Consider the following 72,089-nt stretch of genomic DNA (forward strand, 5'->3'; position numbering starts at 1 on the left):
CTATCTTCAGAATCTTGATAAAAAGTTAAATGTGTTTTTCGTATTAGCACCGGCTGGTATTTATGTTTTTGGCTTCCTTCCATTAAAATATAAAAATAGCAAATCAATCTATCACGATTCACGCGACGCTAGAACTGAATTCTGAAATCAAGGAAAGAGGCTAGTGCGTCGGTTAATGTTTTCTGTTACTGTCATGATGTTCTAAAAGAACATGTTCAGCTACCAAAAGCTTAGTGTTTGCTTGAAACTACAAATCAGGCACGCGATAAATAGTTAAACTCACTTCAACTTGATAGGTTGGTATTTAGAGTGAAATCATAAGGAAGAGAGCAGCTCTGTACAAGGGACCAGGGGAGGGACAAATGTTGTCCTTGGGTCAAACACCTCACAGAGGATAAGATGCTAATCCCTGTTCACAAAGTCTGTGTGTGACAGCTTCTAGCAGCAGTGGTTTGAAACAGGAATTTGTCAATTCAACTATTTGTCTATTAGCAACCAATTTGCAAGCCATGGACTGGAACCGGGCAGACTACAATCCAAGAAACTGAGTCGGATATCATATAAATCACATTTAGTGTTCATAGTCTCAATAAATCTGCACTCACTGTTCACATCGCATTACAAACGCAAATGTCAATGATGTCACTTGTCACAACTGTAGAATTATACCAAGTTTGAATGATGATGAACTCGAATCCTCTTTACTGTAACACAGATTTGGGGTCAGGTCCTGGAATTTTCAGCGTAATGATATTGGCCAATTTGCAATTTGATTATCAAGAATACAACACGAAAGGCAGATCAAGATTCAATAATGTTTCCTCCTCGGCTTTCTTTTTGTCTTTTCCTTTTGGTACTTTAGTGCTGTCATGAGCCAAAAAATAGAAAAAACTAGTCTGGCTTCTCCCAAAAACCAGCGACAAACTTGCAGAACCAACAGCAACAAACAACGTATTGGAACATCCAAGTTAGATTAAACCTACAACGGACATTTGTCCAAGTGGTTAGAGATTTTAATAATTTAACTAGAGGTTTTATGTTTGAGTCTCAAAATATATAATGTATAGCTAAGCATGTAAAGTATGTTTCGTCAATGATACCTATAAAACCCTCTCAAATAGTGTCTCACCTAAGTGAGGATTTGGATTAGTTTGGAGTATATTGGGTGAATAATAACTCAGCTTATCAAAAATGCTTCAGGATACAAGGCGTGATGGCAAAAAGAATAATAATAAGAATAATAATAATAACCTACTCTAAGTAAATAAGTTGGAAAATGTGCATATTTATTCTACGATCCCCATTTGCTGAAGGGAACAAAAGCCAATGGTATCACACATTTAATCAAACTCAAAGTAAAAGTAGCAATACCAGAACTGATGTCAGAACAGTGACCCTCATTATTGATTCAGAACAGTACGTAGTATCGAAAATCTAGACGCAACGAGTTAGGTCTTGGCTTTTACTTGAGAAGTCTGGTAGTTTCTGCTACAAATGAGAGAAATTATACTAGGCAAAAGCTCAGGTAAATTAACCGATAGCACAATAACCTTGAAAATCATATCAAAATAACACCTTGTTCCTCTAAATTTTTCTAATCTGTAACCTCTTACCCTGTATGAGATACATTTTGCAAATCTTGATCATAAATATTTGGGCTCAAGACTCACATTATTCTAAATTTCACACAAGCATAAAATTAATACTCCTTTCGTTAAAAAATATAGAACATTTTTAACTAAATCTCATTCTTTAATAAAGTAGTTACCTACTTTTAAATTAATCCTATCTTTTTATATTTACTTCTATTAAACACCCTATAATAAATATAAAGTTATTCTCAATAAGGGCACTTTTGAAAAAAAAAAAGGTAATGATTACACCTCAAAAGATTAAAAATGCCTTATATTTTTGAAAATTCAACTTCTCAAATAATACCTTATATTTTTGAATATTTTTTAAGAAGGGAATAACAAAAATGGATAGCCACACATGCAAATGAAATCAGACATAAACTCCACTAGAATTTCATTTACAGTCGGTGAACGAGAAAGTTCATGAGCTGCACAACAAATATGAAGAAATTGGCATACGATAGAGTTGTGTTCCATGCATTAGCACAAGTTAGCAATTTTTTTAAAATAATAATCAGAATTGATCTAAAAAACTACCAGCCATTGCATCTGAATCGAGATAAGCAGAAATGGGAATCTCAGGCAAGCAAATGAATCATAGCCATAAAAAAAAAAAATTCCAGAGAAAGATAAGAAATGTGAAAGTTTTGAAGTCTGTTAGTTGAATGTTGAAGCAAATTAAACAAAAGTAGTAGCCCAAAAATGACAGCAACCCACCTGGATCCACTGCAATTGGGGACTCAAGCGACGGATTATTTCAGTAAATAAAGTGACATTCCAAATTGGAGATTCCAAAAAAGAGTCTCATTATACATTCCCAGATAAGGATCAAAATGCGGTGCTCAAGCCAAATTTCAGGGAACTCTTGTCATAGATTTCAGCTTGGTGGTATTACATTTGCCAAGAGACATTTCAAAAGCATAATAGAAGCATAGTTTGAGAGTTACAGGCTCTACAAAGTGTCTTGCTCTTCTGAGGTTACAACAACCTTTGACCATACGTATTAAAGCTACCTGAACTAAGATCCATATCAGAATATCTATGAAATGGTATAAACTATAATGGTTTCTTGAAAAGGTTTTTATCAGAGACACTGTCCTTCGATTATAAAACCATATATAGCTTGAAATTTTCAGTTGAAGAGATGATGACAAAACTAAAGAGGTTTCAATCAAATATAAAAATTGGCAGGTATATTGCATTCCAAAACACTGATTGTGAAAATTTAAAACCAGAATTCTTGATAATAGGCTATTATCATTGACTAAGCAAATTTAGATAAAAGATGAGAACGTCAGAAATTTAGAGAAAAGTAAATAGCTTCATTCAACAGTCCAGTCTCGAAGAAGTGGACAAACTAAAAAATCACAGGTACAGAGATAACCGTGTTTTAATCAAAAAAGGTTAAGTTCTAATGGTCAATTATGCTGGAAGGCAGATACAAAAGCAGAGATAATTGCAACTATTAATCTTAACTACCATCGGTTTCCTGAAATCAAAAGCTGTGGAGTATATATCAAGCACTGGCAGAGATTACATTCTAATATGAAATTTAATAAATTATGAACTGTAATATGCTCAGACAAATCAATATACAGAGTAATAAATTATTAAAAAATTAATTCATTTTATGTCGTGACATTATCAAAGTGCATTAAGCTACTATTGAGTTCCGGAGAACTTTCTTTCCCTATTTTTATGTTGAGGACTGCAGCAACTCAGCAAGCAGATATTTTTATGACATTGTCAAATTGCAGCAACTCAGCAAGCAGATATTAACTACTCTCTCTGATCCTAAATGTAGAAGCTAACAAACTAATTTATAAAGAGCAAGGAAATTAGGTAAATTAGTTTTTTGTAAAAAATGTGCAAGTGTTGGCTTTCCTAAAATACTCCTCCTTTTAATCATTTTCATTGGAATATTGTCAAAAACATAACTTATTTATTTTACAATATAATCGAACTATAGGAGCATTATGTGAAAAAATTAATAAATATGAAAAAGAAAGGAGATCGAATTCTTACATTTATGACCAAAACAATCCCTTCTATTAGCTTTAATTCCTTTCAAAACAGATATTGATTAGTGTACGAATTTAATAGCTAGTGCATTGCCGGCTTACATTGGGGATCCAAATGCACCATTATTATATTGCAGTAACAGATTGGGTTTTTTTTTTTTTGCAAGTAAATATTTAGAAGGACATCAATATAAAAAAGTGAAGGATCAAAGCTAGGAATTCACTGCTTGAAACAACACTGATTTACATAACATGAATCTAACATCTTGAAAACACAATAGAAACTTTATCATAATGACAATAATACATTACAACCACATACTCAACATGCATTTGCTGGTATCTGAACTATCCACTTTTGCATCTACAAAATCCAAAGCAATACTAAAAATACCAAGCAACAACATATGAAGAATGTCCAAAAGTATAAGAAAAGGCGCAGAAAAAGAATTCAGTGCTGGTTATTAACTCACGCATCTATCGATATATTTTTTAAAAGAGTGATTCTTAAGAGCATCAAAGGAACTTTTGAGGAGTATGCATAAACGATACCAACACTTGTGCTAGTACTTTACTCTAAAGCACCTGGCTGGTAATATTGGTATTAATCCATGAATGACCTCATATTTCTACTCTTATTTCTTTTCAACAGTTTTGAACATTTAGTTACAGAATAAAAATTCAACCAAGACTTTCAACAGTCTGTTAACAGAGATCATCTTAAGAACTTCATTGTTTTTTAACTGATTCATTTTCACAATATTCGTAGAAAATTAAAACAGAAGATTAAACTCATAAAAACGTTAGGCTTCTGATTGAATTGAACACCCTTGACATGGGACTCATGTCTTCACCTTGTTTATAACAAAAAGCTTCTTGTTTTTTTTTTTTAAGGAAAAATTGGTGAAAAGGACTAGATTGAAGCCAAAATTGTGCCTAAGGACCAAAGTACATTGAAGGACCAAGCCTATTATTTTATTCATAAAACAATTTAATCAAATGACTAAAATGCCCCTCCATGTTAACTAATGAAAAAAAGAAAAAGGCAGAAAATTTAGACCGGAGCTTTGGCGACCTCCGCCAAAGCTCCAATAGTTGACGGCGCGTTAGCCAAAGCTTCTGCCAGCAGGTGAAGGGTCGCCAAAAAAATTCAAAACTCGTTAATTACATGCAATCATCAAGAATTACATGTAAACTCAACAACCAAAAGGTGCAAGTCCCCTAGATTAGGGTGTAAAGCTTCCAGCGAATTACATGTAAATCAAATACACAGAGAGCACTCCTTGTCAATCCCTTAAAATTACATGAAAATAATTATGGATTACGTGTAAATTAATATGGGAAGAAACTTACGAGCATGACTAAGGAATGATTTACTTGTAATTTTTAACGGATTACATGTAAATTAAACATACAGAAAGCATGTCCTTGTTAATGCCCTTAAATTACATGAAAATGATTATAAATTACATGTAAATCAATATATGAAGAAATTCACGGGCATGCTTGAGGAATAATTTACATGTAATATCTAGCGAATTATATGTAAACCATTGTCAATGCCCTTGAATTACATGAAAACGACTATGAATTACATGGAAATGACTAAGCTAGAAGCTTTGGACCTAAACCAGATCCCTTGCACTCAAGCCAAAAGCTTTACACTTAAGCCATACCCTTTGTACCCAAATCATACCCCTTGCAACTTAAGCCATAACAAGTGCACTTAAACTAAAAGCCTTGCACCCATAAATCAATGAAGCAAAAATCAATGGCATGAAACATTTTTTTGAATTTTAGATTGAATTATAAATGCCATGCTTTTTTACAATTATTGTGCTTGATAGCTTTTAACTAAACCTAAGGTAACAAAAATAATTGACACAGTGAAGTAAATTGTTTTTGATTGCCACTAAGCAACCTAATACTTATAATTTACCAAATAAAAATGATGCCATAAATTTGGTTTAGAGAACAAGAAGAAGAAACTAATCCTTGTTAATGGTAATAGAAAAAGAAGACTCACTATTTAACCCTCCAAGTTGTGCCACAGCATCAACAAAATAAGAAGAAACTAGCATCAGATGTAAGGATATATTACACTACTATCACAATCAAAATGCTAGCCATGAATTATAAATTGCTGTCGGCTAGACTTAAATTAAAAACTATCTTTGGTTGATACATTTATTATTTAACTAATAGCAGTAGAATCAAAATTAACAAAATAAGTCATGGGAATTAATAAGAATTTCATATAACCACAAACGTCAACTTACAAGTGCAGCCTAGAAAAGCAACATTATAAAGAGTTATCTAAAATTTTTTAAGTTGAGAAATGCATACTTCTCATAATGTCAGCAAATATGCCCTTTAGTTTTTTATTAAACTAGGTATACAAAGCATCAGCATGACCCAAATAATAGCACAATTTAGCTTGATTTCCAAAGCCCAAACTAAAATAGAATAAGTCACAACTAGAAGAAAGAAAGTTGGTTATTTATAAGAGAATAGGTTCAAGGTCTTTATCAAGCAATAATTTCATAGGCAAGTAGGTAACTAACTTGACAGCAAATATATGAATATGAAATTCAAGAAGGGATTGCAAATTGTAGATAGCATATTCACCAATTCAATTTCAAACCGTAGATCTTAGGGATGAAAGAAAAGGCAACACTAACGATGGCCAAGCATTTGTAAACAAAGAAACTCATTAGCTTTTATATGGAATCCATTAAAGATCTACCATCAACATCATTGGAGGAAAAACAAAAAGGTCCTTTTATGCCTTGCATGGCTAAGTATTGACTCATCGCTAGCTTTCTCCAATATTTTCAGAATAGATTTTCATAGTTTGTTATTCTCATCTTCACTTTTCCTTCCAGTTATAGCTACATCTTCCCCTTCCATCTCTTTAGAAGATTCTAAATCTTCATTAAGTATTTTGCCTCTAAGCAATGGTTTTGGATGCTGTCTCGGCAATTACAACAACCTATCTTGCAAGAGGGAAAAAAAATCATAACCAGAGAAGCAAAATAGCATGATAAAATGGCATTGAAAATAATACTAAATTCCAAAATGAGTTAAAAAAAGACCAACACTAAACACCAATATAGTTAAAGAAATGCAATTGACTCTTATTTCACCCAATCAAAGCCAAATATGCAAGTATAAGGCGCTTATGCTTTGAGCTCATACATATGTATCAACACCAATTCTTCAAATCTGATTCAACAAGATTCAACTTCCATGCCATAGAATGTCGAACAGATGCTATATGTATCCTTTCTCCTTCTCGTTAATCCTTCAATCCTTATAATCCTTCAATCATCAGAAAGTGTAAAACTCAGAATAATCATTCCAACGATTATAGCATAAAAGAATTTAATATGCAAACTAATAATTACAGCAAGCTTAACTTCACAATTATAACAAGTTCAAATTTCACAATTCCAACAAAAATTTAGCATAAAATACTTTAATTTGAAAACTCCAACTACAAATAAACAAATTCTACAAAATTCAAAAAACTTAAATTCATAACGCACTCAAATCAAATTAGTTCAGAACTTACAAATAAATTAGTAGAATGAGTAAGGGGGAAGGTGTGACCAAAAACTTGTAGATTGCAAAGAAGAGTCAAGGCAACAGTTGATGAGCATTCAGGAGGAACATGCTTCATTGGTATGCAAAATAGAATGTAAAAGAAATGAAGATTAATTTTAGTCACTTCAAGTGGAACGTGCACATTCAGGTCTTATATTCAATGAAATTATCTATGGTTTGATTTTTCTTTAGTTGTTCTATTTATTTTCATAATTCGTACTCCTTTCATGAATTTATTTTCTTTGCACTAAGTAATTACTTATCCAGCTAAATCAATTACTCACCTGAATTGAGTAGGGAAGGAGAGAGAGAAGCTGTGTTGAATCATTCATGACAGACCTATAAAGGTGAATCAGAGTCAACATCGAATGCCAAATGTTGAGGGCGAAGAGAAAGATGAAGGAAATGAGAAATAGGAGCGCTGAAAATCATCTCCGATCTATTTGTTTTCTCCTAGGACATTTAGGTCAATTCTCTTCATCCTTTTTTGAATAAAATAATTAGTTTGGTCCTTCAAAAATATTTGGTCCTTGGGATTGATTTTCTTGTCAACTTGGTCCTTTTTACAATTTTTCCCTTTTTTAATAATAATCTCTTCAGTGTGTTGCATTAATCTCTTCAACATGTTTCATTTATGATTCTGTAATACCTTTTGAAAGGTCATAGATATCAATGATAACAAACTCTATGTTACACTATACAAAAAAAAAATGACAAACAAAGGTTGTTCTAATTGGTAAAGATTTTGACTTATAATCTACAAGATCATAGGATCATATCCATTGTTGATGTGAGAATATTATTGGTGAGCGATATGTAAGTATCTCTATAAGTGTTCTTTGAGCATATAGGTAGGCCCTGATCCTAATAAACTCTCAGAGCACAACTCATCTAAACTATTTTTATAATAAACAAAAGAGAGTATTTTCTCAAAACTTTACCTTAGATGAAATCATACAAAGGCTAGCCATTATAAGTCACAATGTTACAAAAGCTACATATAGTGATCTTTAAGTACATTTGGTTGAATTAACATGATCAGTTGCCTTTAAAAGTTTTCGAATTTCTAAGTTTTTGTCATCTTAAATGCCACATTGGTATTTTCCTTTCTTTTTAAACCTTAAATCACATGAGGTAAATGAAGACACCAAATACTGTAAAACTGGCAGATGATAGTCTCAACTCTAGAGGTTCTGCGATTTGTGCCTCCACAATTTGAACTTACTCAAGCTTCAAGCCTGTCAATTGAAAACGTTATTTTTTCAGAAGACTACTTAAAACTTACGGTCATTTTTGACAAGAGTTCATCTATAAAAATGAATTAAGTGGTAGAGCAAAAAAATCTATCAGACAATCAATACATGTTTTAAATAAATAGAGTCTAATTATGATAAGGGCATGAAAAACAGTTCACATAAAACCCATTGGCTATTGCCTGTGGCAGAAATTAGCAGTGAGCAAAAAGCTAAATGTTAAACGTTCATGAAAGAAGACATGAATTGCAAGAACCCTGAATATTCTCTGTACTGAATCTTTTGGCAGAAACCACGCTCTCAATGCGGGAAGGAAGAGGGGAATGGAATATGGTGATTCATATTAAAATATTAGATCAATCACATTTATCTTAAGTTAAATAATAAAAAAAATTCGGGTATATTTATCTTCCATTTCCAAGCAAATAGTTCAGTTTCAATTTTCAGAATGTGCCTAAATAATGAGATGAAACACAAAAAGCTGGAATAACAGTGAAACTCTCTGCAAGACAATATGGAGGGGAAGATATATTAACACCAATACGCTAACCCTAAGACATGCGAAATACAACACTGTTTCTTGGCGGATCACTCCCCATTCCTAACAAATACTAATAGGTTGACACCCCCAAATAGTTAATTGTTTTAAGTGAATTAAATCAGTTTGATCAGAATGTTCTATAAAGACAAGAGGCAACATCTCCACCAGGTCATGCATTCTAAATCAGATTGATCTTTAATTTAAATTTAAAATTTTCAAAAATGAAAAATCAAACCCAAAAAATAACTAATTTATTTGGGTTCTTTAATCATTGTTAAGGATGGTTATAATCTCAAGAAGGACTCGTTGGATATTAATTTCTGTTTTGAGGATTTGGGATTGGTGTAATATCCTTTAATATAGACTCGATTGGTGATTAGTGACTAAGGATGAAAATGCTAGATCAGACCAACTTTTGGCTAAATATATATGAGCCTCCATGATGGCAAGCTGTAGGTTTGAGTCTAACTTAAAATCTATATAAGACTTTTTTTAAAGCTCAAATCATGATTGTTTTAGATGAATGAAATCAGATTGATCAAAATATTCTATAAAAATAGGAGACATTTCCACCGAGTCATTGTAAAACATAATTATCCTACATCCATAACTCAGATTCCAATAGAGCTCTAAGCCTGTGAGAATTCCCATAAACTCTACCATTGGTTTCAGTAAAACCTTTATAATCCATCTGCCATTGGTTTCAACAGTCAACAAATTAAATGAAAGGGACATGTATTAAAGTGGCAAGAGTGGTCCAAGTTGTGCAGTTGCCACAACAATATAATAACCAATATACATGTAATGTAATGAATGATCTGTTGAAAGATTTCCATTCCAATGAGCCAGCAAGTAATTGACTGTTCCTTTGGGGACATGTAATTAATAAAATTGGAATGGTATAGAGAGAACTAGGAATTAATGTTTGCGCCAATTATGACGTTAAATGATAAACAGCAACTCATAGCATGAGCATGTGCCCAACATTAATCACGCTCACTTCTGAATTACTCCCTCCATCCTTATAAATAAAGTATTTTTAATCAAATCACACATATCAATAAAAGTTTGTTATTTAATTGAAATAATATAAAATGAGAATAATTTTTTAATTTTGCCCCTAATAATATCACAATTAATATTATTATAGTAGTGAGTAACGCATACAATTAATATTATTATAGTAGTGAGTAACGCATACAATTAATATCTCCTTATTTTTCAAGATAAGGGTAAAATTGTTTAATTATTTAAAACCATTGACATATCTTATATTGGAAGATACAATAAATTTTTAAAAATCATATTACATATAGGGACGAAGAGACTAAACTTCATAAGCGTTGTAAAAGGTTGACTGCGTAAGATGTCAAATATTAGTGTCTGTTTGCATAGAATTTGAAGTGAGCGTGGCGTGTTATCATGTTGCTGAAAATTGGAAAAAATGGGAATGGAAGCAGAGGATTCAATTCAAAGGAAGACATAAGAGCAAGACGTTTCAAAGATGGCTTATGTTGTTGACCTGACCAGTGTGCCCACGTGGACTTCATGTCCAAGCTTGGACTCTTCTTCATTCCATTTTTCAACACACAGATCTCAGACTCCACACCCACTGATTTCGCCTTCTCTATTTTTAATCTTTTTAAATCTTTTATATCAATTTTAAACAATGTGTAATTAGAAAATTTCGTTTTATTTCTACGAAAAAAAAACTTAAAAGCTTTAAAAAGTTTATACATAATATCTACAATATTAATGTATGGATTTAGTCCAAATCCAAGTCTTCCATTAAAACAGTAGCACCGACAACAGCAAAGAAATCAACGACAGTAAGTAGTTTTTCCTCGAATCGTCAATGATGTAAACGAGCAAACCTATTCTTCAATGATGTTGGCTCTACAATTTATTATTAATCTGATATTTTATATTGACGTTGATATTATAAATTTTACATTTTGGTGTTTAGACAGGGACGAAGCAAGGATTGAAGAATAAAGGGGTCAAAATTAAAAAATATATATACTATAAAATTTTTATAAATTTTATGGAGTTGAAAGTATATGACACCTATATAATACAATTTTTTTTAAAAAAAATTAGGTATCATGGCCCCTGTTGATCCCTCATCCCTCCGCCATTGACTTTAGCAATTTAAATATTGCAACATAATTCTAATTGATAATATATATATATATATATATACATACATGATCGAATCAATATCTACATATAATATAAAAACTTTAACATGAATCATACAAAATGCAGCTCTATATTTCATATAATTAGGAACCATACTATTTTTTTACCTTAAAAAATTTACTCTTATCCCAACGTTAATTAAAAAAAATGTATGTATTGGGTATAATATTAAATATAAAATGGACAATATATATATATATATATATTGTAAATTTGTATGTCCATGTCAATATTCAGTCAGCTAAATGCACGATCCTCCTCCCGCAAAATTCTTCCTTGATTTCGTAGCCAAATTGAGTAGACATTCAGATGCGTGTACATTATATTAATTTGATAGGAGCACTTTCAACTACTAGAATTTGAATTATTAAAATATTGCCACTTGAAATCAATATGGCTTGTTGGCTTTGGTTGGAAATAAGAGCACTCAACATTATTAATAACTTTCAATTTCCTTGGGATTTGTCTAATATTATCATTCTTTCTTGTCAAGTGATTTAGACGTATGCTGATTATTGTCAAATTCTTAAGTTAACTCTTTGAATTTATCATTTTTATGCTTTTAAGTTATAAAATTGTATTAACTCACTTATAAATTCGGATTAGATAAGACTTAGTTAAAGTCGCAAGTTGATTATTCGAGTTTACTGTTTTTACGTTTCTAACTTATAAAATTATGTCAATTCGCACATAAACTCATTGAATAAAATATGTATATAATGCGTAGAACATGGTTCATTGAAAATGTAGCACTTGATCCAATGAAAAATAAAGCTAAAAAAACTATTATTAATAAAAAAGAGAACAAAAAATACAAAAAATAAGCTGCCCTATTTTAAATTTTTTATATTGAACATAATAATCTACAAATAAAGATAGATTTAATTTCAATGATTTATACTTAAAATATATTTAAATTAAATTACGATGACATTTTATATTTTAATTATTTAATCATATACTTTTAAAAGTTACTTATTAATAGAAATAAATACAAGTTTATGATTCAATTTGACATCTTTATCATAAGTTTACTTAAACTCATGGGCTTACCTTGTGTATACTATAGATGCTATTGATTTGTCCAATAGTATATATAAATCATTAATTAATTCAAATCCACCTTTACATGGATAAGTGTGGCTTTAGAATATTTAGATTAAATTCAGAGACCCTGTCTGAAATTGGTGCGAATTTCTTTATCTTGAGGTAGTTTTTTTTTCATGTCAAAACGTATATTCATTCTCTAAATAACTTTTCATAAAAATTAGAGAAAATTTTGTTTAATAAAATGATTTTATCAACATTTTTGTTAATATTACATTAAGCATGGAAAACCTTTTTCGTCAAATTTCTACAAATGACAAGTTAAAATTGGCAACAACAAAAAAACTGGGAAATTGATTTTTTTATAACAATACAAAAATAGTTAACTGTCAGTCTGATATAATATTCTGTAATATTTAGATGTTGGGCAAAAAAAAAAAATTCAAAATGAGGATTTCAAATAGAAATAAATTTTCTTTTTTTAAAATTCAGCCAAAGAAGCTCAATTCAAGAGGTTGACCACGTGCTTCCGTGTTGTTAACAAAGTTATGTAATCGACGTGTTAAAGATTGGTTGCTTTAGCAATTTTCCTGTAAAGTTGGCCAAAAAAAATTCCTGTAAGTAGTTGAAACTTTTCAAAACATTTCAGCCTTATCAAGTCTTACGAGGAGAAAAAAAAAAAAATATTAATCGCTGAACGTCAATGCGTGCACACAGACCCGTATGAAAGTTTATAAATGCTTTGACAATCCAAAACTGACATGTGTATTTGCATATGCAAGATCAATCGTAAACAACTTGATTAATATATTTATTGACTTATATCGTACTTTAACATGATACAAATAACTAAATGTATATGAATGTGAGAATTTTTGCACGGTTCAACTTCGTACGAGCTAAGAACTCTCACATGCGGACTTCTATAAACACCTAAGCATTTAAAAAAAAAAACAAAATAAACAAAGTGGTATATATTATATTGAAGGAATGAAGGAATAAATTAACTAGTGATCTGATAACATGAATATGAATATTTGTGTCCTGAAATTATAGGACTAGTGTCCGACGCCAGGGCCACTGGGACCAGTGGTCTTGATGCCTCCAAGTGTGGCACTGTTTGTGAACTTGTGACCCGCCCCTCCGTCACTTGGACCGGAGCTCTTGATTCCTCCCAAGGCCAGCCAATCAAAGAAGACCACGTCACCCCCGGCCGCCACGGCCTTTCCTGTCTCCGCAGTACTCAGCGGACGGCCTTCTGTCCCCATGTAAACTGAATTCACCAAAATGAGCACAACGAAGAACGTGACCTTAGTACTTCTGAGGAACATGGTCTGCATCGATGAAATTATGTCGATCGAGGTTTCTTTGGCTTTCGAAGCTATAAGAGAGACAGAGAGAAGAATGTATGTGATATGGGTATATAGAGTGACAGGGTTTATATAGGAAGCGAAGAGGAGGGATGGGATGTGTGAGGAAACAACGCGGGAGGGTTCCGAGAATGAAGCAGAGTTGAATATATATATTAAGTAAAGGTGAGAGGGAGAAAGAGAGAAAGAGAAGAGAGGGATTACGTGTTCAAGTTGGGGAGTTGAAAAATGAAAAATGAAAATTGAGGTTTCCCTTGGGGGCTACGTCAGCAGTTAAGTCATGTGAAAGGAAGTCCACTTGTAAATTCATTACTTCATTCAAATCCCTTTGTTCCTTCTTCCACACTTACATTTTTAGAATAATTAATTAATTATTTAAGCCCTATTTGGTATGAGGGAAGAGTTTTTAATAGAATCAAAATCAGAATCAGAATTAAAATCAGAATATATTTGAGTTTTAAAAGTATGCTTGGTATGAAAATGGAATCCTAATATAATTTTAATAAATATATACACTTAAAATAGGAAAAGACCAAAGTATTCTTTTCAAAATTTTGTTTAAAAATAGCCATCCCCATCAATCAAGCACAGCAACCCATCATCAATGACCTCAACATCATCTCTTAGATCAACAATGCTGGCATCTTCTCCGTTAAGGGCTGTGGCCACCACCAACTCCAATGGTCACTCTCAGTTTCAAACTCTAAAGACCTAGAACATGTTTAGCAATTCTCTTTTCTCATCATCATCACCTCTCTCCCTTACAAGGTCACAGTTAATCTTTGTTTTTGCACATCTTCACCTCCAATCTTGGTTGAAGCTTTATCTTCTTATTTGATTTTCTCTATACTAATTTGATCTTCTCCATCAATAGTTACATTTTCTTCAACCATGGTTTCCCTACTCCTACGTCAGCATTGAAATCATCGAATGTTGCAGTGGATATGTCAAACTCCGTTGTCACATCCTCTGGGCCGTTGGTGGTGGTTGTTGCTTGACATTGTAAGTCTGGGACAGTGGCTTGTAGGTAAACAAAAGTTAATGGAGTGATTGTGAATTTTGGTCAAGAAGTAGGTATATTTATGTATGCTTTCCCGAGACTAATGTTGAGACCATTAGAAATAGTTAGAGGAAGGAATTACCCATATGGAAATTGATCAATTTTTAGAGAGAGAATTTTTATAACAGATATAAGGGAAAAATGGTGTAAACGAACCCGGGAAGGTTGTTCCATGAATAATTATGATGGTGAATTTCTAGAAGTGAAATGAACCTTTAGGCAAAAAAAGGATGACTTCTAATGATGTTACATAGGAAATGGAAGAAAAGAAGGAGTAGTACCCTTACTTGTTTCCCTTGAGGTATGTTTTATGAAGTTTGTCTACATATTGGGGACAAATTTCTTAAAAGAAGGTAATATCTTGAATTTTTAGTTCTAGGATTAAGTTAATTAATCAAGGATATCTTAGTAAAAATGAGTGTTAATTAATTCACTTATGGTTAATGATGGCTAATTGGCCTTATGAATTGTGGTTAAAGCCTTTAGAATGGATTTGGGGAGCAGATTGGGTTATTTAAGCCTAAAACATGAGACAGGATTGGGAGGCCCAATTCTATGCCATTTTTTGTGGCAAATTGCTTGAAATTTTAAATCAACACAGAACGACGTTTGTGAGATAGAAGGATAGGAAAGAGAAATAAAGATGGGGACAGAGGAGGACTCCTTTCTACTAGGGCATGAGTTCTTTAGTATGTTGGAGGAGATTTGAGCTCTATTTCATCTTGGCAAGTCTTTCATTTCCTCTTCTCTTACTTTTACATAGTTTTGATTCAAGTTTTGTGGATAAGGGATGCTAGTTTTAGACCTATAGACATTGGGTTCAAACCTACTAGTTCTAATAGGGCTATTGTGATTTGTTTTACTTATTTAAACCTAATTTTGAAGATTTTACAAGGTTATAAGTTTAGGTTTTTAGATGAATCTTAGCCACTTTAAGAAGAAATTTGGATTGTTAGGTGTTGTAATTGTTGATATTGAAGCTAATAGGAGTTAAATAAGGTTAAGAGGAGTTAATAAACCCATTGGTTGTGAGTTTAGACTTGCATTTGGAAATTGCATTTGTTAAAGTGTTGAATTTTGAGTTGGAAGTGATACTTTGGTTGATATTTAGTAATATTGGTTGTTGCTAATTATAGATTGGCAATTGGTACATAGTTGTTGAGCTCATAGCAAGCTTGAAAAGCAAGTTATATCAGGATAACCTTTGAATTCTCAAAGGTTTAAGGTAATTGAGGGATTTTATTGTATGTTATTGCTTGTTAATTAATTATAGGTGTCTGTGAAATTGAAAATATATTTTTATATATCTAAAGGTATTGTATGTTGCTTTAGTTTTAAAATATGAAAGTAGGGCTTTGTTAATAAAAGTAATTTAAAAACTTTGAAAATGAGGATTTCCCTTTTAAATTTGATAAATGTTAATGAAAATGAACATGACGACTATGATATTAGATATGTGCTATGTGATTTAGCATGTGGTATGTTTGCATCATCATATTGATGGCAAGAGTTTGCCTTAGTAATTCATGTCCTCATGGATCACGCCAACAGTGTAAGACCTTGGTGTTTGGTCTATTGTTTACCCTTAAACTCCATCTAGCAATGTTGGTCATAGAGCTTACCCTTAAAACCCAACTAGCGAGGTTGGTAGTAGGGTCTTGTGACACCCTTATGTTTGATATAGGGGAATCCATAGTCTAAGAACGAGCACGGAGCCTTGGCTATATCACTCCTTAAAATTAGAGAGTTTGGACTATCTTGGTTGCATAGGTTTAGCTCTTAATTATTTTGTAGCCCATGTATTTAGTTAGCAATGATAGAGGTTTGGAGATGTGGATTATCATGCATTACTTTAAATTATATGATAATAATATTTATTGTTTTATAATTTCTCACTTTGCATGCCTATGATTGTTTAGAATGCATGAACTATTAAACCAACTATTTTAATGATAACAAAACTAAGAGAAATGAATTTGTTGCTTGTGAAAATTAGAATATCATAAGATAAGTGACAATACATCAAAAAGTGAGCATGGAGAAACAAATTAATGGGAATCAACATGAATATGCTATAATCAAAGAGAATGAATAATCAAGAGAAGAATGTGAAGCTTTTATTAATTATGTTTATTTTTACTTTTCTCTTAGATAAATTTGTAAAAACTAATTTGAGAGCTATATACATGAATTGAAGTAAGAATGTATCATGTAAAAATTCATAAGCTCATTATTCCTTCAAGTCAAAATGTTCCATTCACGCTTGGATATTGGAAGTCCGCACTTGATTGACACACATATGCATGCACCTTTACTTCAAAATGTATTATTGATGCTTGGATGGTAAGTATCCCATGCTTGATAGATTATCTTTTTAAGTGTAAGATCTCCATATACTAAACATCGTTATGACCGTAATCCAAGGTAATCATGGGATTAACCTATAAAGAGATTATTGAGTTTGTAATTTATGAAAATGAAATTTCAAGTTTTCACAGCTTGAAATACCTTAGAAACCATTCATTAACTTCTAATTAAAATAAAATCGTGTTACAGAATCATGAGAGACCTCATAAGAGTAAAAGAAGTTAAAAAAATGGTTGAAAAATCTCAAAATTTTAAAAATAGAGCAGTAGGCTATAGTTCGTGTACCATGTTATAGCTTATCACTTTCTATGCCATATGCCATGGTGTAGGCACTATACATTGCAGTGTCTTGCACACTCATGACAACAATTTTGCTGTCATTTGACAACAGGTCCAAGTAATTTTTTGCGTGTCTCATTTCTCCATTTGATGTCTAAATGAGATGATTTAGGTGTTTATAAAAAGTTTATATCATAATCTAACTAATGACGTGGGTTTTACTTTCAAAATAAGTCACATTAGAAAATTAGACACCTAAACATATTTTCACAATTTTTCTCAACTTTCATAACAAAAGGGAGTTCAAAATCCGATACGAGTGTCAAAAGCTATTATTAACACCCAGACCATATCTATTGGACCTAGAACTACTTGTATAACACACCACATGCATATATACACCACTATATTAAAATTTCACCCCTTTGCCCTTTAATACCAAAAACAAAAGGGAGATGTTTTAGTATTGTATTTCAACATAATATTTACTATTGTAATCAAAAGAACATTTATATACTTGTACTAGTATTTTGACCCTATCTACATTTACAATATATCATAAACCATATCTCAGCCTAAAATACATTGCACACATTTCAAACAACTATATAGTACAAGTGCAAACAAAATACAACCTATTTGACAATATTTAATTTATTACACAAAATAAAATAAATCAAAGAGGCATTACACTATGAATACTCATATTCCTAAGCTTTCGAAGCTTTTTTCCTTTTTTCACTAGAGCTAAAGCCTATAAAATATTAAAAAAGAGTGGTGATTCTAGCCACTTAGTAACTAAGAAAAACCTACCCTATGCAGTTGTATATTAATTGAATAAGCAAACATGATGGAATTAATTTCTCAAAATATGCTCTCACACATGCAACACAAATTGATATTTTTTCATTTGACTCATTCTCATCTCAATCATATGGTTCATTGCCACAAGACACATAAACATGTGACAATAACCCAATTTGTTATCATGACTTGTCACAAACTTAAACAATGACATCATATAATCACATATGCATGATCAAGCCATCCTTATATCCTCCTTATTTCTTTCAACTGAAATCATGAGCTATAACAATTGAATAGGGCTCTATTCGTGTGACTGGGCCTTTTGTTTAAGGAATATAATTTATTTAACGATAAAATAATATGGAATTACACAACTATGTACATCTCATAATTTGTTGTTTATTATCATTTGAAGAGCACATATTCTATCATACACTCTTTCTTTCTTTGTTTTTTAGTTATGGCAAAAAATTACTTAATTTAAATATATTAAAAAGATAATTTTAATTAATTTATGTCTTAAAATTTTATCCTTTTTCACTTATATTAATATATAGCATCAATTATTGTTCAACATTTTTTTTTTTGCATGAAGAGCACTTGCATTAAAGGTGTTCAAAACTATTACAAACCGAATACATTAAACCAATTGAACCAAACCAACTGAACCAATCAAAATAGATTATAAATAAAGTTTGGTTTGATTTTTCTCTTAGCAAAACCAATTGATTTAGTTTGGGTCAAATTTCTTTCTCTTTAAACCTTGAACCCAACTAAACTAAACTTTATTATATTTATTTTATATATTTTTATAAATTTCTCTAAATTTTTGTTGTCTTCAAGTCACTACAAAAATACAATGAATTAGTGACAAAATAAATTTTTATTGCTAATCCATCAATAATTTATTAATGAAATTTAACAATGGAACATTCCGTGGCTAAAAATTCAATCGTTGTTCCATTGCTAAACCTTCAAAAATAACTTTATCAACAAGATTTAGTAAAGAAACATTCCATCACTAAAAATTTTATCGCTATTCCATTAGTAAACCATTAGAAATAATTTAGTTATGGAATTTACCAACTGAAATATCTTTCACTAATTTTCAAGATATCTTATTTCAATTTTGTGACAGTATTTGTAACAGAAAATTTGTTGCAAAACTTTTTTGTCATAATTTTTTGCAAATTACTTTTAACTTTATTAAACAATTTATAATAAATATGCATATATAATTTATTTAATAATTTATTATTATGCTACATATGAATAATTTAATAATTATAATTTATTATTCTAAATTATTTAGATACTAACAACAATAATTTACATTGTATTCTTAATCTTTGTTATTTTTTGATATCGTACCTAATAATTGTTATTTAAAAATAGAAAATATTTTTAAGAAAATAGTTTAAAGATATAAAATATTATATATTATACAAGTCATAATATATATATAATAAAATAAAATATTTTTTCAATTTAATATTAAATTCCTATTAAAAATATTTTTTAAAAAATATAATATATTAAAAATATAGATATTATAAAAAATTATTTTATCATATTGATAAATAAAAATAATATTAATTAAATAAGTACATTTAAACAATATACTTATTTATTTATATATCATTAATAAAAAATATTTTACAATTAATTAAATGTTTTCGATAATTATTTTTGATATTTTTTAATTTATAATCAAGTATTTTTAAGAAAATATATTAGCTTTTAATAGTTAAGTTTGCTAATTAATGGTTAAAAAAATTCTTTTGCCCTCAAGAATTTTGTTTTGAAAGTAGTAATTAATAGTTAAAATTAATTATTAAATATATATATATATATATAGATTATGAAAATATCTCAAAAACATATTTTAAAATTAAACTAATCCTTAATCAAACTAAGCCAAACGGATTGGAGAAAAAAAACTAAATTGGTCCCAAGCTTTGGTAAATTAATTGATTTGATTTGATTTAGTTTTTCTCAAAATTGAACTTGTGAACACCTTTGGCATGCATAAATAAATATATGCTCTCTTAGGTCTAAAATATAAACATTTTTTCTCAACTAATTTTAATTCAAAAATATAAGCAATATAGTACAGGTAAATTTTTTTTTCTCATTTTACTCCTTATTTTTATTAACTTAAATTTTTGTGTAATTGTACCTCTCACTTAACATATAGTATATTGGTATTTGGTATTAGAGGCAAAAATAATAATATATATATTTATGACAATAAGTACTTTATTAGTATGCACATTTTTTTAAAAAAAAACTATTTATATTTTAGATCGGAGGAATTGTGTATGTGTATATATATTTATTACAATGTAAATCAAATTTTTTTTTTCATTGTTCAGAAATATATATTCTCCTTTTAGAAGCAATCATTTTTGAAATAATGGTCGGATACTAAATGTAATTTTTTTATTCATTCATTAGTATATTTTAGAAAAAAATTAATTATTCATTCATTAGCATATTTTATATAGGAACACCCAATCTTTTAAATTTTTTTCTTATAATTAAAAATGGAGAGAATATTATATATCAGTTCTTACTATTTTAGTAGTATATTTGGTTTAATATATACTATTATTTATATATATGATTATTTTAAAATATTTAATTTTTTTAGGAGATAACTATGTTTCATGCACGATTTGAAAGTCAATCCCAATAACGACTAAACAATTAAATATAGTACTTTGGAGACTTCTAACACCTAAAAATATCATATTTATGTGTTTTATTTTTTATTATAAGCAAGATTATAAATTTTAAAAAGCACTAATCACATTTTCTTCAAATTATTCCTCATAAATGAATAATATCATTGAATTATAGAAAAATATTAAACATTAATTACAAAGGCATTTTCATTTAAATATTTCAATTTCAAACGTACTTATTATAATAAACTACCAACTACTTTTCTTAAATTGTGTGCAGAGTTGGTTAAAATTCTCCTATTTCCTTCATCCTTATGTATAGAATATTTTTTATAAACTTATTTTGTCTTTAAATAAAAAAAGATGTCATGATATTTTTCAATAATTAGATAATTTTGCCTTTGTCTTGAAAGAAAAAAATAGATATTAATTATATGCTTTACCCACCACAACCATGTAATAATAATAATATTAATAATAATAATAATAAAGGGAATATATTCGGAGGGAGTATGGGGAAATTAAAACCCTTTCAATTAAATTTACACCATAAACACATACTGAGAATTGAATATTTAATTAACTAATTGGTTAAAAAATGAGAACAAGTAGAATCTTAATTAGTTTTTAACTAGTTTCTACAGGCAGTTTCTAATTTCTTACCGGCATGGATTTAGACTTTTGAAGCCGCGTGCTTGAGCTTGACTTCTGCTTTTCCTTACCGGACTGTGTTTTGTATATTTTAGTATTTGATTATCTGTTTTAACATTTAATCACGCTTAATTGTCGAATCAAACTGAAAACAAGTTTTCTCGTCAATTTTTCTCTCACTCGGTCCCATGTTAGACCATTGCAGGAAATATCATTGTACTCGTGTGATGCACATGCGTGTTAGAAAACTATCTTTTCACATAATCTTGGATATTGATATTAAAATTTTTCACATTTAATCGTAAAATAACACAACAAAAAATATAATTGTTTGAGACAAAATACGATTGCTTTTTTTTTTGGTGAATAAAATACGGTGGCTTTTAATTATACAAACTGAAAGTGGAAAAGGTTTACAGTAATAATAAAAGACAAAAATATTACTACTGTTATGAATAAAACAATAGAAATAAATAGAAATGAGAAGATGATGAGGAGGAGGAGGAGAAAGAATAGAGACGATAGAAATGAGGATAACAACTCTTGTATTCTCTTCTATTTTTACAATATAAATGACATGCTCTATTTATAAGCATGAACTTATATTAAAAGTTACACAAACAATAATAACAAATAAAGCATAATCAACATTCATAATGATGGAAGTTTCATGGGAGAAGATAAAAATATGGGAGAAGATAAAAATAAAAAGACGAGGGATCGAAGATAAACATTCACATGATTCTTAATATTCATAACACTTCCCCTTGGATGTCCATTGTATAAGAATATGCCTTATTAGAAAATTCAATGAGGAAAAACCTTGTGAGACAAAAACCTAGTAGATAAAAAGAGTACATCATTCATTTATAAACTATTTAATGCTGCCTCATTAAAAACTTTATTAAGAAAATTCAATGGGACAAAACCTTAATTAAAAAAAAAATACAGTATATTTACTCCCTTCATAACATTATCACTTTTAAATTATTGTACTTAAGATAATATACTATAATATATTAATTTATCAAATGCAACTGTTGTCAATATTTTTTAAGTAGATCTTACTCCGAGTCAGGCCATACTAGATGCATTGTTATATCTTGAAAATATATCTTCAGGATATAATACTTTTCCCACAATATCATATCTTTTTTTTTTTTCAATATCTATTAGTTCCCCAAGAACAACATAAATTTTGCTGACAAAATTGTATATCATATACAATATTAGCCAGACGTATAAATATTAATAAATATATGATAATTAAGGACTAATTAATACAGTATAGTCTCATAGACAAAATATACATAGCATAATGATTTTCTAATCATTGGGTATTATATACTCAATCCACAAGTTGAATGTAAAATATATATCAAAATTTTATTCTTAAATTATTTTGATCAAAACCTTTTTTCAATACACATTTGCAAAGACAATATACATACGTGCATACACTTGAATACTAATAATAATTCATACAAGCTTAACAACTTACACATTTGTTGAATAAATTTCTTGGGAATTTTTTATGCCTTTAGCATTTTAACTCCCTCAAAAATTATCATGTAAAATGCTATAATAATATTCAATAGACGCATCATGTTTCAATTTCATATACTGCCAAACTAATCAAATATACAAAAATCCATCACAAGATGATATATATGATTATCATTAAACTTTGTGAAAATATTTATTTTCACATAAATGTTCATTTATCCTGTAATAACATTACATTTCAAGTATTTGAACTGCATGTCCATGATTGTCACATATTAAAAATTAATATAATTCTACTCATATTGCGTCTTTTCCTTTGCCTTTTTCTATTTGGCCAATCATCTTTGTCTACTTTTCATAACAAATTTGTATACAAGATCCTCATTTAATCATATGATATTATCATTAAAATTGTTGTCAACAACTTTATATTTTCAGTTCCATTTTTCCAAGCATGACATAACTTATTGAGATCTTTCTTTATTATTTTCAGGTACCTAAATCTCTTTCAGAATTTTACAATTAGTTATGTCATGACCCTTTTATGGAGTCTCTACGTTTTCAATATGATCATTTTAATTATATGCTCCTCTTGTATCAAGATATTGTATTAGGAACCAATTAATCTCTCATGCTTCAAGCATGACTTTTTTTATTTATTCTAATTGAAGCATTTTTAGCTGAAATAATAAATTTAGAAATTTTCATACAAGTCAGTGATTGTATTTAACAGATTCTTTTGTGATATTTTAAGAATACAATATTTGATGAACTCTTGGTTCATATTTTTTATATGTGAGGATCTAAATAAGATATAATAATAATGCATTACATATATTTTCTTTTCCAGCTACTCATTTTCTCCCTCTCATATTGGAAAAACTTTGTCAAATGATAACAACAAGCTAATCATGTAGTATAAGTCTCCTAAATCTAGTTGTTTCTTTTAGAAACATTTCTTTGTTTCATTCAAAGACAAACAAGAAGGAGGAGGTTCTTATTCAATATTTATGCCAACTTTCCATGAATAACCTTCCATGTGCAATGTGATGGAACAATAATCATAAGCATTGCACATTCAAAAATTTAAGATGGCATATACTTGGCTTCTGACCAATTAGCCAATTTCAAAAATGAAAATTTACAATACCTCATTGGTTTAATGTATATTGTGCTGTAGTTTGTAACATCAAATGTTTTTAAATTAATAATAAAAATTTTGTTCTCATAAACATTGATATAACTATTTGTAGTGGAGGCTTTAATGAATTATTTTGCTATATCACATTTTAAATAGGTTTTTTCAAAGTTTGAAGTATAAATTCATTAGCATTCCCAACTAAAATTGTCTAGATCATATAGTTTGAAAATTATATGCTTTTATATAATGATTTATGCATATCATCTTGCAAACTTTAGGTTGCAAAAATATTTTATAGATACATCTATCAAATTTATTAAATATTTGCACTATTCATATGCTATTTAATGGGTTCATATATTTGAATTTGTTATATTTCCATAAATGCATAGATCCATTCTCAATCATAACATAACTAGTGAACACATCATATTTTCTTTGAGAACAAGCAGTGTATATAAAATCTTAAAGTATGTAACATGTTTTTTATTCAAGAGAATCTTCTAGTTCTTCAATGATGTCAATGCACATCCTTAATAACCATTTACATTTTATATGTATTGAAATGATCAAACAAATTATGCTAACAACATGTAGTAGATCAGTAAACTTTTAGTTTACTATAACAAAAATCTAATATAAACTTTTCATGGTAATGGTGATATTTGGGACCTTAATGAGACTGATTTAATCATGATTCCAAAAGTTAAACTCCCGGAATCTGTGAGTCAATTCAGGCTAATTAGCTTATGTAACCTCTCCTACAAGATTTTTTTTTTCTAAATTGATTGTGACTCAAATGAAACTTGATGACTTCCAATATTTTACTGAATTTATTAACTTTTTTAATATAATTGAATGTCATTTATTTGGATTTTTTTGATAATAATATGATTAAGTGGATGATTATGTGTGAAAATGAGCATGTAAATGTGATTAGAAGTTAGTGGACTAATTCTATTACTAATTTTGAGTTTTATACATATAGGAAGGTCTAATTTATGGGTCCAAAGATGAAAATTTTAGAGTCTAAGTCAAAGGTATTAAATCTGAAAAAAAAATCTGAACAGGTCATGTTCGTTGTAGCAAAAACGCGTTTTGCTACAGCTAAGCGTGACTTTAATAAAACACATAATTTTGATCTTTAGCAAACTTTTAGGCTTAGAGGACCTCATTGTCAGCAATTCTTCACTTCCATCAGTTGTAGAATGTTCAAGGAAAGGAAAAGGAGCCAAAGAAGAGTTTGGGAAGCTTGGATTTGTAAAAAAATCAAGAGTTTCACTCAAAATTATTTTAATTAAGCTTTTCTTCTCCTTCTTCTTTTCTCTTTGCTTTGCTGTATATATTGTTGATTTTGCTATCATTAGAGTTATGTGTGACTAATTTTCTCTTAATTTAAGGTAGATATGAACTGATTCTTGAATTAGCACATGTTTGAACCATTTATTTAAGCTTAATATTAGTTTTGTTTACTTAATTTTGTGCTTATTTGTGTACTTAATATTTGACCACTATTGAGTGTGAATTTGGATGTTTAGGTTTTGCCTTGAAAGAGGATAATATAAATTAGACTATTAGATAGAGTAATGTGATATTAGAATTATTTTTAATTTTTCAATAGGATAGAAATACACATATTAGACCCATATAATCACATTAGAGTGAGTTTGTGCCTTTTTGCCTCTTGAGTATTTGTGTTAGTAATAACATATTAATTCAAGAGAGGAGTGTAATTAATCAAAAGATAGTTATTCTTATTAATACTCTAGATTAGCAAATTAATATTAAGTAAATTTATTTAGGTAATTATATGCTCTATGAATTGAAGAAAGGATTAAACACCCTAGGTTTCCTTGATTATTTATGATGTTGGAACTTTTATTTTAGTGCATTCATATAATTTTAATTTTTTATTTTGCAAAATCAAATCCAAATCTTGCTTTGCTTGACTTAAGTGAAAATGAAAGATTTATTATCAAATTTCCAATTAATTTAGCTAGTGACTGATTAGCTAAAGTGTGTCACAAGGAGGTGTGCCCTTTTGGTTAGGATTTATCTCCCCCTCCCCTTATTTTCAATTTGCTTTCAATTGACTCTTTATCTTGCTTTGATGTAAACACCTTCACCTAATTAATGGTATCACCTTTCTGGCCAAAAAAAAAAAATCATTATCTCCCCTAAGGATTTGTCCATGCTTTCAATAGCATATCATCAATTTCATTGAATATTAGTGTTCAGGACTACAGTAATTCAAATTTACACAACTCTTTCCTATTTTTTGATGCACGAATAATTGACCTTTAGGGCTACAATATTTTAACCATCAGATTATCAAAATGTCATAAATTTTTCTTGTCATGCCATCTACTGAAACCATAAAATGGTCTTTTACAAAAAAAAAAATCATTATCAAAATTGATGTGGACCTTTAGTCTTTAGGACTATAGTATTTGTAACGATATATTACAATATTTAGTCACAATTATTTCAATTAGTAAGAAAAGTATTATTATCTTAATAACGATGGCAATCCACCTTTTTCACTTCCAATATATATATATATATATATGATTAATCATTATTGACTTTCAATAGTTAATTTGTACCCTACATATATGGTTATTACCTTGCTCGTGAGCAAGTTAAATTTGCCAATCTTTCATATTTGTTAATATTATATCAATTTTATCAAAATATTAGTCTTCAAGATCACAATAAGAATAAGTTTTAAATCTATCAAAGCTTCTCATGATACGAAATATTTAAATCATTAGCCTTCAGGCTATATTATTTATAGCCATCAAATAAATAAATTGCCAATAAACCCATAATGATCTTCTCCAAAGTCAAAATTTATATGGCTTCTAGCCATCTAAGCATATGATCAAAAGTATTAAGAATAACAATAATTCAATATTATTTTTTAAGAACAATCAATTTATATCAAACCGACAATCATAGTCATATCATACATTAAAATGAATTTAAAATCAATTATGAAACAAGAATATAGAAAATAAAATTCTCATACTTCAACATGATGAATATGAATCTCCAGTCGTCCATATGCCTTATTTGAAATTGCAAGGTTATTAATTCCTCTAGATAAATTGGAAAACTCCACAACACCATTTGGATTAGACTATCTCGACGTGATGAGTAATGATCAACAAGAAGTTTCTAAGACAATACGTTAGACTCATTTTGGTAGAGATTCATGTTGATGATGTGTTATGAATAAAATATAGAGAGAGTATAAACAGGAAGATGAGGAGGAGGAGGAGAAAGAATAGAGGCAATAGACATGAGGATAACTTCTCTTATATTCTCTTCCTTATTTACAATACAAATGATGTACTCTATTTATAAGCATGAACTTATCTCAAAGGTTACACAAATGATAATGTTAAATAAAGTATAATCAAAACTCATGATGGTGGGAGTTTCATGAGAGAAGATGAAGATACAAGGGTGACATTGACATAATTCTTAATTTTCATAGCAATTATTGTTTTATTAATTGGATACCCTAAAGTCCTTTTATATGCCCAATTAATTTATTGATTTCTCCTTAGTTTTTTTTTTTTGGGTAAAATGATCTTAGTTTTATTATCTCTGTTGTTTGAATATTAGGATATATAACCTCAAAATTTTTTATTGTAAAGTGATTAACTCTCATGCTATTAAACATTATGAATAGTAAAGTTCTGTTGATATTTTATTCTCTCTATTGTTTGTTTTTTCGTCTGTATTTAAAAAAAATCTCCATTGTTTGAATATTAGAATAAATTAAAATTTGTTTTAAAGCTTTTTTTCCATATTCTTAATTAATAATACAGCTCTAATATAAAGATAGACAATAAATAAAGTGTAATATCCAGGCATTAAAAATGAAGTTTAATTAAACAGAAATTTTTTGCCCCATTAAGAAAATGTAAATGGGAACTGAAATCAAATAAAGAAGTTTATATAATTCCTTTAAAAATACGAATGTTGAAAATTTTTATTAGTACATTCAATTTACAATTTTCTCTATGTAGTCAATTTATGTTAAGAAATCTATAGTTTTAGATTCAATTCAGTATATTCTCATGATCTTACATATAAATAAATCTCTTCCCTTCAGTTTAATTAAAAAGTTACCTCAATGAATGAATGAATGAATTTATGACTTATTTCTTTTATACTCCACGGGGAGATCACCAGCCAAGTTCATGCACATACATAATCATAAACATAACTATTATATGATTTTACCCAAATGATGGTTATCAAGTAAATAATTTTCTACCAAAAGTTTAACTGAAACATGGTAATGTTTTTCTAATAATGGCATAAAATATACTCCCTTTGGATCACAATATATAATATTTTTTTAGAAGTTTTACTTAATTTAAAATATAGAGTATTAGGTAATTTTTATAATTAATTTTTCAATTATACATACCCCTCTTTCATTTTTGACTCTTATTGAAAAAGAAAGATACATTGAAATTTTAATTGTCATTATTAATATGTATATATGATATTTAATAAAGGTATAATTAAAAAGATATAATTTTTTTTTCAAAAGATTAAGGCTAAAGTATACTTTTGGTCAACTAATTTTACATAAGATTTTTTTTATCTTTTAGTTTTATAAAGTATATTTATAGTCATTTAACTTTAACACCGTCAGTTTTAAATGATTATTTTTTGTACCAATTATTATTATTTAAAAAAATTAAACTCAATAAGCCAACATTTATAAATATTTTGTCAATCTTTAAAAGTTTAATGATTTTTTTTTATGAAACTAACAGGTATTAGAGTTAAAGAATTAAAAATATACTTTTTAAAATTAAGAGACCAAAATAAAACGTTATATAAATTTAAAAGACTAAAAGTTTACTTTAACCAAAGACCTTTTTTTTAAATCGTATAGTTATCAATACCCTATATTATGATTCATATTGTATGTCTTAACCTAAAATTACTTGTTTAACTGATTGTAAGAAGCATATAATGGTCATGTATTGTTAGAAAAAAATATCAAAAAATTATTATGATTTAATTAAAGAATCTAATTAATAATAATATACTTAAAAATGCCTTCACATTTGTTAAAAAAAAATTGAATCCATAGACAATTGGATATAAATTAGGCAATAACTGACTACAGAGTGAGGGTTTCCATATAAATTCCATGTAATTATAGCCTACAAATAATATGGCCCATGTCCCTCCAAAATGCAAAAACTCATACACCACAATTTCAAGAATTACAATGCCTGCAACTATGGCTTCTGCTGAAGAGAAAGTAAAAGTTCTTATGGTATCAATAGCCTTCCAAGGCCACGTGAACCCATGCTCAAGCTTTCCAAGCTCCTCATTGCAAAGGGTCTTCATGTCACTCTCGCCATCACAGAAATCGCTCCACTCATCACATAAACTCAAACCCTCGTTCTCAAATCCAGATTGAGTTTTTTTCTGATGGTCTTAGTCTCGACTTTGATCGCGTCAAGTATTCCAATGAATTCTTCGTTTCTCTAGAAACATACGGTCCCAGAAACTTGTCAGCTCTCATCACCACTTCCTCTCATCAGTATTCTTGTTTAATTATCAATCCCTTCATGCCCTGGGCTGTAGATGTAGCTCACGAGCATGGAATCTCTTGTGCGATACTCTGGATTCAGGCTGCTTCTGTGTTTTCAATTTACTATCGTTTCTATAAAAATATGAACTTTTTCCCAAATCTGGAAGATCCTTATGAGACTCTGCAATTGCCGGGACTTCCAATGTTAGAGGTTAGAGATCTTCCTACTTTGATGTTTCCTTCAAGTTCTGGTTCCATCAAGAACATTCTTCAGAATCTTTTTCAATCTCTGGATAAAGTACGATGGGTTCTCGCCGCTTCGTTTGACGACATTGAGGAAGAGATTGTGAAGTCCTTGGATTCTGTAATCAAGATTCGATCCATTGACCATTGGTGTCGCAATTTCTATTGGGACAGAAGGAAACTGATGATCTCAGAGTTAACATGTGGAATGCTGAAGAGTCCTGCATGGGGTGGCTCGACGACAAGCCAGATTCCTCAGTAATGTATATCTCATTTGGTAGTATCATTGTCTTCACACAAAAGCAAATAGACAACATAGCCATGGCTTTGAGAAATACTAAGAAATCATTTCTTTGGGTGGTTAAGCCAGCACGGAAAGATTGCGAGGAAGATGATTCTGCAAAACTGCCAAATGAATTTCCGGAAGAAACCAGAGGGAGAGGCTTGGTGGTGACGTGGTGTCCGCAAGAGAAGGTGCTAATGCACCGTTCCGTGGGTTGCTTCATGACTCATTGAGGGTGAAACTCGACGGTGGAGACGGTGGTTGCCGGCGTACCGGTGATTGCTTATCCAAAATGGTCGGATCAGCCAACAAATGCGAAGGTTTGTGAGAGTGTTTTTGAGAATGGCGTGAAAGTGAATGAGGAAGATGGAAATGTGAGCGCAGAAGAGTTGGAGAGATGCATCAGGAAAGTGATGGAGGGTAAAGATGGTGAGAAGGTGAAGAAGAAGGCACTGAAAATGAAAGACGCGGCAAGGAAAGCGTTGGATAAAGGTGGCTCGTCCGATAATCATGTTAACCAATTCATTGACGAATTGGTTCTTCACCAGGACCACACTGCAACGTAATCTTAAATTGTCGAATATGTTTCCCTTGAAAATTTCCTGTATAAGTTTAATGTTTTATGCTTTTAATTTACATTTTTAAGTACAATATATCCTAGCATTCTCAAGTTTAATTTATGCAGAAACAACTCCTTCGTTAAGTAAATGTATAGGTTGGTCGGTTTTGATCAACACATGAACCAAGCCAAACTAATTAATTTACGTAAAAATGATACTTGATTGGTTTATTATTAAGATTGGTTTGATTTTATTTTTAAGTGGTTTAGTTTGGTTTGGTTTATTCATGGATCAACTTTTAATATTTTTTGAATATATAAAATCATATATTAAGGCTAGTCATAATTTTTGACTCTGATTTTTTTTTTTCATATTCCAACTTCTTTAAATCACAATCCCAACTTTATTATTCATGAATAAAAATGGAACATCATTTTCAAAATAAAAATATTCAAATTTTATTATCAATAAACACTAGAATATATGCATTTGTAAGTAACACAAGTTAAATTTTATTACAAATTGTCTTGATAACTATGATGAAAAGTAAGTTGTTTAAAATCAAAAAAGAAAAAATCTATATCTAAAATTATCTAAAAAATCATTCTTGACATAGCACAAGCATATGAACTTGACTCTAATAACAAAATTGAAAGAGGAAGAGTTAGGTATTCTATTAAAGTATTTTAAGTTTGAGTTAGACTTTAGTTGAAGTTAAAATTTTAAGAAATAAACACTAATAGTCTAATATTAATCATAAAAAATCTAAAAGGTATGGTTAAGGTTTTAAATAAAAAAAATCAAAAACTGTACCAAGCCTTAGTAACAATCAGTTGTATTTGGTACGGTTTTTATTGGATTAGTTTGGTGTAATTGATTTTGCTCATTTTTGCTCACCCTTATCCTTCATTGTGTTTTGTTCCATTCAAAACATTCAAGCAATAAAATTATCTTATTAACAGTATATAAAAAATTCTTTTAAATTAATGTCAATAATTTCACTACGGTTTAAGATAAATTAATTTTAAGTCATATTACGGATGGATAAACAATAAGATACCCTCCAAGTTTATTTGTTTAGGATGTGATATAAATGGATACGTAAATATTTGAAAATTTTTGAAATGTTCGGTCATGACTCATGGATGAATTTGAAGTTAATGTAATTCAAGGGCCTGCATACTCAGGCCCATCAATTGCGCTAATCTCTGCATCAGTTGCAAGAGGCAACTCTACTCCTCATGGACGAAATCCTATTAATTATTGGCCCAACGAGAACCGGATTGGCCCAATTCGCTTCATACAAGCTTGGAAAAAAAGTCAGTGAATGGGTATTATCAATATCAACCCCAACTCAACAACACCTGCATAAAGTGTTAAATTGTCAACAAAAGATTATCCAAGTTAATAAGAACTTGACCCATATCTAGTGAGAATGTAAGTCTAAAAATGTAAAGCCCTGTTCGCAAATAATTTGTACATATTTTTGCAAGCGTTCTTCAAGCTATAAGAAATGGCAAATATTTTTGCTTGCATATCTTCGTGTTGTGTCAAAAAAAATATTTTTATTTAAGGATGTCCTAGCTATTTGTGTGAGATTATCTGGTCTTTCATTATGTATAAGTGTCTTCCTACTAAAAGTTAAATGATCGAGACACGATCAAATGTTAAATATAAGTGCCTTTTTTCATTAAGCATTCAGACATTAGTTGAGATGGAGGGAAACACCACTGTAACCTTCTACTCTCTTGGATATTCTGGAGTTGTAGAGTATCTTCCACTAATACAAAGTATTGAATCATATGTTTTAATAATTATAAAAGCAAGAGAAGAGGTATTTATTATATGTACATATATAAAAAATTATGAATGAAGACAACACTTCAAAAGCATGAAGAATCAAGAGAAGATATTTAAGATAAGTTATTTAAATTCTCTTAAATTCAATGTAAAAACTTTGAAAGCTTAATCACTTTTCATAGTTATTAAAATGAATACATCATGTGTCTTATTTACATACATTAAGACTCATTTAAGCATGTTCAAACTTGCAAGTAATGTCTTTCTAGTGTGTTAAAAATTATTGTGGCTGAATTCTATGAAAGCTGTAGAATCATGCATAATTTTGCCTGATCACTCATGAAAAACTACAGGTTGGGCACACTAACTAATAAATCACTCAAGAGTCAAGAAGTGATTCACGTGTGATTTGTCACTGGTGTTATGTGATGCTTTAAGCCTTTCTTTCGTATGCAAAATCACGCGTGAGAGGCATTTTGATCCACGTAAGTTTTAGCAACTGTGCTTCATTACATTATGTCAACTGCTATTTCACTAGTGAGAATTGATGGTAGCCGGGCATAATTTGTCATTTGTTACACAATCACATATTGCTATGTTAAGTTTTAAGTCATCTCAAGCCAAGTTAAATTTGTTCACTTTTATGATTCATAATTCACAAATCTATATCTCTTCATTATGCAAAATCTTGTTTGAATTATGTGTAGTTCCCTGCATGAAAATGCACCTAGACTAGCTTGTGCTTTTTTGCCTGCTATTTCACACGTGAGTAAGGATAAGATTCACACATGATTTGTCTTCCCGAATAGACTAAGTCTGTATATGGTTATTTCACGCATGATAGTGTTCTCCTTCTACACGAGTTTTGTTCACAAGTATTGGTTTTGGCATTCTGTCAGCCATTTCACGCATGAGCTCTTAGTAGTTTCACATGAGTTTTGTCACATAGAATTGATAATGGTTTCACATAATATGCTAAACCACGCATGAAAGCTAATAATACTCACAAGATTTAGCATACAGAACTGAATGCATATTCATAAATGCAGAACCACGTGTGAGAGCTCATGAAATTCAATCGTGATTTATCACATATACATAACTGAAACAAACCAAGTGCAATTTCACGCATGATTTAGCAAGTCACTCACAAGAAATTGTATCAACAGATGGAAACACTATTTCAATGGTCTATCAATTACCAAAACCATATATGTGATTTATTTCAAGCCAGAAAAATAACTAATGATCTTTGAATGAATTTATTTTTATTTGAGCATTTGAAAAGCTTTTAAATTGTGTTTTAACATCTTGTATTCATTCATTATTTTTGAAAAGAATTATGAAACAGTTCTCATAAGTTTATAAACTTTTAATTGTAATTTCATTCACTCTTTAAGAGAGTTTTCTGTGAAAATTTATTTCATTACTCAGAAATCTTGAAAAAGTATTTTTTTTTAAATGTTTGTAACAACTTGCTAGATTGTAACAAGATTTATTGATTGACTGAAAACTAATTAAATCTTGTGAATTGTACTGTGGTGGCAAACACCCATTGAAATTTGTAAATTTAGTTGAAAAATTCAAATGTGATCTTAAAGATTGGACCTAGGTCAAGTTTGGGACTGAATCAATCTAAATCTTGTGTGTCTCATCTTCTTCCTTCTCACTAAAGTGGTTCACTCATTTAAAGTTTTTAAAGTTTGTAAGTATTATCCAATTCACTCTTCTTAAGTGCCAGCCTATCCTAATACAAAGGTTTAAGGGCAAGAATGCAAAGGCCATGAGTTATTATTATTATTATTATTATCATTTTGTTTCTCAAGATATATCCGTACTTTGATAGCTGTAAAATTAATCTTTCAAAAAATTTAAGTATCATTTACGGAGATATTTTTCCATGGACAATATTTTCTACATACACCTTCAAAAGTCAAATTTTAAAACATAATGATACTTAAAAAGCCTGAATCATTATCCTTCGTAACACTCACTTGGTCAAAAGACCTCGAGAGTTATTGTCCCGCTTGCCTTGCTTTTTCTTTGTTACTATTTTGCTTTGTTGTTTTTTTTTTTCATTCTGGTTTTCCCCTGTTGGTTTGTTTGTTTTATTTTTAAACTCTTCGTCCCTTTTGTCCTCTGCACGCTTTTTCTGTTTGATTATACGAATATATCCTCTTTTTTTAGGTAAAACAAGGGCATAAGTTGTTGATAATTTCAAGTGATCTTTAAGTTATAAAATACAAAAATTTACATTCATTCAATATACTAATAGAATTATATTATAGAAAATTATGCTATTGAGTATTGATGAGCTATAAATAAATGCGGATTCTCTTGAAGCTAAATTTATGTAATTTTTTTTATTTTAAGTATTATCTAGCTTTCCATAATTTTTTTTATTCTTTTTAGCTCTCCATAAAAAAATTATTAATAAGCTATAAATCATACTATGTGGACTGGATTAAAAAATAACATAAATTACAAGAATTTAATTTAAAATTGAAAAAAATTATTAGAACTTATAGATATATTTTTCCTTTTAAGTTATTAAAATTGATAAATATGTATGATATTATATAGTTGGTTTGATTAAAAAAAAAAGACTCAATTTTTGTCAAACAAAAATACCATATTAGAGTGTCTCAGATAAGGAGAATAAAAATCACATCTTTGAAACTATTTAGATTTAAGACATGACAATATTTGAATCTGTGACCGTATTTGGGCATGTTAATTCAGAGCTAAAAGGTAACAGCATGGAATGGTCAAATGCAAAAGAGAGAAGAATAAGATGGTTGGCCTGTTGGAACTTGGAAAGAATCCCAAGTCCCGAAAAATAGCATCTTGGGCGCGCACGTCACTCACAGTCTGGTTTGTGTGCTCGAGCACCGGCAATGAAATTTTCACCATTCAAATTTTAATATGAATAATTTTAATTTAATTTATTTTATATATTATATTTTTTAAAATAAGAAATTTATTAAAATTATAAATAATTTTAATAATTTTTTTATTTTTATATGATCTAGATTTAATTTAGAGGATTTAATTTAATATTAAAAATTTTATAATTAATATATATTGACCATTTAAATATATTCTAAACTGTGCAGAGTACATTTGAATAGTCAATATACATTAATTATAAAAATTTTAATATTAAATTAGATAATCTATATTAAATATAGATCATATTAATGATAAAAAATTTATTACAATTTTTTATAATTTTTATAAATTTTTATTTTAAAAAAATATAATATAAAATAATAGGTCATATTGATGAACAACCAAACCGGCTCTCATCACATAAGATCCCCATCTCGTGTTTCTTCATAATTAAACCAATGATCATATTAAAACTCAATCCAAAATTGGCCACCGGTGAATCGATAAATCAATCTCCTAGCTAATCTAGTAAAATTTTTTGGCTAAGATTGGCTGATCAAGTTGACCCCCCCTCCTAAGCTTGAAATGATATCATTTTGAGTTTAAAAAATGTCTTTTTTTTCAGTCAATTTAAACTAAAACTCATGCACTCAGGTGTTAAAGCAAGATTTGAATCTTGGACCTCAAGTTTGCAAGGAGATGGCATTGATGCTGATAAGAAAAAAATATTTGTTGAATTATTTGTCAAATAAATGTTTTGAAAGCTCTGTTTTGATGAATTATTTGTCATTCATACTTTCTATTTAACTATGACTTAATGTATTTTTATTTAAATATTAGGGGTTTTTATATACATAGCTCATATCATAAGATCAAATAAAAGAAATAACCTATTCTTTCTTAAATTTTAAAAATAGTCTTTTTAATATTTAATTTATAATTAATTTACAAAATTGCTCTTTTAATATCTGCTTTTTGCAAATACCAAAAGATTCAAAACACAAGAAATATCTGAAACTGAACGATATGAATGTAAGATATATAGTCTAAAATGACTTTTTTTAGAAATGAATGTGAGAAAGAAGATAAAACTGGACGCGAGAGAGATGTACATGAGACAGTAGACTAGTGTGAACGAGTCACAGTCAAGATTGTGAGAGACAAACCAAGGTGAGATACATCGACGGTGCTCAATGGAATGGAGCATGTCAATGGAAAAATGGAGCTACATATTCATATTTTTTTATTAGTTTAGATATTTGAATCTTTGTAATAAACTAAGAGTCCAAAAATTTTTGTGGACTGTGTTTGATTTGTTTTGGACAAATAATTATACGTTTTTTGTATTACTGATTTGCAATACTATATTGTTGATATACTACTGTATATCACTAACATACTATAATAGATTAATATAACTAGATAATCAAACATAAACTTATTTATCATTGATATACATGTAGCATCGCATATCAGCAACATGAAAAATACATAACCATTTGCCCAAAATGAATCAAACATAGTCCGCAAAACATTCAATGTTACTGAGAGATGTGAATATGTTGAGGATCCAATGATAGGTAATATATTCCAACCTAGTTTTTTGCTTTTAGAAATGAAGATTCATCTTCAATATCTAACATCCTTTTCATAGTGTTCTTGAAAAAAATAAAGAGAGAGAGAAGAAAAGCTCTACGATGAAAAAAGACACCAAAAATTTTATATGCAGTGAAAAAAAGAAAGATTCAATCAATTAAAGATTAGTTACAATATATATATATATATATATTGTGTTTTAATAATAAATTTAAACTGAGGATAAAAAAGTAAAATATATCTAATTGATTTTATGAATGAGCCATATTTTAAGATATTCAAAAATTTTATCTATAATTTATGAGAGCTGTATTTTTAGATGCCATTGAACTAATTTTCTTTAAATATATTATTCTTTACAAGTTATTTTGTATGTTTAATCAAATCTCGTACATCAATAAAAAATTTATTATTTAGTTGAAGCCATATAAAAGTACAATTTTATAGTTTTGCCCCTAATAATATCATAATTAAATCATAATGGTATGTAAATTTACAATTAATATTTCTTTTCCTTTTCAAGACACAAAAAAGATAAAATTATCAAATTACTCAAAATTATTAAGACATCCAGGGACAAAACAAACTTCTAAAAAACAGTTTTCATATAGGGACCAAGGGAATGCATATGAATATTTTTATTATATATATTTTTAAATTAAATTAAATTATTTTAATACTAACTAGGTTTACTCTGATTTATTCTTCCGTGATTGAACCATTGATCCTTAAATTGCAAGCCCCATGGTTAAATCATAGCTCTGGTTGTTGTTTTATTCCCATTGTTATCAAACTTTTGAATTAACTCTATGAATTTATCGTTTTTACATTTCTAGCTTATAAGATTGTATCAACTTACTTATAAATTTAAACTAGATATAAATTTGGTTAAGATCGGGAGTTGACTTTTGAGTTTACCAATTTTATGTTTCAAGCTTGCAAAATTGTGTGAACTTGTTCATAAATTCAAATTAAATGCAAACTCAGTTAAATGTATTAAGTTCTTTGATTTTTTATCGAGTTAATTATATACTATGAAAATACACACACACTATGTAGAATTTAGCTCTTAGAATTGCTAGGACCCAGTTCAAAGAAAAATAAAATTTAAAAAGAAAAATTGATATTAATAAAAAAGAAATTAAGTTGCCTTATTTTGAATTTTTCATGTTTTGTACGATAATATATCAATGTAGATAGATTTAATTTTAATAATTTATACGTTAAATATGCTTAAATCAAATTTTAATCATATTTTATATTTTAACTATTTAATTATATACATTTAATGGCTATTTATTAGTAAATGCAAACTCTTTTGAGTTTACAATCTGAGTTTACATTCTTGTTACGAGTTTACTTAAATTTTTAAATTTAACAACCTTGCTTACTCCCAATAATATTGTCTATATTCATATTTGTTTAGTAAAAATCACATCAAAGGATTACTCTATAAATTTATTCACATACAATGATTAATAAAAAGTTTAATTTGAGAAAGAATATGTCATATTTTTATTTTAACAATAATTTATTTTAGTGAATAGGTTTCTTGAGTCATAGGACTCCCCATTTGTTTACTTATCTGTTCTCTTTCTGTAAAAGACACAAGACATAAATTGAACGGGGATGGTCAATCCAATTGATCTCATTCTCACATTTATTATATTCATCTTTTTCTGCCAACAAACGTTTAAAGAAAACGGAAGAAGCTTTTTTTATGAACCTAAATAAAAGTAGCCGAGATTCTGCAAACCTCAATCTAATAATTTTTTTTTTTAAAAAAAGAAGAAACACTGGAATTTGGAAACCACCACCCGCAAGAGATTCCGGTTCTTTTTTTGCGTTTTTAAACGTAATAAATAAATACGCCATTATTGTGTCCATCAATTCTCAAAAGAGCACAAGGAATAAGGTTTCTCACAGCTCCGCCTACCATTTTCCTCCATTCCCTTGACCACTCCCAACATGACGAGCTTTACTTAATTAATTAAAACTAGCTCTCTTCATAATACTAATAAATAGTACTGTGTTTATATACTCATCACTAATTTTGACCATCCCAATTTTGTTCATATTATTGGTTTCATTACCACAGAAAGGTAATGCTTTTTAAGAGAATCTTACAATCTTGTTGGAATGAGAATGTAAACCGGCCATCTGCTCACTTTTGCATCTGCTGCACTCGGCTTCCACTCCAAATATTTGCACTTTAGGCTCGCAATGCTCGGATCCACTGAGTTTCCCAAGTCAGCAATTATGTTGAAAAGTCAAATTTTGGAGTTTACTAATGGGAACACCAAAATGCGTGAGCCATTTCTGCGCCTGATTTTAACCCATTATCAAATGTTTCAGTCAACGACTCCCTCCCATGGGTCCCACTTTTTGAAAAATCCTGATTTTAAAATTCCTGGTTACTCCTCTAGTCCCGTGCATATGTCAATTTTTACTATTTTACTTCTATTAAATGTTGAGAGGATAGGAAATGTTGGAATGTTTTATTTGTAAAGTACATATATTTAATAAAGATAAAATTAAAAAATTTTCAATTTTTAAATTGAGTTAATGAAATTTAATTTTTAATTTTAATGAAATAAACAAGAGTTGAGAGAGTACCATGTTATTTTGTAGACCAACTATAAAGAAAACTCAAAATAATACGCAGTAACAAAAGGCCGTGCTAGTTTAATAAGTCTTGCCTATATAGCTATGTCGAGAATTTAATGGAAGAATTCTATCATTACTATCGTGGTTCTACCTAACTTTACTCGTATTAGTTTCTTCCTCTCTCCTTTGTGCTTTTTTTTTTTTTTTTGGTAGTAGTTTGATTTCTCCGAGCACCGTTATTTCTTTGAACCTGATTAGTCGGACTCAAATTAATTGACTTCAGGATATTAAAAAATAAAAAAGAAAGAGAGAGAGAGATTAAAATCTCCCAGCACATAATGACCTCTTCACCGTCCATTTGGCCTCCGACCTGCTCCGTTTATGCAAATGTAAAATCAATCCCTCATCGCTTTGCTTGGTCTTTGGAGATTCTGAGCCATTCTTTTCAATCTCCACTACCACATATCTTTCCCAGGGTATAAAACATTTCAACCATTTCATCACCGTTAGTGTGGTGAAACAATAATGAAGCTCTCTCTTTTGCTTTTAATGGCTCTCACAGTGCTGATTCTTGTGACGAGGCCAGGAGTTGCAGATAGCAGAGCACTTCCATCAAAAGCAGAGCCTAAGTTTCTGAATAGAGCTCTCGTGAAAGAGAAGCCCAACGCTGAAGATGATGATCTGATAAAGCGTGTTCTGATGCAAAATAAAGTCTTCACGTTTTCTTCAGGGCCTAGCACAAAAGGTCCTGGTCACTAGCCACAGCACAAGCAATATTGTCCCAAGTTTACCAATATTTCTACTCTCTCTCTCTCCCCCAGCTTTTCCTCTGTAATATCTTCTGCTCATATCATACATTTTGCTTCATAACACAAACAGCTGCTTTGTACAGGATATATATATATATATATATAGTGTGATGTTTATCTACTAGATCAGATTCAGCTTTTTAGATTAGTTATGCTATATTTCCTTAGAATTTCAAAATTTGCAGGTTGTGTGCAAGTTTAAAGCACGTAAACACTAACCAGAAGGTCATTTTTAAATGCTAAAGTTGTTGATGAGATTCTCTGCAAGATGAGAAGATGATTTTTTTTTGCGACGACCCCAGAAAACAAGAAAAAAGGAGAGTATTTTTAACATCATGCAACCCCAGAAAATGGTATTTTTAACTTTTTTAATATAATGAAGAGTCAGGTATGGAATAGCATTTGTAGACCCAATTTCCTTGTTTGTACTGTGAAAAGAACTTGTGTTATTTTTTCTTTTGCTTTCTTTTGTTGGACAAAAGCACCTGTGGTTGTTTACCAACAAAAGAAGAGGTAGTTGCAGAGTTGCAGAGACATCCATTTTTTTTTTTTAATTTGGGTTAGGAAATCTGTTACAAAGGTCAATGCACGCATGGGGACATAAGTCAAACAAATATCTCACAATAAAGACTTATTTGCGTTTAAAAATAATAATTTGATTTATGAAGGAAATTAATGAAATAATACTTCTGGGGAAACAGGTCAATGCACGCCTGGGGATATATGTATTTTGCCATAGCTGAATATTCTCCATTTATGCGTATGATGCTATTCAATATGCATATTTTAAACTCATATCATCATTATTTAATATCTATAAATTTTCCAGATTTATAAAATTGACTTTTTTGTCAATTAAAATGGACTGTTTTCTTATCAAAAAATAAAATAAAATAAAATAAAATGGACTGCCTTATTTATATGGGCTATATGCAAAATTGAGGGACTTGTGTTTCATAAAGTCGAGGAAAATATGGCTCCCAAAAATTTGCTCTCTTCCTTAAAAAAATATAAAATATTTTTAACCGAATTCTATCCCTCAGCAAAAAAATTACTTATATTCAAACTAATATCATTTTTTTATATTTATTCTTATTTAATAGAGTGTTTCACTCTAAAATAAATACAAAGTGATTTTTTTCATTAGAGACAATTCTAAAAAGGTGCAACAATTACACCTTAAAATATTAAAAATAGCTTAATTTTTTAATAAAGGAAGTATAGTTTATATTATTAATATCAATTGACATTCATTCTATGGAAATAGGTTTGTTCAATATAAATGTGATCACTAGTCATCTGATCTAATTTTAGTTTTTTTTTTGGCCAAAAATGTAATTTTAGTTAAGGTGATGAAAGCGAAGAGAGTATTTATAAAAGTCAAAAGTTCAACTGACAAACATGTACATGAGAAGTAAATATTATCACCTCCGCAAAAGTGTCACTATCATTTTTTTTAATTATTTTTGTAAAACAAAAAAGCAAAGTAGAATGTATCATTTAATTTTAATCAAATATAAGAATTTATATAATTTGAAGTTTGACCATCCCTTATAAAAATAGAAGCAACTTATCCTAACAATTATTTTCACACGTGTCAAGTTTAATTACTCTCTAAAATAAATTATAGATACTTTAAAAAAAATAAACTTAAATACCCAAATGTCAAACTTGATCAATCACAATATTGATTGGTTTAACATAGGTGGGCATGCTTAAAAACTCAACATTGATTAAGCAGTTGATCAATCACAATATCGACAGCAAAATTATCATTAATCTTACGACTTAATCCCACTTTTCAATGAGCAAGGTAACAAAAATTATATTAACAAGTCCAAAGAGAAACTCGCAAGCCAAAGAAATTAAGCGAAGCCTAAGATGGTGATTTTAATTTGAGGGGCTCAAGAGTTGCTTATCTGGCACCATCAATTTGTGACGACAGAGAGAAAACAATGCGATGCACTATCATCGTTCAAGATTGGCATGACGTCGGAGTCTCCTGGTGTTGACAGTGAAGGAAGACGCCTGACATTGGTCAATTCAATTGATGCTGTAGTCCCACTGTAAGAATACTCTTGTGATGATGAATTCCTCTGTCTCGCTCCTCTCTGAAGTTGCAGTGAATACTCCAAGTCCCACAATACATCACCCATCGTCGGCCTGTCACAACCATCTTCTTGCAGACATTTCTCCACCGTCTCACTGAATTTTCTGAGTGAGTTCTGATCTATTTGGTCCTTGATCATTGGATCTATCAGCTGATCCAGCGTCCCTCTTTGCTTGCAGTACATTCCCCATTCAGCCAAGTTCACTTGATTCCATGGAAGTGTCGGATCAAGTGCTGGTCTTGCGCATAACACTTCGAGAAGGACCACCCCGAATGAGTAAACATCAGATTTTTCCGTTAACTGTTGGGTTCTGAAATACTCAGGATCGAGATATCCAAAAGTGCCTTTAACACCTGTGGTGACAGATGGTTGTTGATCAAGAGGACCTGTTTTTGAAAGGCCAAAGTCAGCAACTTTGGCCACATTGTTTTCGTCGACCAATATGTTGGTGGACTTCACGTCACGGTGAATGATTCCGCCAGCTGCTCCTTTATGAAGGTAATTCAGACCCCTCGCTGCTCCGATGCAGATTTCAAGCCTTTGTTTCCAAGTCAAGCTTGGGAGATTTGAATTGTACAAGTGATCTCTGAGTGTCCCTTTTTCCATGTACTCATAAACCAGTATCATCTCAGACCTCTCGTCACAATACCCGATCAAGGAAACAAGATGACGATGTCGAATTCTGGACAAGACCATGATCTCAGTTTGAAATTCTGGGAATCCTTGTCCTGATGACCCTGGCTTACTTCTCTTCACAGCTACTTTCACGCCATTCTTGAGAACTCCCTTGTACACATTGCCGAATCCACCCTTCCCAACAATCCGTTTTGTGTGAAAATTGTTTGTTGCCGATTGAATCTCGTGAAAAGACATCTTCAGTCCCAGTTTTAAGTTGCCCAGAGACGAGCCATGGTTGCTTCCTTTGCCGTGGGAACTCCCTCCTCCTTTAACTGAAAGTGGCGCCCAATCCAGTGCAGTAATAATCTCTGGTTTCACACATTTCAGGATCAAACAGAGCCCAATTAACATAATGCAAATCAGGACGAATGCTCCAAGCCCCACCTCTAGAGGAACAGGAAGAGGATTATGATTCTGCTTCTTACATTCGTACTCGATCCCTTCATATTGACCTGGCGTTTTAACGATTTCCATCACTTCAAGACCGTTCAGGAAAGCATTTTTAACAATAGATGCTTCATCAGGGCCAACGCTGATCCTCAAGTTTCCAGAGCCGTCAGAATCGACTACAAAATCGCGATAAAAAGGAACAGAAGATCTCCAGTAATCGGGGCGGACTGACCAATTGAAGTTGTTGTAGATATAAAAATTGAAGTATGTAAGACCATCACTCATAGTGGTAATGTCACAGAAGTGAGCTCGAATGAAATAACTAGCATTGCTCTTTACCTGAAGATCCCATGATACGTTTAAAGACCTATCCCCATTGACAGAACCTGAAGTCATCGCTCTGGCTGACTGGTAAATAGTGTCTGGGGCTATAACATCAGTGGATGCCAGGCCAAAAAGGCCACCGCTATTATCCAGATTATTATTTTCTTCGCCGACGTACTTAATATTAACAGCGCGAGATATCGGTTCTCCATTTTTAGCGTATCGATCATCTTTCACCCAACTTCTCCGCAAGCTATCAATTTCTTCAAGCTCAGAGCCACCAACATCAAGCCTGTAACTCTTAAGTAACACCGAGGAGAGAATGCCCTTGTAATCACTGGATTTTCCTTTGCTGGTAGCATGTGGTAGAGCCTTGCTGGGGATAAAATTATCGGGGAGTCGAAACAGTTCTATGGCGTTTACAAATGCGAAACTTGAATCCACAGGAATAAAATCGATTTGAAAGCTCCTGCTGCTATTGATTTTCAGATAAAACTCCTTAACTACGGGAGAGTTTGTTAGACTTTCGGCACTGAAATTATCCAACAACAAAAATCCCGCACTCGAAACATTGAATCGAGCCCTAGATAGAATATCTGGGGACGAGAAAGCATAGAAATGGAGACGTACCACATAATAGCCGCCATCATTTTCGTGGATCCTGAACTTGTAACCAGACGGACCACGAAAGATTCTCGCGGTTCGATACAGAGGACCTGCGGTTGAAGATTTATTATGTTCCTGCGCGACCGAGCTGTGCTTCGAAAAGCAGACGGAAGAGTCAGGAACGAAAACCTGAACATCTTGGGTTTCGCTGCGATCGGACCCGCAATTGATGAAATACTTATCCGGAACAGTGTAGTTGTCGGCTAAAGCCACGTAGAAGAATTGAAGGAGGAAAAAGAGAGGAAACATGGAGATACGAAGAGCTTCCATGACTTGGGCACTTGTTCAATCCTGCAACTAATTTAGCTTAATTTGGAGCTAATGATGAAGCAAGCTATGGGTGGATAAATGATCGGAAAGAACATGGAAACTGCAGAGAAGGAAGACTTGAGAGAGTGATCACCGGGTCAGCTACAAAAGTAAGTCTAAATAACAAAAATCTTTAATATGCGTGTGGAAATTTTGAAAGACGTCCGGGAAAATTCAATCTGCCATTGGCTCACCCGAAAAAGAATCTCATTGTGTGTCGTCGAAGATTTGGCCCCATGAAAGGGAACGTTCTTTTCCAATGTCATGGTCATGACTAGTCAAGAATGATATTGTTAAATAAGTATATGCAAGTATCTTTAAAAGCTTTATTCACGGTCCGAAGCCTGGTCCATACGTTGGATTTGATTTTGGGGTCTAGCCGAGAAGTTTCCTCCAGATGGCAAAATTTTCCCTCTCTCAGCTTCCTGTTCTTTTTCACCTTACTTCACAAGTGAGTACTGTGACTGATCGAAAGTTAAATTTTGATGGGATTTCAAATTACATAAATTATGGTGGCTAAAGTTAATCAACTTTTACAGAGAAAATTTTTCGGACAGGATTTCCAATGTTGTTTATGCTTATCAGTACTGCATTTAACCGCTGCCACTTCCTGTTAAGTTTGTGCACTCCAAATCGACTGTGGAGTCCAATACTGAACTACAACACATTGGCTCCTACTTATGAAGACAGACAGGTATCCTTATTATTAAATAAATCTTCTGTGTGTATTTTAAACTTACCCTCGCTGGTCAGTTGAATCAGTGGTATGCCTCTTAGAACGTTTGTTCTTTTTTGAACCAACCATTATTTGCATTACTTAGAACAGATGATATAAATTTTTTTTTTTAAAAAAAACAAAAGTCTACAAACTATTTTCACGAGACTTCCATGCTAAAAGTCTATAAATCATATTCCCTGAATATGATTTAATTTGTATCTTTAATCTTCATCAGTAATGAATTGCCATCGTCTAAATCATTGTCCTATTGCCTTTTCCATTAGTTCCTGTTGAGTTTAATTTTGCACTTTTAAATAAGCATGCAGCCTAATAGTATAGTTTCAACATGTTGGCTATCTTCTAACAACATATCAGTATCATTAATCAAAACTAAATTGTTCATGTGAGAAATTTTGAAGCTTTCGTGTCTTTTAAACTTGGCCCCTCTGAATCAGTTGGTATGCCTCCATTGCTTTGTATCTCCTCTATCTAAATCTAAACAGCTACTTTCATTACTAACTTAGATCAAATGGAAAACTTAATCTAAGTCATTCCCCTGTTGCTTCCCCCGTTTCAGTCCATTATGAGCAAGTCTGAATCCTGATTCTTATCAAAACTCAGGCTGATCAATGACAATGACGACAAATTATTTCTTTTATTTTGAGTAATGCCGCTAAACTGGTATTAAAGCATGAGGTTAAATTTGTGTAGTTCTTCATATTTCCAGGAGGCAAGACACTGCCCATTATCATTATCACATATTTGTCACAAGTTAGCTGCATAATATTCCAGGTATGACTAACTATTCTCTGAGTCAAATTCTTTATTGGTGATCAATATTGTAACATCAGTGACAACCATATGTCCATGCTATAGAGGTCTACATTTTATAGTGATAGATGAAAAACCTGTATTGGATTGATTTTGTTTCTTTTTAAGCCACGTATACTCATATCATAGACCAGCAGAATGATACATGTAAACTGATATATGAGAAGTCAAAGGAGAAAACATTTTGACTATTCTAGAAAACATTTTGAAGGAAGCTCCAATAGTCTTGCCAGAGGGGGCAAGTCTGCAGAAAAAGATGCAGTAAGGAAGGCTTATGATAGGTGAATTTGTTTTTGATACAAAAATGTTAGAAAGGGGACAAAACTGAGATTTGCTTCTGTTAATTTTGATTTTCTTATTGTTGTTATTGCAATATAATATGTTTTTTCTATTATGATTTTTTTAAATAAATTCGTTTTAATTTTTTATAGAAAGTACAACACGAGTTGCTTGTGACCCATGCAAATGAATTGCTTGAGAATGAGCACTCTGGGTGTCGTACATTGTTTAGAGATGATAAGGTCCTGAATCTTCTAATTGTCATTACTGCTCTATTTGTTAATCTTTACTTTATCATTTTTGCCTAAAAAGTTTTTGGTTCACTAATTTCTTGATTCTAGCCATATTTAATCGGAAGATCTCTCTAGAATGTACAAACTTTATCATAAAACTAGTTTTAGTCCCGTGCAATGCACATGTTATTCTTTTTCTTATATATAATTTTAAATAGAATCATATATTAAATTTAATTTGATACAGCTTTGTAACTTATATGGAGATTTGAAAAAGTAGATGGTATAAATCAAAATGTAAAAATCAAGCTGCTTAACATTAGAATTATCTTATGTGAAAGAAAATTACATCCAGGCATTATATCTTCCATAAAAGTAGCACATGTAACTTTAGGCTAAAACACAACAAAAATAAAAATCAAACCAACAGATTGAATCAAAAGTAACAATGCAAACTTGCTATCAGTGTTAAAATGTTTAACATCATATGCAACCATGTGAGTAAAATATTATTAACTATTGAATTAAGCTTTCACCCTCAATTTATAATCTAGATCTTATGTTATGAATCAAATGAATATCATTTCAAATTTCAACTTAAATTCAACACCGAATTAAATAGAATGACAAAATTTAAGTGCCACTTTTTATATTTGGACTACTAGGCTATCGAACTATATAAATAAATATATTAAATTCATATTTAGTTTTACATAATTGAGTATTTCAAAGAAGCAAAGGTAAACTTGAAATGGAGCTATAGAACATATAGTATGTAAACTTGCTGCCTCTTCGCACCCTACACCCCTCCCCACTCAAAATTTCTCTGTTCTTGTCAACTTTATGGTATCATGCATTTATTGAAGTCAAAACTAAATAGACTCAAATCAACCTCTTTAAAGCAGTCTCTGATGTCAGGCAATGTCCATGTTAATGTCAAAACACTAACAGAAATATGATATGTCAAGTTACCAACAAAAATAAAATTGAAGTTTTTACTACTAAGCTGAATTTGATATATGGATATATAGAATGAAAGTTGTAGAAGTAGAACCTAGATTGTACCCAAAGTATTGGAAATTTTCCTCTTTTTTCAAGTAAAGGAAATGCAAGCATGCAATATAGATAAAAAGCTTACAACCTCCAACTATTAGAAAATGCATGGGCAAAGCTTTTTATGCTACTTCTTGAGATGGAAATGGAGGTTAAACCTTGTTTTCCTCTCTAGTAAAATCAAAATCAACTTGGTTCCATGCATACTGCAAATATTGATCACAAAGTCTGCATAACAAAACATGCAAGTGAGTATTATATACAATCCATTACTACTTATTACCCTATAGCTAAAAAATAAACAATTTCTTGCTACAACCATACACACACATATATATGATGCTGATCAATAGGGACAAAAAGTAGTAGCCCCAACTTATGTTGAAATTCTAGCTCAAGTATGCCTAAGCACATGAATTTATTACAAGGGGACTATGATCAAGTATTTGATTTTGGTTTGGCAAATACTATTAAATCTAAACACATAATAAATTTTATGTTTTAAATTCTTAATACCAAATTAGCTTTCTATTCCAGCAACAAATTAACATCTCATTTATAGTATTCCATGTAAGAAATCATTGCTCAACATCCACAAATAAAAGACTACCAGAAATCAAGCAATAAAAAAAGAAGATATTTATACTAATCGTAAGCCCAAAATAAGAAAATATTGACTATTGGATGAAGGAATCTAATATGTAATCCAATCAACTAAACTTCAGTTTGAATTTGGAAATATCAGTTTGATTTATATTGGTCATTCTAGACATCCTAGACGCACAAAAAATTAGGCACCTATCCGAAGACCAATGTCATGAAAACTAAAACAGATAGGTATTTGATTGTGGGGAATGGGGATAATGGCTAATATATCCTTTAAGTGATGCGTATAGCAATGTTAACTATCAAAACATCATTCAAGTTTGGAAACCAAACATTAGTATGAAAAAAATATTAACATTTATTATCAGCACAGCAAAACATAGTAACCATAAATGATGATTTCTCAACCTTAGCTTCTAACTCTGATTCACTTTTTATGGCCTTTGCCAGATATACAGGGCAAAATTTGTACTTTATAGTGGGTTCATTCAAGTGCGCACTAGATCCTAGCCTTCTGTTTAGTCATTTGGAAGCAATGATATTTATCACAAGCAACTTTGTACAACATCAACAAGTGAAATATATAAACTAACACTTCACAAATATTTCACATCACGTCAATAATGACAATTTTATTGTCATCAACAAGTGAAATATAGAAATTAACACTTCACAAATATTTTACATCACGTCAATGGTGACAATTTTATTATCATCAACAAGTGAAATATAGAAATTAACACTTTACAAATATTTCACATCAATGATGACAATTTTATTGTTACATCTAAACTAGCATAAGTCAGGTCATGTACTCTAAGTCATTTATTTGGAGCTTTTGGCCTAGATTCTTTCTAGTTCACATGAATAATGTTGTTCAAGTAAGTCAGCTTATGATTTTTCTTAAAATTCACCTCCTTAATTTCTTTAAAAGAATCCAATGTAAAAAGAAACTGGCTTCAATGCTTCCTTCCCAATCGTACTTCTTAACTCTTCATGCGAATAAAAATGATAAAGGAAATAACTAAGAAATTTGTGTTTTGGTAGTTGTCAAGTGATACCATCATAACCAATATCATTAACATGGAAATGGGGAGTGAACTTAATTTTGTTTTTGAGATTTGAGTTTTAAATCATCTACTAAAAATTTATATATATATATATTGAGATTTGAGTTCTAAATCATCAACTAAAAATGTATTAAGATTAATATATTTATAAGTGTTCTGCCTCATAAAACTTTCAAAAATTATTTCACCATACAACTATGCCTATACATAAATTTTAGAAAAATTAATGCATTATAACAACTAAGCAAAAATGAACTAAATGAAAAAAGAACGTATCAACAAAAAAAATCAACTAATAGGAAAACTTATGATAAAAATTTAACTTTATTTAGCATTAAAAGTGATAGGGGAAAAAACACCAAGCCAATGGAAAATGGTAAAAAATGAAATAAGAACCATGGATTAAGAGGGTGCTTACCAAAGAAGTTATATAAGTGCGATTATTCTCGAGTTTTTGTAAGTGGCATTAAAAAGAAAATGACGAAAGGGAGAGATTGTAAACATGAAAATCACATTTGAAGAACACAATCTAAAATGATTCTATTTAGATTATAGTGAAGACTTTTTGGTTATAATGCACTACGGAAGTAAAGGAAGGATGAGACAGGGAGAGAAAGATTTCAAATGTAAAAACCAATAAAGCATAGAAGGGGAAATTGATGAAAATGATTGAACTTATATCCATTGATTACTATGGTTCATGGTAAGGTCAAAGAAGTAGAGGGAATCGAAGCAAAGAGGAAGACAAAGGATAATTTTTTTCAACAAATTGTAAGTCTATTAATCGTCAGAGATGTTTACCCTAAGCTATCCCTACCTTAAAGGAAATGAAATACCTTAGCATCCTTCTACCAAATGAATCACCATTCGCCACTCCTCCCAAATCTACTCCTCCATTGTAGATGCTTCTTCCAAAGCTTAATTTATGGGAGAAATCAAATTACTCCTAGATGAAGGAAGAAAACAAATGAAGAATTAATTAAGAACAACTGATCAGAATCAAAAAAAGAAGAGTGGCATTGTGACTGTAGAAGACCGATAAAGAAGAACATCAAAGAAGACTAGGATCATTGGCTTTAATATTTTGATATCAATCGAGCAAGTTAATGGGCAAAAAATGACAAAATATTTTAAACAACTTTGTGAGATCTAAAAGGGTCTAATTGGATGCCAATCTCATTCTCATTTGTTCTCTACCTCGTTTGTGATTCTCACACCAACCAAGAATGCCATGAACTAGGTCACCGATAGCACTTCATATCGACGCCCACCTATCCCCTTTATCTCCTTCTTCATGCTGCCTTTTGTTGTGACCAAATCGAATACCTCTACACCCTTTGTCTCTTGCTAAGGACATCTTAGAAGAGGGAATGGAAGGAATGAAAGTGGTGGGCAGGAAATTAGGAGAGGAAATTTCAAAACTTTTAAGTTTCTCTCTTTCTTTGCGCAGAATCAAATATGATTACTATAAGTAGATACCTAAGGGTTTGGATGCTGTTGCAAATATATTCAGGCAAGTTAGTTATGTTATTCTTTCTTATTAAAAGAAACATCTTTCGAACTAAATCTATTGCTTGCATTGACATTATTCTTTTATTTCTTGCTAATTCAAACAACGACCATGGTAAACTGATTGCAATTATTCTAACTAATAGAATCATTTCATGGTTACTTGAGCTATGGGTAACTTTATGATTAAAAAAAATGCTACAATTACTGACTAAAATTCTATTTTAATAAAGTAAAATGGACCATACTGAGATTTGGGTTTTATTTAAATGTGTTATCATTCATCAAAATGTACACATTAAACGAAATGTAGTTCATAGCAAGCTTGCATAGAAAAAATTGGCAAGTTGAGAGCAACCAAAATCTATGCTAAAAAGGCCTAATGAATGTATCAAACTTATAATGCCGTAGAACTTTTACTATAATTACGACATGCTAATAGAGAGGAATAGCCGACCACTAAACCTACATACACAATGTTTTTGGATTAAACAATTAGGTTAATAGTCATTTTTGTTCTTGAACTGTACGTAAAATGTCATAAATGTTCCTAAATTCATCTATGAGTTATTGTATCCCTCAATTTTAAAGATTCATTACCCATCACCCTATCATTTTCTCACCGTTAGTGAGCTCTGTAAAACCTCCAATTATTAAACATATAATAGCACATACTTACCCTTAAGGTAGAGCTACCATGATATTTACTACTAATTTAATAATAAAAGATATCATGGAAAAAAAAGAATTAACATTGGCTATATAAAAACACAAAAAGGCTAAGTAAGAAAACCCTATATAAATGAAATCTTATAAATCATTTAATCTCAAAATCAAGTTTAAGATGTTATTTAACCATTAGAAATCAAAGTAAAAACTATTTAGGAAGCATGAAAAATATTTGAAATTGAAAACAAGGTCAAAAGTGTTATTTTTACTTGATAAAGGCACTTAGTCACGGTTAGAGCACATTAAGCTTTTGCCAACACTTCTAGAGAAGATTTGATTATGGCCAATTCTCTTTCGATTACGGCCAAATGGTCTCAGGAACTTCTTTAGCTGCGACCGAAAATCTATAAGTCACGGCCAAAGATGTCATGATAACAACTATCATGATAGCTACCAATCATAAACTTTTGATGCACATAATTTTTGACTCGAATCTTTGATTGAAGTGATTCAAGTGTCCATACGTCAACAATTTCATAATCTAGTAGTTTTAGTCTCATGTCAATCTGACATGAAATGAAGAATTTAGACACCTAGGACACAATTTCCCATTTTGCCTTTAAAATCATCAACCAAGTGTTTAAATCTCACATCATAAGACATTAGCCACATAAGGGCTTAAACCATACTTAACAAGACTTAATACACCTGTTTGAATAGTCACAAGTATCAAACAACTCTTAATATAAGAATTGACCACCCAAACACCCTAAGGTACATAATAAGTGGGTGAAAATGCAATTCTTTTTATTCAAACTAAATAATCACCTAAAACATGTTAAACTCATATAAATTGTCAAGATATACTTGTTCAAAATATCTTAGCACACTACCATTGTAACATTCTAGATTTTTAAATCTATTTAACTAAGCTTAATAATGGTGATTAGTGAGTTGATAAGGTGTGCGGTCAGAGGGATCTAATAGGTCTATCTAATTGTAATTTTAGCTCTAAATGCAGGTCTGAAGTGAAGTTAGGCCATTCGGGAGTCAAAAGTGGAAGAAAAAGTGAAGAAAAGTTCTGTGTCACATGCCACGGCGTGAAGAATGCCCGCCACAGTGCATAGAGGCAAATCAGCATCAATTGAAGCTCTCTTTAGTAAGCACTGTGGTGGAAGGTTGCACGCATTATAGCGTATGGCTAAAAAAGTTAAATCAAATAATTTGTCTTTGCATGCAAAAATAGAAAGGGGAAGAGTAGAAATCGAAAGGCACTCCTATTACTTTACTAGGGCACGACATTAGAGATCATTAGTGGTAATTTGAAACCTTCTAACACCAAGGTAAGTGTACTGTGCTTCCTTTCTCCCTCTACTTCCATTATTATAAGGAGTTGAGTTAAGGTTTGAGTATTAATGGTGATTTTCAATCTATATAAGTTATGGATCCAAACGCATTAATTAAAATAGATATAATGAGAGTTATTTAGGGAATCTAAATCCAACATTAATGATTTTGTGAGTGGTTAGTAGTTGGGAGCCATTAATGTGCGAATTTTAAAATAAAGGAGGTAGTTAAGAGTGTTTGGTGTTCATTAATGATAGTTTAATAACTCATTAGTAATAATATAGGTTAATGGACCCTAATAAACCCATTAGGTATGAGGGGTAGTGAATTTATGAGGTTAATAAAATAGAGAATGTGAAATTTAGTGTTAGTAAGTACCCAAAGATGGGAAAATAATGTTCTCCTTGTGAAATGATTGTAGATCATTGTTTTGGCACCATTCAAGCTTGAAAAGAAGCTTTAAAAGTTGGTATTATATTGGGTAAATGTTTAACCTTTCAAAAGTTTGAGGTAACAGAAAAAAACTTAATTTGTATAGTTGAATATTAATTAGTTATTTGTTGAAATTGTTGGTTTGAAATGTGATTAATATTGTGAACTCTTTGATGTAAATTTGGCAAAGTGATAACGATTGTGTATGTTGAAATTGTGTTAAGTTATCTAGAATGATGGTATGATAATGATTGTGCATGTTGAAATTGTGTTGAGTTATCTAGAATGATGGTATACATTTTATTCCTATGACTTGTGATAAGGATGTGAAAATATAATATGATATGATGAGAATGTGATATATGTGATACATGATATGTGGAGTATGTTAGAGTGAGGATATGGATTTGTTTGAGATGAATTATTAATTAGATTGCATAATATGCGTAAGTTGTGTATAGTATGATCATTGGTGGGAGTTCACATAGGGAGAGGAGTAATTTGATAAAACCATATGGTATTGACAGCTTATTGTTGGAATCAAAAACTTACCTTAGCATCGACCGTTGGATTATAAGGTAGCCCTTATCCTATAGTTAATTTGGAACTGTCCCCACTTGTTCTATGAAAGACTCAAACCTAACTAGTATCCATTGATTTATGAAGAGACTAGATTAAGGGTGTGAAACCTCATGGTTGTTAATATTAGGAAAAACTATGAGATACTAGTGAGTTAACTCTAACCCGATAACTCCTCACGAGTAGAAGGTTGGGTTAGTCCGTAATGGACATAGCCACTTAATGGCTATCGATTTCACATTGAAGATAACAAGAGGGTATAAGGCTGACATTTGATCATGTATTTAGTTTCATCCATATAGTTATTATTATTATGGTCCAGCATGTGTCAGGGGCATATGGTTGTTAATTTTGCAACTCCACCTTGTGCATAATTGATATGTATGTGATGATATGTGTTTTATGTTCGGTCACATGGTTGTTATTTATAGCCATGGCTATATTTTTTGTATGTGCATTGATTGTCATCTGCATCTATTTTTAATTGATATGCAACTTATAGATTAGGTGAAACTTGGTTACTGAATGGTAGTACTCACCCCTTAATTTTCAATATTTTTAAAGCCTAGCTCATTGGATTAAGAATGGGGTAAACATGTTGAGGCATAGGATTATTGTTTAAATCCTGCCGTATGCCTCCTTTTATTAATTTATATGTGTTAATGTTGTTAATTTGCCAACTAGGATGTACATAATTATTTTAATCTACTTACATTATTATTATGTATAACTTGCGTATTTTGCACTTTGGGTTAGTGAGTTGTGGTTTTAAACCTTGTTTAGGGTCAAAATAATTGTGCAAGTAGTGTTATGTGTATTTTGGGATGTTTTGAAATGAAAATAATTGATTGGTGTAAATATTTTCCTCCCCCTTATGTTTTATGAAATTTGGGTTGAGTGGTGGATTTGTATTATATATATATTCGTGTGGTTGTGGTGTATTACACAAATCCTATATAGTCCATTAAGTATGGTCAAGTGATCGGTGTGGGCTTTTAGCATTTATGTGTGAGTTGGGACACCTCACTTGTGTATGATTGTGATAAAGGAGTGGAAATGGGCTTGAGTGTCTAACTTTTTGTAGAAAATGAATTTAAATGTGAAACTTGTGCCATTAACTAGAGCTAGGAAAAAGCTCTATGTAAACACTAAAATCACCTCAATCGGATGTCGGACGAAAATTTGAAATGCTTTGGAAATTCATTCCTATGCTATTTAATGATAACAGAAGGTTGTTGTTAACTATTATGCAATGTGCCACAGCGCACGGAGCCTCACACCACGGAGCATGGCATAGAGACATATATGTCATAGCGCAGGAGTGTTGAGCTGCTATGCATGTGCAGTTTTTTGCACTGTTTTTATTGTTTTGAAATTCTATACAAATGCTTTGATTTTTCTTGTTTTCCATACTTTCGCAACGTTTTAAAACTCTGATTTTGGGACTATTAAAAATGTATGGGAGTATTTTGAATATTGAAAACCTTAGGTTTCTAATGCAATGGTGTAAAATTATTTCTTTCAATTGTAAATTGTGAAAATTATTTTTTTCAATTGTAAATTGTGAAAACTTAGTAATTCTTAATGGATATAGACCCTTGATTACCTTAATTTTGTAATTAATGGTGATTATATTATGAGGAGATTACAACTATAGTCACATTAGGAGTTTGGACCCTACTATAGTCAAAACAATCCAAAAAATGAATGAATTCAATATTTAAGGTTACAAATGCAAATAAACTTCAAATAAATATAAATCAATATGAAATACCCCTAGTTGACAAATATTATATTCAAATTATACATAAAAGATAAAACTAGAGACATTACAATTGATTACTCAATCTATAACTTCAAAGGCCTCCCTTTTGCCCTTAGCATAATTCTCGCCTATAAATTTTAAACTATGAGAGTGAGATATATATCTCAGTAACCAAATAATTTAATCAAGCATATTAAAGTGTGGCAATCATAATAATGAAGCATTTAATATCACACAAGGCAAACCGAATGCATTTTTATAATATATTTCACATGATCAAATGCAATAACTTTATACCACTCCTTATATTATCCAACCAAATTCATGAGCTATTATCTCATATAGGTCTAGCCCATATGACTGAACTAGCCTTGCCTTCAATTGTGAAGAGTCACCCAGCCAAAGGCTCCCACACTTATTCTCGAATTATGACTTCCCCCACTCAAATTTTAGTGTATCATAAGTGGCTGACCTATATCGTCCAATCTAAGATCGATAATATTGAGCATTTTGCTTGACCTATGCTACACCTGTAGGTTGTTAGCAATACTGAGCATATATAGTAATAAAGTATGCCAACCAACGTGCACAAACTCAATGGAGGCTACACCATGTGGATTTTCTATCATAATCCCTCTGCTATGCTAGGATGAACTCCCACCCCTTATGATTGCAATGTCTACTTTGACATTACCAGAACAACACTCTAATACACTATTGTGATAACCAAGATTAATTAAAATCCTTGAGTAAAGTCATCACAACCTAAGAGTTTAGAAATAAATAGTTTAAAATAATGGTATTCCAAGAAAATCCTTTTTGAAAAGCCATTTGAGCTTAAACTATAGTTTAAAATAAATTATATACGGCAACGAAAGCAAGAAAGTCAAATAACTTATCAAATAAGCACTAAAAGAGACATTTTTTATTGCCTAAAAAGTGCTATATCCGCCACGGCGCATCACTATTGTTACGACAATACTATGAATCTAACTTTCGGATCACACCGTTTCATTATTTGACATCTAATTTGAGTAGTTCAAGTGTCTACATGTAGCTTTTCGAGCCCTCTAACTATTGGCACTAGTCTCACACCCAAATATTTAACCATTAAAAAGTTGGACACCTAAACCTAAAATGGTTCATTTTCAAACCATAACATACATAAAGGTGTCCAAAACTCAACTTAGTGTTAATAGCCTTGGAACCATTTGGACCAACTCAAATAGACCACATACAACCTGATAAACCAATTATATCACAACAACAATAGTCCATACACAAATTGACTATCAAAACCTTAATTTTATAGCAAAACCAAGAAGGTGTTAGTAATTCATCATAAATATCATTTTGGCCAATCTAATACGTAAACAACACAAACATATTACTTTCATTAATATCTCAATCTCTTACAATAATTTCAATATAGACATACCATTATAGATCGAGATACACACCTATATACCACAATTCTCATGTAAGTGAATACAAAACAAAGAGTAATCCTAAATTGGAATAGATTTCATAAACTATTCATTACAATACAAAATAGTAAAGGAGAAAAGCTATGCAAAAAAGCTCTCAATCCTCGATAGTCCCTTTCTTTCCTTTGTCTCTACCAGAGCCCTCACCTATAAAATATAACTATGAGCTAATTGCTCCCTCAATTCTGGTCTAGCCTTCTCCAATAAGAGCTTGGCTTTCCATTCAGAATCATCCCTATACTGCAGGTACGTGGAGTATCTAGATAACTCCTGAAACTTAGCAATAAATGTGTCTTCATCGAGGTTCTGTTGCTTAAAGGCATGGAACTCCGCTTCCTTCTCAGACCTTAACTCTGATGGAAAGTAATGCCTGAATAATTTTTCCTTGAATTCCTCCCAGGTGAGTGTAAAATCATCCCTGGGCCCTGTTGTCTCCCACCAATCTCTTGCTCCTTTCACTAGGAGCACTAATGCTACTTGTACTTTCTGATTGCTGGTGCATGTGACTACTCGAAAGATGGACTCGAGTCTCTTCACCCATTCCTCTACCACGGATGGTTTAAGGTTACCATCAAACGTAGGAGGGTTAAACTTCCTAACAGTTTCCCACACATCAGTAATGGTCAGTGGGGCTCTCTGTTCCTCCTGCCTAATTTCCTCCCTTCTAGACTCATGATCTCTCAGAGTGGCAGGATGTGAGGAACTGCCTTCCCCCACATGACTCTCAACATGAGCCCTATTTCCATTTTCAGTTACCTTTTTGCCTCTTTAGCTCTGTCAACTCTTCTTCGTATCCTTGAACCTTGTCTGTTAATGTTTTTACAAGCTTTCTCAATTCCGCCAAGTCAGGCTCCTCATTTGGCAGTGGCGGTGGCAGGTGCTCATGTTAGAATCCTAAGTTACCACGAGTAACAGGCATTTTCTCTCCCATCCTAAAGGATACAAGATATAAATAATAAAATTAACCTAGCTATATAATGGCCATACAATGAGAAGCACCATAACAATATATATTGCCAACCGACTATATGCAATGCACCACACATAATAAATACATATTAAATTCACACAAATAATAGTTTCAAATAAAATTTTAAATAAGTGTTACTAAAATATAGGCTCGAAACATGATGCTCTGATACCAATATGTAACACCCTCAAAAATACAAACCGATTTTTCGTAAATTATTAAAACCATTATCATGGTAGAAAATTTTCTTACCATGATACATCCAAGACAATATACCACAGGTCTTAAAATATCTCAAAAAAGCAATTAGAATCATGAGGGACAGTCAGGATCCTCATGGCATGATATTTAAATTAAGTCATGAATCAAGAGAGACAAACATAATCCTCTTGGTCAAATAAATACTTTTAATAAAAAGGATTAGAGTTTACATGCTTCACAAAGAAGATATGTCCTAAGTTGGCACAAGATACATTGTATAATCCAAAATAAGAGGCAACGTAAAAGATGGTGTTTCATACACCATAGTTACACCTCTGGTGCTTTCTCAGCCGGACTCGCTCCTGTAAAAATATTAACCACGGGGAATGAGACTTAAAAGTCCCAGTAATCAAAAATTAATATGTAATGATGCATGCGATTGTAACTAATCATGCGATTGCTAAGTGGGCACACAAAACATTTAACCGAACAATATTTTCAAACAAACCGAACAAGTATTTAATTTGCATGACTACACCTTATATCCTCCTTTCGCCATGCTCGGACGCCAAATCACCCGTCCAAAGGTGAGTTGGACCAAGCGACACGCCACTCATTGGGTCCAATGAGGGCTTACCACGTGATAATAATTAACCGAACAGAAATTCCCATTAACACCATACATTAAAATACCCTGACAAGTCATGCATCATTCAAATATCCAAACAGGAATATATCCGAACAATAATATCTCATCATGATAAATAAAAATAAATTTTTGACCCACTTGGCAATAATTTCAAACAAGTATATAAAAGTATTTATTTTCAATAATTCATAGTTTTTTCAAACAACAAGTCAACACATAACCATTCACAAACACACTCATCACAACACATTAATAATGGTTACCTTGTGTCTTGAATAACAAGTTCCCCTTCACAACTCCTTTTTCACCACTATCTTTGTCAATATAATCTACATAATTATTTCACAATACTATATATTAATTTTACATTAAAATAAATAACTCTAATTTAAATAGTTAGAAAGTCTTAAATCTATAATCCATATTAATATTAATTTAAGATTTATGCCTCATTTAACTTCCCAAATTCTTTTCTAAAATTCTCGTACCCTAATAAACTATTTTTTTTATCCTCAAATCACTTCTAGTATCACAACTTCATCCTTCTATATTCTAAAAATTCATCCAAAAATAAATTAAAAATTTTAAAATTATCCTAAAGCCTCAAATCACCTTTCTATAACCTCAAAAATACCTATTCATACTTAAATAAATATTTAATAATCATAAGTTTATCCCTACATCTCAGATTTCACATAAATTCAACCATATAGATCTAGATTTTAACTCAAAAATTCTTAAACATGAGTTTCAACCTCAAAAAAATATTCTATAATATTTATTATATCCCTAAGAATTTTAACCTATATTTTTAATCCATCATATCATCAGATTAACTATCCTATAGAAAAATCCTAATCAAAATATTTACTCTATCCTATAAAATAATCATATCACTAGAAAGCTAATATTATTTAGAAAATAACTATAAAATTAATTTTGTAATTAAATAAATTTTTAAATGCTAATCTAAACAAGAAAGTTAGAACATACCTGACGAAAAAGAAAATAATCCCCCCTTGCAAGAAAACGTCGAGCAACGTGAGAGAAAGAGAGAACAATAATATAAAAATGGGATTGTGAGTCCCAAAATTATATTAAAAAAAACTATAGGTCTGAATTTAATTATTCAAACCTTTGGGCCATAAGTTGCAATTTTCTCTAAATTGCATCTTAGCCTCTCATGCTTCCTAATGCACACACCCCCTCCTTTTTATACATGAAGGCACCTCTTCTCTTCTCTCATCTAACCAATGTGGGACTTAGAAACAAAAACCTTCCACCCCCCTTTTTTTGTTCCTTCTACCTTCTCTCTTTTTTTTAACACACACATAAAAAAATTATTTATGTATTATATCTTAACTAAATATTGCTTATGTGATTTTAAATTTAAATTTTTAAATTCATAATTAAATACCTAACCATAATATTATTTCTAAATAATCTCAAATAATATAAATTCCTATTATTATCATTTTTTTCCTCAAAACCTAAATTCCACAATTTCTTTATTATATAAAAATCAGGATGTTACACTCATACACAATGGCCCGAGCTCACCTTCAATGGTAGGATCATCCAGCCAAAGATGTCCTATCTCACTTCCAGAATATGGTTTTCCCTATCACACATGATTCAAGGTGTCATTACTCCATCACTACATCACACTAATGCTAAGGAATGTAAATCTCCAACACCATATCCCATATGGGAATTAAATAGATAATCTCTAATGCCACACCTTACTAGACACTAAGAAGATAATTGTCAGATAGACTTCCACTACTCCTTCCTGCAGATGAACTCCCACCCCCTATCATAATCATGCTCACGCATTTCATAATTATCACATACTTGTATCAAAATCATAAATTACTCATATAAGAAATTTTTATAAATTTATTGTTTTAGAATCATTTTAAATACAAAAAATCCTTGTTTCGTAATATGTAATACTTTCAAAACACATGAATGCAAATTACATATTTACTCATGAACAGTTAAGCATTTAATCAAATAGAGTAAATTATTCTGTTACCTTAACCCTTTTGTCACAAAAAGGGTTACCATAGTCTAACTTTTGCTCCACACAGTCCACACACGCAATAATACTCGAGCAATACTTAATATACATGATTAAGTAAGAACTGTCAATTATCACTCTAATTAAACCTTGAAATCACTAAATTTTGAGTACCTATTATACCCAAAGATAACATTTTATCAATATTAACTCTTTCAACACACTCCATTAATCACATTTAGCACCCCAGCATACTAACATCACTAATCATTTACCCATATTGTTCTAAAAACTCTCAATTTTCACTTAGAGTTCATTCGAACCCTAACTAAAAATTTTAAATCACTACACAATCCATAAACTTAGATTTAGAAACTTAATTTAACTCCCCAAGATCCTAACTAAACTAATGAGTCTTGTCAAAACTAAGGAGAGACAAAATCAAGCCCCAATCATACCTAAAACCATTAAAATTTACATAAAAGGGAGAGGGAGATGTTTAGAAAGTTTACCCAACAATATTCAAGCTCTAAATGCTTTAAAGATGACATTAGGGATTAGCCCTAATAGCCCTCAATGTCTCCTCCATCACCTCTCTCTCTCTCATTTCTCTGTTTTCTTCTTCTAAAACAGATATAATTTTACATCTGATTTAACCCAAATTTTGGTCATATGCCATGGCACATTATGCGTGCAATACGGCACATGACACAGTAAGTGCCACATGCCATTTTATCCTCCCGTTATAATCTGGTTAACTTATACACCATCTTAGCTCATTTTCAAGGCTGTCTAAAGGTCCAATAACTTTATTAGTGTCTTAAAAACACCATTAATTTTCTAAATCACACATTTTGACTAATCTAACCTTCTTAAACACTCAAAGTTCTAAGTTAAAAACTTAGAATGTTACAATGATCATACAAGTTCAATCAAAATATGCGAATCTAAGCTTATGTATATCATAATAATTCATCATTCTCATAATTCCAAAACTTGCATGCTTATCATAGTTCACACCATATTATAATTTACAATAGCTCATCATATAATCAACTCATAGCCAATCCAGGTCCACAGTTTATTTTTTTAAATACCACATAACATCTATATAAATATAATCATTAAGCATTTCATCACAAATATGCATGCTTATCATATCTCTTTCAACATCATCAATTATGATCACTCATCATGTTAACACAGTCAACTCATAGACAATTTAGGTTTAACATCTTATGTTCCAATATCACATAACATTTATATAAATATAATCACCAAGCACTTTATCACAATGAGTTATGTTTCATATTTGGATAATACTTTAAAATCAACATATTTATCTATATGCTCATTTTGCTCACTTCAAGCGATCCATAATAATGCTTAAAATGTAAATGCAAACACAGTGATATACTATAATTAAATTTTTGGTTATCTCAACTCTTGGTTTATCAACCAACGGTACTCGTGAATATTAAATGGAGCCTCCGATAAGCTTAATAGCATCAATAATGTTCAATCTACAATCAAATACATCAATATTCATTAATGACTAATTATCCTTAATTAATTCTAATCAAACCCTAAAGCTAAAAGTCATATTGTGGTCTTTTAGCCACAACCAAATCCATTTTTAGGTTCTATTAGTTCATTTAGACTCCCATTAATCTAATCAACACCACTAGTACCCATAACCTCCTTAGCTCAACTAATTAGCTCTACGGTTTACTCCAAACCCCACTTTAAAATCTTAAAACATCAATAGTATCATAATCTAAAGGTTAGATATTTAAATAAACACCTATTTATCTTATTAAAGTAAGAATTCTAGGCAAAGTCACAACTCATTTTTGGACTCCCAAAGAATTACTCGATAACAATGATAAAAATGCATACGAGAGAAAGAGAAGAAATTGTAGGCACTTACCTAAGTGATTAGAAAATTCAAATAGACTCAATTAGATGTTCACAACAAACTCTAGCAGAGTTCTCCTCATTCACCTTCAAACTCCCACTTAACTCTCTAATTTTTTGAGTTGAAATGCAAATTTAAAGGCTTAAAAATCAAGTTTTAGTTGCGGGCAAAGATAAAAAATTAAGGTTTCAAACATGGTTCATCTAATTGGCCTCAAATGTGGCCTAATACTACCTAGGGTACAATTCTAAGCTTCAATTAGGGTTTGATAGACCTATTAGCCATTCATATATTATCTTGTAATCCGAGTTAATTTTTAATTATCTAATTTATCTTTAATTACCTAATTAATCTTAAGTTAAATATTCTAGGATGTTACAAGTCCCACATTATATTTTTTTTATATTTTTATATTATAAAATATTTGAGTTAAGAAGCAAAAATAATCCTTTAAATAGAAGTTGAAGGGCAAAAATGACCCTTAACCTAATAAAAGTATTTAAAAAATAATGGGACCTATTGATGATTAACAAATGTTAAGTGGTTTTAACATCATGATGATGATGGATTGAATCTTTAAAATTAAGAGATAGAATTGACCTATAATTAAAATTAAGAATATTTGTGACCTTTAGTATACAGTTCAGAAACAAAAATGACCCCTAATCCTTAAAAAAATTTGCAGCCAATGTTAGAATCCGCTAAAATTAAGAAACTAAGGTCAAGATAAAAATATGTAATTGTAACATGATTTATGTTTGAATATATTTTTTGCTGAAAAAACTAAAATTTGTTTCTATAATTTAATTTAAAAACTAATTGAGATGTATAATAACAAAAAAAATGGACACAAACTTTTTTGTATATATTTTTGTGACTAATTTGATATTGTTTTAAAACAAATATGAAACTTCAAATGATAATTTTTTTGAAACATTAGATTAAAAATATAAAATACAATAATAAATCAAAATTTTTAATTTTTAAAAATGTATAATTAAATGATAAAATTCAAAACATTCAATTATGAAAAGCTAAAATAAGTTCATAAATTACAAAAAATTTAATTCATATTATCTACAATTTAGTCTCTAATTATATCATGAACATAATAAATATGTTTTGATGATCAAGGTTGATTTAACAAAGATGCCTTACTAGTATCTACACTTTCATTTTCAACTAATTGAATTTTTCCTTATAAGTTATTGTTGTACAAAATATTTTAACTTATGTTTTATACTTAAATTTGGGCATATTTTATAAAATTATAAACATATTCTTCCATAATCTAAAAGTCCTCCCTAAAATACATTTCAAACTTGAATTGTCATTGCTCTCAAACTTAAATTTGGGCCACCCCAACCTAAGTTGGAATGTTTCCCAAACACACCCATAGTTTAGTGGGTTTATCATACACACTGTTGCTGAGAAGTTCTTGTTTTGCCAATATTGGGCCTCCTATTTAAAGGCCAGTCTATTGAAAACCATCATATTTCTCTCAAAATAAAAATCCAAACAACCTAAATCATCCGGCGCGGGAGGCGGTTTTTAACAGCCCCTTGTTTTAGTTTACACTGTGCTAATCCTCTCTCTTCTCTAGTTCTCTGTATATTATATAAGCATCTGATTTCAGGTGCAGGAGGCGAGAGAGAGAGAGAGAGAGAGAGAGAGTGAACTTGAGGGAGGAATGGTGGGACAGCGGGCGGCGACGAAGCCAAGCAGGAGCGACGAGGTGTTGGATGCTAATGAGCAAGAAAGGATCGCCAATCAGATCAGAGAACAGTTCGATTCCTTGGCCCCCAAGCGACCCGTCAAGCCCAATCGAAGCGAACCCGATCCTGATGCTCAGCTTGATCTCTCCTCCACCGTCTTGTCTCACAGCATTCCCGAGCTTCTCAAGTTTCAGTCGTTTCAATCCCAACCTCATGTCCGCAGCTATACCTCTCCTTTCTTTCTTTCTTTATTTGTTGGAATTTCTCTATCTGTCTCTCATGGCTGTTTCTTCAATCCCTAGGCTGTGTTCTCCGACGAAGCACCCAAGGATGTGCCGGACGAGTTTGTAGAGACCCAGTACTACAAAGAGTTGACCTCAATTGACAAACAGCATCACACGGTTCGTTATCTTTCTGTTTCTAGATCTGATCAAGTGTTTAAAACCTTTTGAATCAATTCTGGGTTTGGTTCTTTTTTTCCCCCCCCCCCGGCCTGGAACAGACCGGAAGTGGGTTTATCAGGGTTGAGAGTCTTGGAGGCGATGATCTTAAATTGCAGAAAACCCAGATTATCAATGTCGGCGAAACGAAGCTTGCGGACTATAAAAGCAACCCGGCCACAAACGATTGGATTCCCGACATTGATGAAAACCAGGTATAATTCTTTTTGACGTGTTTTCACCTTTCACGACCATTGAATTTTCAGCAGAATGAAATCAAATGTTAATTTAATCATGTGGTAATAGGTATTTGTATCGGTGAAGCCAAATCGGAGCGAGAGTTCATAGAAGGAAACAGGAGCCGATTATGTGTGAGGTTTGATTAGGTGGTGAAGCTTTAAAATAAAACTTGTAGTAGGTATTTAGGTTTACACTATTGGGAAAGAAACAGAGAATAAAGAATTTTACTGAAGGGTACCTTGTTCTTATCCGTTGTGACTAATAAACAATTACCAAAATCATCATGAACCGTATGACCAACACAATTAGTGGAATCGTCCCTCTGGAAGCATCTACGACCATTTCTTCTTTCTTTTTCTTTTTCCTTTTTTAATGTTTATAATTATGGGAAACATCTATGGAAACTCGGAGAAATTTAATTGAGATCTCTTTGAATTTGTTCAAAGAGGATTATTTAAACGAACGCTGCAAACTATGTGAAGGAGACTGAAAAGAATTGGTTCCGTATATATATGTGTATAAATTGAAATTAATTCAAGGCGATAAGGAATCAATATATATATATATATATATATATAAGTAAAATCACTGTTTCGCCAGGAGAGTTAAAAATGGAAAGTATTTAAATTTGATGTGTTTTAAGTCTAATCACTCAAGGAATGACACAACTGTGACTATTAAATTTTATCAATAAATTGACAATAATTAATATGTTTTTTTAAAAAATTTAAAATAATAATAATGATCAAGAAACTCCTCATCTTTTTTAAAAATTTAAAATTTAATATTTTGTGAATGATATGTAACAAAATTTTGAATAGTTATTTAATTAAATTAAACGATTGATATTATATATTCGGGAGTGGGTAGACTTAAAATATGCATTTAATTCAAATCCCAGAAGTTACTTCTGAAATTGGTGTCCGTGTCCCTTTGGCATGCCAGCTGCTCAGTGACATGGGGCTTTGCTAATTAATTGAATGATACGTTGGCTAACATTAAGCCAGTGACATGTAATCTCCTTTATAGGAAGGTTACGAGTTCAATCATACTTGTAAGCTCAATAGTTAATATTGTATTTGATAAAATTATATAAAAAATTTGCAATTTTTTATTTTAAAAATAAATTTCTAGAATAAAAATGAGACCAATTTAATTAAATCAAAAATAAAAAGAACAGAAGTCAGACCTAACTGCCCTTTGTTCTTTCTTTTGAAATATTAAAATGCCACAAATAAATTAAATCAAATAATGCCCACAACAGAAATTTAGAGAAAAATACATGGCTTTATTTAACACTCCAATCCGCATGGAGAGTACAATTACAAACACACAAGTACGGCTTAGATCTTATTTATAATGTGTTATATAAAAATAAAAAATATTTTAATTATAGGATGTCAAATAAAAAGATGAAACGGTTTTCTAGTTTTATTCTCTTAATTTAAAAAGTATTTGCATAAATAATAAAGTGATTCATTATCTTTCTTAATTAATAAAAATACAAGTGAAAAAATAGAAAGTTTTTTTTAAGTAACAGTAATTTTTCTATGTTTAATCAATTCACTAAAGAAAGGAGGGATTCAGATTCCATACAATTGTTTTGAACAAAGGCCATAAAGCGCTGAGGGCACTATCAAGAAAAGAAGAAACTTGTAAAGATTCTTTATCTAGTATCAGCAATACTATTCTAATTCCTCAAGATGTGATTAACACTAACCTCCCAGCTAGAGTTGAGGAGCTTGATGGTTTCAGAAATGACAAGGCTTTAACCACAGTGAAGATGAGCATGGGATCGAAGGGTATCCACCATAATCTTGGAATCTAATTCTAATATGACGTTTTCGAAGCTCAAGCCCCAAAGTGAATTGTAGGCCCTTCTAACAAGCCCAAGCTTTTACCTCAAGTGGGTTGCAGTGACCAAAAGAAAAAGTAAAGCCAGCGATCCAAGCATTGATATCAGATGGCTCCGCCACAACCAGCTTTCAAATTAGTGGGGGAGACAACACTAAAAAAATTATAACTATAATTTATAATTGAGATTAGGGCTCAACTAAAATTAAAAGAAAAATCTACAACTATAATATAATTTATATTTAAATTTTTTTAAAAAAAATTAGTTAGACGAATTAAAATTTGTTTAAATAATTTAATGCAAAAGTTAATTGAAATATATAATGATAAAAATAGATATGAGTTTTTTTGTATATATTTGTGACAAATTTGATATTTTTAGAAAAAAGTATTTAACTTAAAACTATAATTTTTTTAAAGGAGTAGATTGCAAATATAAAATAGATTGATAAATAAAAAATTATTAGAAATTTTTTAAATTTAAAAAATAATAGAAAATTGTTAGAATAAAATCAGGATTTCTGCTTTGTTTCCAGATTATTTAGCTCATGGAAAGTAATGAATAACGATATATGACTAATTATAATTATAATATAATATAAAATTTTGTCTTCGAATAATTTGCCTCGGACTTGTTACAGTGACAGAGCTGCTCCAATCCTTCAGCCAATGGCTTGCCTTCTCAATACTTCCTTTCTGCATTCTTTCTCAACCCTTCCCTGGAAACCCATTTTCCCGCCTTCATTCCATACCACTACTGGTAATTGAAGCAGAGCCCAGATTCAAGCCAACGTTTGGGAGATATTGATGTCGGCGTTGAGCTTAGCAATGACGCAAGACGAAAGAAGGGATGAGGTGAGGAAACTGAGACACGATACGCGTGAGTAACACCTAGTCAACGGAAGACTAGATGGCGGCAATGGCGGCAGCACAATATCCAATGAGATCTACGTCGACGAGAAAGAAGTGAAGAGCTCAGACTCGTGAATGCATGAAGACAGACCAACAAATCAAGCACTTGAATAAGATAAATAAGGAGAGAGAAGACTGATGAAAAAGTTTAAGCCAGATCTAAACGCTCTATATGTGGCTTCATTGAAAAACGCTCGTTTGCCTTGCCCATTCACTATTTTTTTTTTTTTTGTAATTCAAACAAGATCAAATAAGTTTGAAAAAACAAAATTTTAAATTCCTACGTTTTATTCATATTTTAATAACAGTTCTTGTATTTTTTTTTATGTTTTAAATTTCTATAATTTTATTTGTTAGTGTTTTAGCTCCCTTTAAAGTCCCTGCACTTTATTCATAAAATGACTTAAAATGCAAAAAAATAAAAATATAGAAACCTAAAACATAAAAAAAAAATACAGGAACTAATAACAAAACGTGAGCAAAATACAAAAATCTAAAATTATATTATCCTAATAAATTTTTAACATCCCAACTTAAGTTTAGGTCAACCTAGGTTGAGATGTTAACCAAATATATCCTAAGTTTTTTACATAGTTGTTTGTCGTGTGAACAACAAATACCAAGAGTACCAAAGCTGTTGAGTCTCAATTGATAATAAAAGGATCCTTAGCTCCTTTATCACAGTTCACTCGAATGTAAAAGATATACAAGGCTTTGATAGAATGAGTGTTTTAATTTTTATTGAAACGTGAAAAAGTTACAAGTTTAGATTGAAAGTAAAAACTAACTGATAAAACTAAAGGCTAAAGGTGCAAAATGCAAGTCTTTGATTGAGTGTTGACTGTCTTTCTTCTATATCTTCGTCTTCTATTTATAGTGTCAGAGTGGTGGTAGCCTCTCTCTTAAGACCTAGAATGTCTAGTGGAAAAATTAAGGATCTTGCGAAACTTATGGCACAATCTTTATTTCGTATTTTCCATTTTTGGTAATCAGCCTATCTCACCGATATACTTGGGCATGATGTCCGTAGATTCTAGAATTACTCGAGATCGTGTCTTCATGTGTCAACGGTCCAACATTTGTAATTGACAAGATTTCAACATGTTTATTTTATTATGGCCTTTATTGAGCTTCGAGGCCGACCCCTTTGTTCAGATTGAGCCTGACTTTTTAGTTACTCAGCTCAAATAGCTTTGTGACTTATTTGAGTGATATTTCATATTTTAGCCCAAACAATGCCCCCGTGTGACAGTGGCTAATAACATAAGCCATGTGGCACGTTTGAAAAAACTGAAACATCATTTCGTCTCTGAGCTCCCTTTGTTAATATAAGCTTATTTCTTTTTTTGGTCACTTCTCTTGCCCTTTCTACCGTTTCTTGACATTCAAGCTTTTGCATCCTTTACTCCAATCTTTCCTATGCTCACAAATGGCTTCCTCTACTACTATGCTTGCCTCTATTGCCACTCTGTCTTCTACATCTATCAAGAGTCTGCCTGATTCCTTGGCCACCATCCAAAATACTATCACCTCACTCGAAGGACTAATGACGATACGTATTTGATTGCTAAAAACCCTTATCTCCCTCGAATTAGGTCCTTATTTTAATATTTCTTTATTTTTGCTATAGGAGGATTCCTCATTCCACAATTCCATCGCTTTTTGGTAAGCTCTTTACTTTTCTTGTTTGGCCGTTCTATTTTATTAGGAAAATACACTAATTGTTCATTGTCTTTTTGGTACTTCACCTTGGAGTTTACATATCTCCAACAAAAGTGACATTAGGTATCTAACTATTTCTCCCAACTTGTCTAAAGTAACTGCCCCCACCCAGCTAAATGCATGGCCGCTAACCTCAATCCGCAACTTGATCCTAGCCTAAACGACCTCACCCTTTCCCAAGTCATCTTTCCGAAAGCTTTGGAACTGGCCTTAGTCTCCTCCTGCTTGGGTCAACTATGTGAGATGTTTGAAGCAAACCCACGCATATCAGTGGAAGGAGATGAGTCTCTATGACCTTATCTAACTTTTCTTAGTCAATATCAATATTCCAGTTGACCTACTGATGGCCCTCTTGAGTTTTTGGGCTTCGGGCTATAATGCCTTTATCCTCAAGCTGAGTCCCATGTCAATCACATTATGGGACGTTTTTATGTACTTGGGGCTACCTATCACTGGGGAGGAGAATTTCTACATAATCCTTGAAAAGCATGACTCCTACATCACCCTCCTCGCGGATTTGGAGAGTAAGATTAAGGGCGCTGGCTCCTATACGAAGATCATGGAGTTGTTCTCCAAGAAGCTAGTTGACGAGCTCGTCACCCCCATGGAGTACCTGGTCTTCATTTAGATCCTATTGAGCCAATAGATCCTAGCTTTGAGGGGAGGAAAGCTCGTGCAACTGCACGTACGGATCACTCAGTCCCTCTTTTACGGCAACTAGATAGCCCCGGGGACTATGTTTTTGTGTCGTCTGTATGACAGCATGATGGAGTCTTTGATGAAGAAGCCTTTCAGTAACTTTTATGGGCCTGTCTGGTTCTTGAAGTTATGGATGATGGCCTACTTTCCTCTACTTCGTCGGGAATCTTTCCCCAATGATTCCCATGCCGACCACCTATTCACTTGCCTCTTAAGTTGTCATCCTCTGATTGAGTCAAAGAACTTCTTTAAGTTCTTCAGTTAATAAAGTTGGTCCTTGCGAAGGATACTAAAGCCTTTTAACATTTCGGATCTTTGCCTTCCCTTTGGTACAGACATTTGGTAGACCAGAAGAATAAGCTCGCCTTGCTACTAAGGGACGAGGTCTTCCTCTTAGCCACCACTCTCAGAAAGTTGTGGCTGCCATACACTAGCTCCTCCCTTAAGTCTCTGAAGGTCTATTAAGAGTCTTATCACCCTCAATTAGTGGCGAGCTAGATTAGGTTAAGCCAGTGTATCTCTCGAGGGCTGTCCCCTCAAATTAGTGTGGAGTTGCTGGACTAGAAGGCTATCGACCAATAACCGTTCCACATACTGCTAAAGGCAATGCAAGGTGAAGCTTTTAGGTACTGATGCCTACCTCCGCTTTAATAAATAGTGGCCCCAGTGCTTTAAGCGCATAATAAAGAACCATACTAGTAAGTATTATTCACTGCTCATAGGAGTCGTCATCCAAAACACTGTGGCACTTTATCCATCCCTTCCGTTATATAAATATCAGCATCCCTCTCTCCTCAGCACTTAAATGAAATGATGTGGGACTTTTTCAAATGACAACATGTATAACCAACTTTTCTTATGAGATTGCTCGTTGTCTTTTCAATTTTCTTCTCACCTTCATTCATTTTTTATGTTAGTTCTTTATATTTAATTTTTCATGTATGAGCATCTATTTTATTTTTGTTCTTCTGATTATTTATCTATATTTACATCTCTTTTATTTCTATTCTTCTAACTATGTATCTATATTTTTGTTTTATATGATATCATTTTAATTTAGTTATAATTTGTTTGTTAAAAGTGCTTAATGACCAATCTCAAAAACAAACATGTACCTATTTTACCTCTTTTTCAATTAATTCTTTGAACTTAT

General features: G+C 31.1%; 4 protein-coding genes and 1 pseudogene across 4 annotated transcripts in view; 3 read left to right on the top strand and 2 right to left on the bottom strand.

The window, feature by feature from the left end:
- Positions 1 to 46, top strand: part of LOC129312196 (transcription factor MYB44-like) — a 1,488-nt gene extending 1,442 nt beyond the window's left edge. Inside the window, exon 1 of the mRNA XM_054954824.1 lies at positions 1 to 46. This exon is cut by the window's left edge and continues 1,442 nt beyond it. The gene's annotated coding sequence lies outside the window, so the exon portion shown is untranslated.
- Positions 47 to 13,263: 13,217 nt separating this feature from the next.
- Positions 13,264 to 13,779, bottom strand: LOC129310342 (PAMP-induced secreted peptide 2-like). Its single transcript, XM_054952164.1, has one exon. It carries the CDS (start codon positions 13,642 to 13,644, stop codon positions 13,363 to 13,365), a length of 282 nt encoding a protein of 93 aa, XP_054808139.1. The 5' UTR covers positions 13,645 to 13,779; the 3' UTR covers positions 13,264 to 13,362.
- Positions 13,780 to 29,483: 15,704 nt separating this feature from the next.
- LOC129311471 (UDP-glycosyltransferase 84B2-like) lies at positions 29,484 to 30,839 on the top strand (annotated as a pseudogene).
- Positions 30,840 to 42,278: 11,439 nt separating this feature from the next.
- Positions 42,279 to 45,263, bottom strand: LOC129312088 (probable receptor-like protein kinase At2g23200). Its single transcript, XM_054954663.1, has one exon. It carries the CDS (start codon positions 44,974 to 44,976, stop codon positions 42,466 to 42,468), a length of 2,511 nt encoding a protein of 836 aa, XP_054810638.1. The 5' UTR covers positions 44,977 to 45,263; the 3' UTR covers positions 42,279 to 42,465.
- A 19,727-nt stretch (positions 45,264 to 64,990) lies between these two features.
- Positions 64,991 to 66,037, top strand: LOC129311854 (uncharacterized). Its single transcript, XM_054954326.1, has 4 exons — positions 64,991 to 65,284; positions 65,372 to 65,470; positions 65,572 to 65,724; positions 65,816 to 66,037. Exons 1-4 carry the CDS (start codon positions 65,045 to 65,047, stop codon positions 65,855 to 65,857), a joined length of 534 nt encoding a protein of 177 aa, XP_054810301.1. The 5' UTR covers positions 64,991 to 65,044; the 3' UTR covers positions 65,858 to 66,037.
- Positions 66,038 to 72,089: the final 6,052 nt, after the last annotated feature.

Source organism: Prosopis cineraria, unplaced genomic scaffold, assembly GCF_029017545.1.
Source record: "Prosopis cineraria cultivar Desert tree isolate PC_DT_omini unplaced genomic scaffold, ASM2901754v1 PC5, whole genome shotgun sequence".
Lineage (NCBI taxonomy): Eukaryota > Viridiplantae > Streptophyta > Magnoliopsida > Fabales > Fabaceae > Prosopis > Prosopis cineraria.

What these genes read in the sequence shown, in the direction of transcription:
- LOC129310342 (XM_054952164.1), bottom strand. Translation starts at nt 13,644, where the DNA reads ATGCAGACCATGTTCCTCAGAAGTACTAAGGTCACGTTCTTCGTTGTG.
- LOC129312088 (XM_054954663.1), bottom strand. Translation starts at nt 44,976, where the DNA reads ATGGAAGCTCTTCGTATCTCCATGTTTCCTCTCTTTTTCCTCCTTCAA.
- LOC129311854 (XM_054954326.1), top strand. Translation starts at nt 65,045, where the DNA reads ATGGTGGGACAGCGGGCGGCGACGAAGCCAAGCAGGAGCGACGAGGTG. An exon ending in CGTTTCAATCCCAACCTCAT is followed by an intron (nt 65,285 to 65,371) that starts GTCCGCAGCTAT and finishes TTCAATCCCTAG; the next exon opens with GCTGTGTTCTCCGACGAAGC. An exon ending in CCGACATTGATGAAAACCAG is followed by an intron (nt 65,725 to 65,815) that starts GTATAATTCTTT and finishes ATGTGGTAATAG; the next exon opens with GTATTTGTATCGGTGAAGCC.